Source organism: Helianthus annuus, chromosome 11 (assembly GCF_002127325.2).
Source record: "Helianthus annuus cultivar XRQ/B chromosome 11, HanXRQr2.0-SUNRISE, whole genome shotgun sequence".
NCBI lineage: Eukaryota > Viridiplantae > Streptophyta > Magnoliopsida > Asterales > Asteraceae > Helianthus > Helianthus annuus.
This window is the reverse complement of record NC_035443.2, coordinates 164,994,306-165,066,394: the sequence shown is the minus strand read 5'-3', so window position 1 is coordinate 165,066,394 and position 72,089 is coordinate 164,994,306. Positions and strand designations below refer to the sequence as shown.

Sequence of the window (72,089 nt, the reverse complement as noted above, 5' to 3'; positions counted from 1 at the left end):
TTCGTTCGGTTTGACAGTCCGTTCGGACAGCTTGTTCGGTCGGCCGGTAGGCTCGATCGGTTGGGCTGTTCGAGTGGATTGTTTCTTTCTTTGAGTAGGATGTGTTTGTGTATGATGGCTTGCCCTTTTGAAGTTTTCGTTGTAGTATTTGAGAACATTGAAGTGTCCTTATCTTTCAGGTCGATCGATCGAACGGGCCGAACGGGCCGTTCGATCGGCCGGCTTAACCGATCGGTTAGGAACCTCAGTAATAAGTCCTCAGCAGGAGGTCACCTGATCGGACGGCATGTTCGATCGGGTGGCACTCCAATACGTCGAACGAGTTGAAAATCGATTAAGTGTTGAAGCATAGTATCTCATGATCCGAAGAGTAATTCAAATCATACCGTAGTTCGATCGAACAACACTTCGTTCAACACTAGACTTCATGAAATTGTTAAAGTGTGGGTCCATGTGCTAGCCGATCGGCTGACCTGGTCGACGGTTGACATGCCCGATCGGTTGGGCTGTTCGTTCGAACAGCCTGTTCGATTGGTCAGCATCCTGACCTGGTCGACCTCTTCGTCTAACACTTGGCTGTGCGGATTGTTTGACGTTATATCGAGGTATTTCGACAACGAGCTGAACCATGGAACCTTCATTCTTACTTGTTTCCCCTGCTCGGACAGGAATCACCCAAGTCCAGCCGGTGAACTGTTCGGAACGGTAGTTTGACGTTTAACCCGAAATCGGTGAACCTCGTAGATAGAATCCCGAATCTCGAACCGCACAACTACTAGAGTGATTAGTGAGTGGGTTCAAGCTCCGTTTCTACCGGATTGAAGGCATTGAGTGTAAAAGAGTTGAAAGAAAGTTGGAAAATCCATCTTTTAATCTTTTCCACCGTGTAAATGTTTAAATCTAGGATAGATCTTTGTTTGTTTATGTGGAAATCTGCTGGATCCAAGAGATTCTTGGTGGAATGAGGCCAAAACATGAAGTTCTTCAAGAACACCATGATGACATCATCCTAGAACACTTAGATCTTGATGATTTCACGGTTAGAAATCAAGATTTGAAAGATAGAAAGGTGGAGCGTGCATTGATCAAGAAAGTACAAGATTTAGGATGAAATCTTACCGGGATTGAGAGAAATCTGAGAAATAGTGAAGAGCATGAGCTGGTCGGTCAGAGGGTTTCCAAAAGTGGAAAGAATAACAATGACAGGGCTATTTATAGGCCTCCCAAAGAGGAAAGGGCTGGCCGATCGGCCAGGCATCCCGATCGGACAGCCTGCTCGATCGGACATCCCGTCCGATCGGCTGGGCTGTTCGATCGGCTAGGAGCCTGATCGATCAACAGCCTGTTTTGAGCGTTCGGTGCGATGATTTCTGATGTTTTGATTTTGATTGAAGACGATACGGTTACGATAGAGTTTCCTATTCAAATTACTTTTAATCCCAACCACTATATCTACATACGAGTATTTATATGTCACACTATCTTTTCGCCACCATTTATCATAATTCGATTTCGATTGAGTTTCGAGTTTCGGTTTGATTGATCACCACACATAACATAAAGTAAACACGCACAAGTAACACATAAGGCACACACACACGTATAACAACACCAAAGTTTGCACAATTCGGGTTTCGAGTTCGAAGATGATTCGATTAGCTTGATTATTGATTGATTGACTTTATCGCATTGTTACTTCCTATAATTCACAGTCGCAAGTCGTTTCGCGTCGATAAACATTCGATTACTTTGATTAATAACACTTACTCCACATAATACATCTAACAGAAACACCAACATAGAATAGACTAACTATAGTCAAAGAATTCAATCTTGACTTTGACTTTGACTTTGACATTCGGTAACACGGTGTGTTACAGCCTCCCCTTGTTTAGGGAATTTCGTCCCGAAATTAGGCTGAAAGCTGCACAGCACCGTGGATCACCTTTTGCTACTTTCTCTCTCTAGGCTCTCACCTGAACAACTGCGGATACTTTGCCTTCATGTCGCTTTCGAGTTCCCAAGTGAACTTTCACGAGTCTGTAGGCGACTTTTCCGATCCTTTCCAGAATCTTAAAAGGTCCAACATACGAGGCGCTAGTTTCCCATTCTTGCCGAATCTGACTACACCCTTCCAAGGTGATACCTTTAGGAATACGTAGTCGCCAACGTCAAATTCAAGGGGCTTGCGTCTTCTATCGGTGTGACTTTTCTGCCTATCTCGAGCTTTCACCAAGTTGTCTCGAATCTGAAGGATTTTGTCAGTCGTTTCTTGTAAAAGCTCAGGACCGGTTAATTGCGAGTGACCGATCTCGTGCCATACAATAGGCGATCGACATCTTCTTCCACATAGGGCTTCGAATGGTGCCATTTGTATGCTGGCATGATAGCCTGTTGTACGAGAATTCGACTAATGATAGGTATTTGTTCCAACTACCACCGAAGTCTATGACACACACACGGAGCATGTCTTCAAGAGTACGGATTGTTCTTTCAGTCTGTCCGTCGGTTTGGGGATGGAATGCGGTACTTAGGTTAAGCGACGTACCGAGCGCTGCTTGAAACGTTTCCCACAATCGCGACGTAAACCGAGCATCACGGTCAGAGATGATGTCACGAGGCGTAGCATGATTACAAATGATCTCGTCGGTGTAGATTCGGGCTAATCGTTCTACCTTGTAGTCTTCCCGTATTGGGAAAAAGTGGGCTGATTTGGTCAAACGATCAACTTTAACCCAAATACTGTCGTGACCTGATGGCGTGGGCGGAAGTTTGGTTATGAAATCCATAGCTATACTCTCCCACTTCTATATCAGAATTGGCAGTTGTTTGAGTAAGCCAGAAGGTCGTTGATGTTCAGCTTTAACTCTCGCACAAGTCAGGCAACTTCCAACACAGAGAGCGATATCCCGTTTCATGCCCGGCCACCAGTACTTGTAGCGATGGTCCTGGTACATTTTATCGGCACCGGGATGAATAGAATATCGGGATTTGTGGGCTTCATCCATTAGAAGCTTTCGCAAATCGGTCCGCTTAGGGACGCAAATTCGATCTAGATAGTAGAAGATCCCATTTGATTTGCTTACAAGCTGAGCTCCATCGTGATAAATCCTCTCTTTCTTCAAGGTGCGTTCATTAAAGCAAGCATGTTGGGCTTCGCGGATGAGGGTTTCGAGGTCGTGTTGGGCTTGGGTATTACGAATGCTGAGCAAATAACTCCGTCTGCTGAGTGCGTCGGCAACGACATTTGCCTTGCCTGGGTGATAACGAATCTCGCAGTCGTAATCGTTGAGGAGTTCTACCCATCGTCGTTGACGCATATTAAGTTCCCTCTGATTAAAGATGTGTTGTAAACTCCTGTGATCGGTGAAGATCGTACACTTGGTATCATACAGGTAGTGTCACCAAATCTTCAATGCGAAAACAACTGCGCCTAGCTCGAGATCATGGGTTGTATAGTTCTTGTCGTGGATTTTGAGCTGATGAGATGCGTAAGCTATAACCTTGTCCCGCTGCATGAGAACGCAACCAAGACCAAGGTTGGAAGCATCACAGTAGACAATGAAATCGTCGTTCCCATCAGGCAATGAGAGAATAGGAGCATTGCAAAGCTTATGCTTGAGGGTTTGGAAAGCAGACTCTTGTTCAGTTCCCCAAACAAAAGACCTGTCTTTATGCGTAAGAACGGTAAGCGGCACAGCGATCTTAGAGAATCCTTCGATAAATCGTCGATAATAGCCCGCTAGTCCGAGAAAAGAACGGACTTCAGACAGGTTCTTAGGCGTAATCCAGCTCTTAACTGCTTCAATCTTCGCGGGATCGACATGAATACCTTGACTATTAACGATGTGACCCAGAAACTGAACCTCCTCCAGCCAGAATTCGCACTTGGAGAACTTGACATAGAGTTGATTCCCCTGGAGTAGCTCGAGAACCAAACATAGATGTTGCGCGTGTTCGGATTTCGACTTCGAATAAATCAAGACATCGTCGATGAACACGATGAAGAAACGGTCAAGATAAGGCTTACACACGCGATTCATCAGATCCATGAAAACCGCGGGTGCGTTGGTTAAACAAAAAGGCATAACAACGAACTCGTAGTGGCCGTATCGAGTGCGGAAGGCGGTTTGGTGATGTCTTCCTCTTGAATTCGCAATTGATGATAGCCTGAACGTAGATCGATCTTCGAGAAACACTTAGCACCTTGTAGCTGATCAAATAGGTCATCGATTCGAGGCAGAGGGTAACGGTTCTTGATGGTTAGCTTATTTAATTCCCGATAGTCGATGCACATCCTAAATGAACCATCCTTCTTTTTGATGAAGAGGACTGGCGCGCCCCATGGGGAGGTGCTCGGGCGAATAAAGCCTTTTTCAAGTAATTCCTGGAGTTTGTTCGAGAGTTCCCGCATTTCGGATGGAGCGAGTCGATAAGGAGCTTTGGCAATAGGGTTAGCTCCAGGAATGAGGTCGATGCGGAAGTCGATATCACGACTGGGCGGTAATCCGGGAAGATCATCAGGGAACACCTGAGGAAATTCACGGACCACTGGAACTTCTCTGATTTCTGTCTTCCTTTTCTCTTCCTTCTCCGCTACTACGATGTTAGCCAAGAAAGCTCTGTATTCCTTGCGGAGATACTTGCTAGCTTGGACACACGACATGAGCTTGAGACCTGTCGAAGCAGTTTCACCGTACACACATAATAAATCACCATTCGCAAGCGAGAATCGAATCATTTTATCGAAGCACACAACTTCAGCATGGTTTTCGCGAAGAAAGTCCATGCCTACTATGATGTCGAAGCTTCCGAGCTGCATCGGAATAAGGTCGATTGGGAAGATGTGATTGTTGAGCTCGAGAGTACAATCACGAAGAACAGAGTTAACAGCGACAGTTCTTCCAGTAGCGACTTCAACTTCGAATGACGAGGGGAGATAAGAACGCTTACGACTAAGGAGCTTCACGAATTCAAATAACACATAGCTGTTATCGGCTCCAGTATCAAACAAACATGATGCATATATACCATTCACAAGGAACGTACCATTAACCACGTTGTTGTCAGCCTAGGCTTGACGAGCATTGATGTTGAAGGTTCTGGCGTGTGCTGCTTGTTTTTGTTGCTGCTGGGGTTCTTGCTTCACAACCCTGTTCGGGCACATGTTTGCAAAATGGTTAGGGTCACCACATGCAAAGCAGACTCGAGCATTGACCGCAGGCGCTTGAGCTGCGTGTTGGCCTTGCGGGGCTGGGAGTAGAGCTTGATGAGCATGGCAGGAGCTGTGGTGTTTCGGGGACCATGGCGACAATTCGCAGTGAAATGACCGTAAAGGTTGCAATGAGCACAGAAACGATAGGCGAGTCCCACCGGATGATGATTTGAACATGTCGGGCAGAGCGGGTGGGGACCTATGTAAGCACGCTTTGCTGGCGGCGCTTGGGTAACTGGTGCTGGTCGATGGCGAGACTACTGCTGAGCCGGTACGGCTTGCAGAGGAGCAACAGTGGTAGTACAGCACAGTTCTTGCTGCTGGAGCTGCTGTTGTGCTTCTTCTTGCGGCATGATGACTTGGATGGTTGAGCAGAGGTGGTGTCGGTGGTTGGTGCAGTAGTAGCTTGATGCAAAGACTTGGAGGGCTTATCCCAGAAACCAGCTTTTACTCGCTTGTCATTGATCTCGGCGGCAAGCAAGTGAGTTTCCTCGATCGATGATGTCTTGGCGGCGTGAACGAAATCGGCAACACAATCAGGTAGAGCTCGAATGCACTTCTTGATGGCCATGTCTGACATCTTGACTTGATCGGGACAGATTATGCTAAGCTGCTTGAAACGAGCAGTCAAGGCAGCGTTGTCTCCGTCCTTCTGCTTGATGTTCCAAAACTCGTCCTCCAGCTTTTGGCGTTCATGGGGAGGGCAGAATTCGTCCATCATCATGGCTTTCAGCTCTTCCTAAGTCAGCTCATAAGCTGCATCATTCCCGCGTTTGTTTCGTTCGGCCGTCCACCAGTCTAGAGCTCGGGACTAGAAGACGTCGGTCACATTTAAGGTACGGAGATTTTCCGGACAGCCGCTTTGGCGCAGACTGACTTCGACCGAATCAAACCATTGGAACATAGCGGTAGGGCCATCTACCCCGGTGAATTCTTTTGGTCCGCATGCCTTGAACTGTTTGAAACTGAAAACGGTCTTATTAGCATCTTTAGGAGCTTCGGTTCTCGACTCCTCAGAAGATTTGCTGACGTTTTCATACACATCGCTCACAGCTTTTGCCACTTGCTTGGCGATGATAGCAGCAAGACGAGGTCTCTCTTTTCTTGGCGGGTAAGAGGGGTTCGGTGTCCAGATGACGACATGGTCTGCAACAGACATTGTCGTAGGTCTCAGACACAACAAATCGAATCTCACCTCACACGTCTACTACTTACTAAAACTCAGGAACACGATATAGCATGAATCACATGAACACATAAGCACCAAAATCACATAATCACAGAAGCACATAGGCACGTAGAGCACGAAGTCACAGAAGCACTTAGGCACATACACATTTAATCACAGAGGCAGATACTATCACGTAATCCTCCTATCAACACATAGAAGCACATACAATATCCTGACTGCCTCAAATTTTGCGAGTATTCGAATATAGCGATCACGTATAATACATCGAGTGGTATAGTATAGTATAAGCGTGTAGCATAATGTCGTCCAGATCGCAACAACTTGTTAGCGTATTGAGATAGAAGAGCAATGCGAGACGTGCGTGTTGATCGAAGTGAGAGCAAAAGACGAGTAAATATCAAAATTTAAACACACAAACGGGTCATCAGAGTCAGCAGTTGTGGACTTGGAATTGAAACACGTAAAAATCGAGAAATAGATTGTCTGCGGCTATTAGACGTTGACTACCCAAAGCGATTCGACAATTCACAATAGACTTGTCGTCACATTTCGACTTTCAGGATCGTGTCTCTGCCTCGTTTCTTGGGCATTCATTACGCATTCCCTAGGTCATACTCGTGAGTTCAGGTCGTTGGAGTCCGTCGAGGCTTTGGTGAGATAAAATAAAAATTCAGAGCAAGTTGTCAAGGTTAGGGTTTCACCCCTAGCTTAGCAACTTCTTCCTTGCTTTAGCAAAATTGAGGAGATTATTCATCAAAATATGGATTTCACTCCTGATTTGGTATAATTCTCCTCGTTCGTTATTGAAAACAATGAGGAAATCATTGATAAATTGATAAAATCGGCATTGACCAAGCAATTTAGTCGAGAGTTTGCGGTTTTCACACCTAATCCCGACTAAATCGCTTGACTCTATTTGAAAATTCGAGTGCAGTGATAGCGAGAAATAGCTGGGTATAGCACATAAGTTTGGTCTGTTGGTTCCTAACTATAGTCTAGGTCTCTAAGACAGCGACCCGGACTAGGTCGTGTCTAGCCTAATTCCCTATAGTTATGGCTCTGATACCAATCTGTCACACCCCAACCGATGGCGGAATCATCAGGGCATGACACTGAGCGAAACAGATTGTCCAGAAGTTTCCATAACAATTATTATCACTATTCAATTTATATAATAAGTCCCATACCGTACCTCAAATAGCAAACAAATTATTACAGATAACATCAAGTCAAATATTCTGTTCCGACAACTTAGATTTTAAATATAAAAATTGTTCAAATGCTTCTAGGGACTCGATCTGCAAGATCTACAGACAACTATGCTCTAGACGCTTATTCTAAGCTCGCCTTCCTAGCAGATAAGCATCCTAATTGCCTGTCACATACGTTAAAATAAAGTCAATACATAAAATGTAAAGGTGAGCATACAAGTTTGATAATAGCATATAGAGTTCGAAATAGTTTATGCATAACCAGCACGTACACAGAGGAAAACGAAGCATGTTAATTATCGACATGGACCTATCGATACCAATGACTGCGGGTTGACTGCCCGAGGCAGTTCGCAATACATGATTTCCACCGTAATCCATGCAAGTAATTGTCCTTAACAACCCCCGTGTGAACGGGTGCTGAGTCCAAACTATAGTGCTATCGTCGTTAAGGCAGGTAGACAGCATTCCACGTGTAAACATAACAACAAGCATTCATTTAGTCACGTAATACATGCAGAACGGTTAGCGTTTAAAGTAATTGAGTAGTGTGTTCGATTGTGATTTAGATAAGTAACGTATGTAACACCCAAAAGTGCTAAAGAAAAAAGGGTTCGAGTATACTCACAGTGATTGATGGATTGAAGGGAGCACTTGAGAGTAGGGTTAGCCTGAATAGTTTGATAGCATAATGATAAGCAACACGTAAAACGAATACGAGTGTTGATGGGTTGAACAGCCTGGTCGATCGGACGGTAGGTTCGATCGGACGGGTTGTTCGTTCGGTTTGACAGTCCGTTCGGACAGCCTGTTCGCTCGGCCGGTAGGCTCGATCGGTTGTGCTGTTCGAGTGGATTGTTTCTTCCTTTGAGTAGGATGTGTTTGTGTATGATGGCTTGTCCTTTTGAAGTTTTCGTTGTAGTATTTGAGAACATTGAAGTGTCCTTACCTTTCAGGTCGATCGATCGAACGGGTCGTTCGATCGACCGGCTTAACCGATCGGTTAACTACCTCAGTAATAAGTCCTCAGCAGGAGGTCACCTGATCGAACGACATGTTTGATCGGGTGGCACTCCAATACGTCGAACGAGTTGAAAATCGATTAAGTGTTGAAGCATAGTATCTCATGATCCGAAGAGTAATTCAAATCAAACCGTAGTTCGATCGAACAACACTTCGTTCAACACTAGACTTCATGAAATTGTTAAATTGTGGGGCCATGTGCTAGCCGATTGGCTGACCTGGTCGACCGGTTGACATGCCCGATCGGTTGGGCTGTTCGTTCGAACAGCCTGTTCGATCGGTCAGCATCCTGACCTGGTCGGCCTCTTCATCTAACACTTGGTTGTGCGGATTGTTTGACGTTATATCGAGGTATTTCGACAACGAGCTGAACTATGGAACCTTCATTCTTACTTGTTTCCCCTGCTCGGACAGGAATCACCCAAGTCCGGCCGGTGAACTGTTCGGAATGGTAGTTTGACGTTTAACCCGAAATCGGTGAACCTCGTGGATAGAATCCTGAATCTCGAACCGCACAACTACTAGAGTGATTAGTGAGTGGGTTCAAGCTCCGTTTCTACCGGATTGAAGGCATTGAGTGTAAAAGATTTGAAAGAAAGTTGGAAAATCCATCTTTCAATCTTTTCCACCGTGTAAATGTTTAGATCTAGGATAGATCTTTGTTTGTTTATGTGCAAATCGGCTAGATCCAAGAGATTGTTGGTGGATTGAGGCCAAAACATGAAATTCTTCAAGAACACCATGATGACATCATCCTAGAACACTTAGATCTTGATGATTTCACAGTTAGAAATCAAGATTTGAATGATAGAAAGGTGTAGGAGCGTGCATTGATCAAGAAAGTACAAGATTTAGGATAAAATCTTACCGGGATTGAGAGAAATCTGAGAAATAGTGAAGAGCACGAGCTGGTCGGTCAGAGGGTTTCCAAAAGTAGAAAGAATGACAATGACAGGGCTATTTATAGGCTTCCCAAAGAGGAAAAGGCTGGCCGATCGGCCAGGCATCCCGATCGGATAGCCTGCTCGATCGGACAGCCCGTCCGATCGGCTGGGCTGTTCGATCGGCTAGGAGCCTGATCGATCAACAGCCTGTTTTGAGCGTTCGGTGCGACGATTTCTGATATTTTGATTTTGATTGAAGACGATACGAATACGATAGAGTTTCCTATTCAAATATATCTACATACGAGTATCTATATGTCACACTATCTTTTCGCCACCATTTATCATAATTTGATTTCGATTGAGTTCGATTGAGTTTCGAGTTTCGGTTTGATTGATCACCACAAATAACATAAAGTAAGCACGCACAAGTAACACATAAGGCACACACACGTATAACAACACCAAAGTTTGCACAATTCGGGTTTCGAGTTCGAAGATGATTCGATTAGCTTGATTATTGATTGATTGACTTTATCGCATTGTTACTTCCTATAATTCACAGTCGCAAGTCGTTTCGCGTCGATAAACATTCGATTACTTTGATTAATAACACTTACTCCACATAATACATCTAACAGAAACACCAACATAGAATAGACTAACTATAGTCAAAGAAGTCAATCTTGACTTTGACTTTGACTTTCGGTAACACGGGGTGTTACAACCGGGAGTTGAACAAACTCACGGTGAAGAATCGATATCCGCTCCCAAGAATTGACGACCTATTTGACCAATTGCAAGGTGCAAGTTGGTTTTCCAAGATCGACCTTAGATCGGGATATCATCAATTGAAAGTCAAGGAGGAGGATATACCGAAGACGGCCTTTCGTACACGGTACATACACTACGAATTCCTCGTGATGTCCTTCGGATTAACTAATGCACCTGCGGCTTTCATGGACCTCATGAACCGGGGTTGCAAGCCGATGTTAGCCAAGTCCGTGATAGTATTCATCGACGACATTTTGATATATTCGAAGAATGAAGCAGAACACTGTTTATGTTCTTCATGTAGCATTCAGACTGAATGACTCTATGAAATTACGTTGATACTCCTGCAAAATTCTCGAAATGTGCCTTCTGGTTACGAGAGGTGCAGTTTCTTGGGCACATCATTAGTGCAAATGTGGTGTTAGTAGACCCGTCAAAAATAGAAGCAGTGGCAAGATGGAACCCACCGAAGAATCCTTCGGAAATCAGAAGCTTTTTGGGGCTGGCGGGGTATTATAGGAGATTCATACAAGACTTTTCCAAGATTGCTACACCGCTGACCAAACTAACCTGTAAGGACGAATAGTTTATTTGGGGCGAAGAACAAGAAAAAGCATTCCAAACGCTTAAAGAAAAATTGACCCATGCGCCGGTATCGACATTGCCGGATGGAATTGATGATATGGTGGTTTACTCAGATGCGTTGCATTCGGGCCTTGGGTGCGTTTTGATGCAACGGGGCAAGGTTATAGCCTATGCCTCAAGATAGCTAAAGACTCATGAAAAGAATTATCCCACACACGACCTCGACTTAGCAGCGGTGGTATTTGCCTTAAAGATATGGAGGCATTATTTGTATGGGGTAAAATGTACTATCTTTACCGACCATAAAAGTTTGAAATATTTCTTCGACCAGAAGGAATTAAACATGAGGCAAAGGCGATGGTTGGAAAGTGTCAAAGATTTCGATTGTGATATACATTACCACCCGGGGAAAGCCAATGTGGTGGCGGATGCGTTGAGCCGAAAGGTAGACTATACGCCCATTCGAGTGCGATCAATGCAACTGATTGTAACATCGGGTTTACTTGAACAAATTCGAAGATCTCAAATCGAAGCATTGAAGGAGGAAAATGTGAAGAAGGAAAGAATAGTTGGCCAATTGAAGGAATTAGCGGATGATAACCAAGGGTTAAAGACGCGTTTTGGGAGGATATGGGTTCCAAATTCGTGTGGAGTCAAGGCGCTCCTACTTGATGAAGCCCATAAATCCCGTTATTCAATCCATCCGGGGGTAACCAAGATGTATAACGATTTAAAGCAAAACTATTAGGGGCTCGGGATGAAAAGAGATGTTGTAAAATATGTGGAGAAATGCATGATGTGTTTGCAAGTCAAAGCAGAACACCAAAAGCCGTATGGTAAACTGCAACCATTGGATATTCCAGTCTGGAAATGGGAACAAATCACAATGGACTTGTTAACCAAACTGCCCAAAACCAACCGCGGTTTCGATGCTATATGGGTAGTTGTGAATAGGTTGATGAAAAGTGCTCACTTCATTCCGATTCGTGAGACTTATACATCCGAAAAGATGTCAGAAGTATATACCAATGAAATAGTGGCACGCCACGGGGTACCAATATCTATTGTGTTCGACAGAGATACCCGGTTTACTTCAAATTTTTGTTGCGAATTCCAAGAACAAATGGGAACTAAATTGTTCATTAGCACCGCGTACCTTCCACAAACGGATGGACAAAGTGAAAGAACAATTCAGACATTAGAGGATATGTTACAGGCATGCACTATCGACTTCGGGGGTAGTTGGGATGTCTATCTACCATTGGTCGAATTTTCATATAATAACAGCCACCATGCAAGCATCGGGATGGCTCCGTACGAGATGCTTTACGGTAGAAAATGCCGAACCCCGATGTGTTGGGGCGAGGTTGGTCCACGCGAGCTTGCACATAAGGATGTAGCCAGATCAAGAATGAAAAGAGTGATTTGGTCCGAGTCCATTTGAAAGCGGCTCAGGATCGAAAAAAACCATATGCAGACAAAAGAAGGAGACCAACTGAGTTTCAAGTCGGTGACAAAGTTATGTTAAAGGTTTCCCCGCGGAAGGGAATTATTCGATTAAGAAAAAGGGGAAAGTTAACCCCGAGATTTATTGGGCCATTCAAGATTATCGAACGGGTTGGTAAGGTAGCGTACCGTCTGGAATTGCCCGAGGAATTGAGTGGGATACATAGTACGTTCCAAGTATCACATCTCCGGAAATGTCTAGCCAACGAAACAGCTTACATTCACTATGATGACATTGAAGTGGATAATAGTCTTAACTACACGGTGAAGCCGATCGCCATTCTAGATCGTAAAGTGAAAAGCTTAAGGAACAAAGTGATAAATCAAGTAAAGGTTAAATGGAAACACAGAAAGGGGTTGGATACCACATGGGAGTCCGAGGAAGAGATGCAACGGCTCTACCCTACATTATTTGGTACGTACTATGGTTTCGGGGACGAAACCCTCTTTAAGGGGGGTGGACTTGTAACACCCCGAAAATATAAAACTATATATTGAAATTATGAAGCATTAAATAAATGAGAACAAACTAATTAGGATTAGATAACCCAATTAGATACGAGTCTTGTGATATCAAATAAATGGATGGAAATTCCTAGATTATAAATAAAACCATAATTGAGGGACCTAAGTTGTAAAGTGGGGAAACTTGAAAGATTAAAACAAAAATAAACTCCACCAAACACACACTTAGGTGTGTTTGGTCGATCAAAAACCCAGGGAGCGAACAGGAGCTCCTCACAAAACCCTAGCTCTCACTAAATTGATCAATTGTAGGCTCTAATCTGGTCTAAATCGATTTTCAAGCACAAATTAGTGATCACCTAGTTGAAGGGGTCATAAGGTATGCAAAATCTGGATGTTTTGATTCGTCTTAAATTATAGGTTAATTATGAAAATCGAAATTGAGCTTGATTATGTGTTGTATACATGAAATTGGAAGTGATATGATGTTTAGGGATAAACCCTAGATGATTTCTTGTCAAAATCTTGCATGATACTTGTAGGGTTCATAATCATCATTGTAGGTGATTAATGGGTTTTGTAGAAACTTGATAAACACTAGGATTATGATTCTTGTTCTAGTGTAATCTGAGTTTTATGAAGAAATTCCTGAAATGTTGATGTTCAAAAACATGTGTAAATTTGCCTAATTGAAGTTGATTAGATGAAAATAACAAGTCATGAACTTGGTTTTAACTATGTGAAAATTTGACCCGCTAGGTGTTTGTTAAAATGCCTAAGTGAGGATTTAGAATGTTAAAAAAATGGATGAAAACACAGATTTGATTATTATAGAGAATTATGCGTTAATGATTATGAAAACAGTTCTAAATTGATTGTGAATTGAACTCTTTAGGCAAAGAATCCGGATCGTCAAGCGGACAAGCCAGAGGGGATACACGTTTGAAGGGTGTGCTCTAAAGGTACGTGACTTTAGTCCTGTTACATTATGCATAAATGTTTGGTTCTAGTGTATAAATGGTGTCGTAGTGTAATATGCGCGTTTGGTGTGTCTTTGAAGTGGCGAAGCTCACTCGACAATCAAACGGGTCAAAATAATCGTTGGAAATGGTTTGGCTTGTCGTCAAAGTGATGGTTTTCACTCGACAACCGAACGGGTCAAAATGATGCTTTTGAAAGAATCATGTGTGTAGAGACTTGAAAGTCTCACATTGCGTTAAGTGTTGGATAGTACTACGCCAATGAATTGGTTATGCTAATTATAAGTGTCGCTTGAAACGGTATGCTTGAATTTTGAGAAACAAGCATTAAGTCCTAATGTGAGCGTAAAGCCATGGAATGGCACGGATACGCCAAGCTTTATAAGCCCGGGGATTTGGGTAATTATGTCCAAAAAGTCTTAGAACTGAAAAATGGTATTCTTCACTTATTGCTAATGGGTTGGATAATTGAAACAAGGAATTTGTGAATCAATCGTTTGTAAATCGGTTTTCGTTGTGTAAGATTTACATGGTTAGATCCGTAATTTTATTACGGACTCATAGGAAAAAGAATTGACTAAAACGGACAACCGAGTAAAAAGTTATGAAGGTTTAAAGTTAGATTTTTACAAAATTTCGGAGCTGGGCAAATATGCAGGTCTAGAAACTGGACCTGCTGGAAAACGTACTCCCCCGCGCCACGCGACGGGGGCATAAGAATCTGGCGCGACACGCGGGGCCGCCCGCGGCATGCAAAAGAGTTAACTGAGTCTGACGTGTGGCGCGACAGACCTAAATTCAGAATTTTATTGTTTTTGTCATGTATTTGTCATTAGGGCCTGTCTAGGCTCAGTTAATATTGTCAAAACTAATTATTTATGTGGTTTTGACCTCAGGTGATGCTCGTTTGTTTCGGATGCCGATCAAGCGTGAAATCAAGAACCGAACACTATTTTTGAAGCTTCCGCACTAATCTAAACATGTCTTGACAATGTTATTTTGTAAACACTAGTAGATGTGAATGTTTAAAACTAGATAGTTGGTTATGCTGATTCGCTAAAACAATGTACATCTTAACTTTCTAACTAAGTATTGCTAGTTATGCATTTTGTTTTTAAAAGGTGCACGTTTTTATAATAAAATAATAAGAATGTAAGACGAGTGTTACATATATATATATATATATATATATATATATATAGGGGACCGCTAAAATGAAAACCACCTCCAGTTGTAAGAATCATGAGAACTTTTTGATCCGCGGCGAGTTGGACCAAAATTTTTTTTCATAAACGTAGATGCGTGTATTATAAACACATTCGTAAAAAAATCCAAAAAAAAGTCGTGAGTGTAGTTTTGAGAACCACAAGTTTGTTTTACGGGTACCGTAAATGGTGCTCAAAATTACACACACGACATTTTTTTTTGATTTTTTTTTACAAATGTGTTTATAATGCACACATCTACGTTTATGAAAATTCTTTTTGGTCCAACTCGCCCCGTACGGTGTAGTTCTCATGGTTTTTACAACTGGAGGTGGTTTCATTTTAGCGGTGCCCTATATATATATATATATATATATAGGGCCGCTAGAATGAGAACCACCTCCAGTTGTAAGAACCGCGAGAAATACTTGATCCGGGGCGAGGTGGACCAATTTTTTTTTCAAAAACATAGATTCATGTATTATAAACACATTCGTAAAATAAAATTTAAAAAAAAATGCCGTGGGTGTAGTTTTTTACACCACAAACTTGTGGTGTAAAAAACTACACGCATGACATTTTTTAAAATTTTTTTTTACGAATGTGTTTATAATACATGCATCTACGTTTTTGAAAAAAAATTGGTCCACCTCGCCCCGTACGGTGTGGTTCTCGCGGTTCTTACAACTGGAGGTGGTTCTCATTCTAGCGGTCCCCTATATATATATATATATATATATATATATATATATATATATATATATATATATATATATATATATATATATATATATATATATATATAGGACAAAGATCCGTTAGGAACCACCCTTTATTGCGAGAACCGCGAGAACCAGTGTGAACACAAACAGTAATTCCTAAAAAAATCTAAAAAACACCCAAAAATTTTTTTTTTTTAATTTTTTACTATTTTTTTTGAAAAAATCGCTATATTTTGTTAATAAAAAAAATAAAAAAATTTTTTCAAAAAAAAAAAAAAAAAAAAATTTCGAGTACCAGTTATCCATGCACATGTGCATATGTGTCGTTTCTTTGTCAAATTCCGTAATTCATTACAAATAATAGTCAATTGCACTTTCATTTACACTACTACGTGTAATACACTATCTTTTACATTACCAATGTTAGAAATGCACATGTGCATCTATATGTATCAACAGGAAATAAGGTGTTTTGGTACACTACTTTCTCTTTCATCTATCATTCCATCCATAATACACAAGCATGCACATGTGCATTTCTGTCATTTCTTTGACAAATTCCGTAATTCATTACATATATTAGACAATTGCACTTTCATTTACACTACCATATGTAATACACTACTTTTTACATTACCAATATTAGAAATGCACATGTGCATTATATGTATGAACATGAAATAAGGTGTTTTGGTACACCACTTTGAATACACTTTCCCTTTCATCTATCATACCATCCATAATACACTACCATTACCTCATACCATCCATAATACAATACCATTACGTCCTACCATCCATAATACAATACCATTAACAATATTTTCACTTTATTACATGTATGTAAACACCATTTATACCATCCAATCAACATATTACATAAAAAATTGACAACTATAACCAAACCATCAACCACTAGATATAACTAACCAAAAAACATGTAGATGGGTCTACTTCTCCATTCAAAATCACAAACTTTTTGTACCAAAACACGTTATATCATGGTTATACCTAATTATGCACATGTGCATTTTGAATATTGGTAATGTAAAAGGTAGTGTATTACTAATGGTATTGTAAATTAAAGTGAAATTGTCTATTCCTGATAATGTATTACCGAATTTGTTGAAGTAATGATACATATGCACATGTGCATGGATAACTGTTACTCGAAAAAAAAAAGTTTTTTTTTTTTTTTTTTTTTTTTTTTTTTTATGGAACGAAATATAGCGATTTTTTGTTAAAAAATATTAAAAAAAATAAAAAAAAATTTTTGAGTGCTTTTTTGATTTTTTTTAGATTTTATTTTGTGTTCACATTGGTTCTCGCGGTTCTCGCAATAAGGGTGGTTCTCGCATGAACCTTACCCTATATATATATATATATATATATATTCATAAATCTATATCTAAGCTTGAACTCGAATACAATCCATGTATATATTTGTGTGTTAGGCTATAGGGTGCGGTCATGACCTTTATGACCACCGTGACCCTTCACGTCAGTGCCATGTCACTCAACTCTAATCCATTATCTAAAACCAATACCCTAAGGGTGTGGTCCTGACCCGGACTATTATCCCTTTATCTATTTTAATTTATCTTTGTCTAATGAAAAAGAAAATTATTTATTGAATAATTAAAAGATGGACATTGATTGCCATGGTTTAATTTAGTATAAGAGTGCTATTTTATCATGTATTAGTTTAGTATTCTCACTCTCTCTCTCTCTCTCTATATATATATATATATATATATATATATATATATATATATATATATATATATATATATATATATATATATACACGAAAATCAAAAGTAATCTAAGATATTATGAAACTCCTAAAGTCTCCAATGCCTAAACGTTAAACAGCAGTCTAAAGGATTTATCGTAGAAGTCGCTGTTGCATGAAGAAACGATCGCGCAAGAGGTTTTAGACAATTATCACGAATAAGTTTTAGGTTACATTCATCTCCTCTTGACTTCTGACTCACACCCACATGATGTTGCACGAATAAGTTTTAGGTTACATTATCAATTTTGTTTTTATGCAGGTTCATCTTAACAATGAGTTTTTTTTTAATGGGAGCATGGTTCATGTGATTTTATATTTTTATTTTTGAGTATCTGGGTTTTAATGATTTTAATCACTTGAGTCTAAAATCAAAAGGTTTAATGCTCTGAGTCCCTAACTGCTCATTTCATAATGTTTTGAGTCCATGTGTTTTACTGGTTTACCCACTTAAGTTCAAAATCAAAAGTACAAGTGTTAAAAATTGGACTCAAAACGTTATAAAATGAGCGGTTAAGAACTCAGGACATTAAAATTTCTGATTTTAGATCCAAGTTGTTATAACCACTAAAACGTCGCTTCATCGGATTCAAAAAGTAATTTACTCTTTTTATTTTTTGTATAATATTAAATGAATACATAGTTTGACCTATGCCCATGTGCATAGAGTAGGTATCGTGTTTTCTAAGTAAGAATATTATTTAGTTTCTTGATTATATACAAGATCGAATTAGTGTGGAATTAGTGTGTAGCTGTAGTCATTGTCGTGTCAAACACTTTTATATAAATAACATTATACGACATGTATACGCGGTGTAAAATTAAGATTTTGAGTTGCTCGTATATGTTTCTTACAACCAATGTTGAAGGGGTATGGTCCCAGATCTCGTATTAGCATGGCTGTAAGTGACCATTACCCTTATCAAAAAATCCACACCAAGCAAGAACTTATCTGTGTCCGTGCGGGCACGCACAGACACAACCTTCGAATCCAATCGGTCGAGGGATAAGAAGAAGACTTACCTTTTGTATGAAAACGGGTGTACATAGCGATGCGGTTGGCACCGCATCCTATGAACATTTTCGTCACGACAAGGGATCTGGGCAACAACAACAGTCACCACAGGTAGCGATGCGGCACGACACCGCATCCCGCATATGTGTTGGTCAGAACGGGAACGCGGGAACGCGGGAACATCAACAGTTACCGCAGACAGTGATGCGGCCCGGCACCGCATCCTGTCCATAAGGCAAGTGGGACTGACACCACAGAGCAAGTGGCACCAATGACAGTCGCCTGTCAGTCCATACGTAAGCAACAGACTGACATTGCAGTAGGACGTGGCTTCACCTCCACAACCGACAAACCTGACACACCTGCATAAGGGCGGCACGTCGTCAGTCTGTCCCCTCCTTCACTCCTCGGCTATAAATACCCATCCCAAACTAGGTTTGAGGTATCTTTTCACAACTCTCTTACTACTTCTACTATCACACTTTGCTTCACAAGGAAATTACTGATTCTCACGCCGGAGAGTGGTAACAAGGAGCACCCCCCACCCCATCCTCCTTGTTACGAGTCACGGCTTGTTTCCTTGTGCAGGAGATCAACCAGCGGACGGTCCAGCCAGCGATCCTCGGAAAGAAGGGATTAACCCTACTTGACGAGACCAGTGAGTTAACCACCTTGGTTAACCATTGTTTCATCATTGGCGCCCACCGCTACTCTTAGCACTTTTTTCCGCATCCCTTTTTCTTTCCCGAGATCATGTCTGATCGTCTAAACAACACTACCGGGGATAACCTTTACCCCGCACACCTAGGGCCTGCGGGGACCACCCCTCCAGCCCCAAATACTGGCCACATCGGCATATCTACACAAGGGGGCGCACCCCCCACATTCGCACCAGATTTTTCATAGTATGCTTCTGTGATACCTCCAGGCATGGACCTCCATGCCTGGTATGACCAACAACAAGCTATGATAGCCGCAACATACAACAGAGCTTGCGCAGAAGCGCAAATACCTGTCGGGCCTTCCCAGGCACCATATACACCTGCAGGTCGTATCTTGCAATACGACAGCAGGCCCCCACGCATCCAGCCGCCCGAAGTAGGCGTGAAGACCGCGGTTCCGCTTACTGTGAGGTCCGCACAATCGATGAGTACGATTCCTCATACGGGTCCCGCCGTAGGGGCCCAATACATAACCGCCTAGGCCCTCATTGCAAAAACAGGCAGCAATCCATAGCCCGCCGCGGATCCGGCATCTATAGCCGGCTGGGACCACAATCCCACAATGAAGGGTATGGCCGTACCGACCCGGACGACTATACATACTGCGGGGAGTCCCACACAACCAACAGCAGACCGGGAGGGCACAATTATGTTCCTCCCACTGAACCCTGTACTACATACCTCCACGTTGCAAAGCGCAACCAGAGCCAGCCTTACAGACCAAAATCCGCGGCCGAAAATTCTAAATTCGTCCCATAGATTGCCCACGCCGATGTCACCACGACTAAATTTCCACTAACAATCGGGAAATACAGTGGCTCGTCCGACCCGGGCGACCACATGAACATTTTTACCGGCGCCGACTGCAATGGCAAGTGGGAGGAGGCCACTTGGTGTCATTTTTTCCTCCCAGACCCTTACTGGTCTGGCGATGGCTTGGTTCGATTCTTTGCTAGTTGGTCACTGGCTTCATTCGAGGACCTACAAGCAAGGTTCCTCGCACATTTCAGCCAGCAGCGACGACACAAACGTGATTCTATGGACGTCATGAACATCTGGGGCGGGGACAACGAAACTTTGGAGTTGTTTGTTGCCCGCTAAAATAAAGTGTGCCTTGAGATAGGCGGTGTTGAAGACCAAATGGCGCGAAACCATTTCATTCGGCCGTCAAGGACGAGGAAATGGTTATGACTATCTCAGGCAAGGAGGGCTTGCCAAAGAAATGGGACGACGTCATGGCTGCGGTCAAGACGTACGCCCAAACTCAGCGGTCTCTTAAACCGCACATTACAAAGGCACAACCCAAGCGGAAGGCCAGTCTTCCCACTAAGACCCCAAGCGCAACAACAAGCGCAATCGGGACACGTGGAATCACGGCAGCGATTTCAAACCATACGTCCTGCGTAGTCACCAGCCCGACGCAAGGGCAACAGTCAATGCCCAGCGCGACAACCGGGCATCAAAGAAGGAATCTCGGGACCGTAACTGGACCGAGATTAACCCGTCTCCAAGCGACGTCCTCCTCACGGACGCGCAATTCATGCGACCGGCCCAACCGATGAAGTCCAAAAAGAACCAGGATCTCATGCTTTACTGTGAGTATCACAAAGACTCGGGTCACACAACAAACAACTGCATCAGTCTCCAACTGGAGATTGAGCGAGCCCTGAAGGAGGGGAAGCTGCAGCAGTTACTGTCAGCCGCCCAAAAGCAAACCAAGCGCATCACCCCCCACAACGAGGGCACCTCCACGGGTAAGAGGACCATGTATGTGGCCTAAACCCACATGATCAATGGAGGACGAGGAAAGCTGCGCAAGGTGGCAAGAAGGCTGGACAATGACTGGAAAGACGAACAAGTCGTCTTTCCAAAAGTCCGAGGCGGACCGCGCGACAGGCGCGACGTCGTTATCACAGGCTACCTGGCTCATTACTACACAGAGCGATTATTCATCGACCCGGGCAGTACATCTGACATCATATATGAGCAGTGCTTCAACCAGTTCGATCAGGAAGACAAATATCGGTTGCAGCCAGTAGATTACCCCTTGGCCGGGTTCGCGGGGGAACCGTATTCCCCCTAGGCCAAATCACTTTTCCCGTGCGCCTCACCAACGGAAGGCAAACGCGAACGAAGGAGGTAAACTTCATGGCTTTACCCCACACCTCCAAATACGACGTACTTCTTGAACGAGAGTCTCAAGGCGATTTCAACATGATTACGTCCGTCCCCCACTCTACTATCGGTTTCCCAACCGAGACAGGGGTCGCGATAATCTGTGCCCGCAGAGAAGTTATGTACACGGACGAGCTGCGTCCAACCAAGATGGCGAGGCCCACCCCCAACACCCAACCAGAAAAATGGGTTCTTAACGCAAGATACCCTGAACAAACGGTCACGTTGGGCCACGCCTTGTCTAACAACATCAGAGCGCGCCTGAAGCAGCTCCTCTTCAGGAACCAAGATATTTTCGCATGAACACCCGCAGACACGACATGGGTGCCACGCGAAGTTGCCCAATATATCTTAAATACCTTGCCAGGTATCAAGCCGGTGATCCAAGGCCAACGCCACCATGGATCCGCAAAAAACGAGGCGATGTACGAGTAGGTTAAAGAACTGCTCTCCACAGGCATCCTGCGGGAAGTCAAGTACCATAATTGGTTATCCAACCTAGTCATGGTAGAAAAACCCACCGGGGGCTGGCGCATGTGTGTCGATTATAAAGATCTCAACAAAGCCTGCCCCAAGGATTGTTATGCGCTTCAAGAGATGGACAAGAAAGTCGATAACCTCGCCCCGTTCCGATGGAAGTGCTTCCTCGATTGTTACAAAGGCTATCACCAAGTACAGATGGCAATCGAAGACGAAGATAAAACGACATTTCGCACACCTACCGGGTATTACTGTTATACAAAAATGCCGTTCGGGTTGCGCAACGCGGGCGCAACCTATCAAAATTGATGAACGACACTTTTGGTGATCAAATCAGCAAAAGCGTCGAGATCTAAATGGACGACCTAGTCGTCATGAGCATGGAGGAGGATACCATGCTCAACGATATCGAAAGAAAATTCCATACTCTGCGAAGCGTCAATATGAAGCTCAATCCAGGGAAATGCTCGTTTGGAATGGAAGAAGGCAAGTTCCTTGGATTCATCGTCACCAAAGATGGATTCAAGGTAAACCCGGAAAAAGTTCAGGTGATCGAGCGCATGCTATCACCTTCCACGATGAAAGAAATGCAACGACTAGCTGGCAGATTAGCCGCACTGAACAGATTCTTAGCCAATCATGCAGCTAAATCTTATCCTTTCATCAAGACTCTGCGGAACTGCTTAAAAAAGGAACAATTCCAGTGGACCGCAGAGGCTGAAAACGCTTTTCGGGAGATGAAAGAACGTTTGATCCAACTCCCGACCCTAACCGCACCACGCAAGAAAGAACCACTTATCTTGTACCTATCTGCCGTAGACAACGCGGTCGGCGCGGTACTCATAGTGGAGCGAGAGGGAGTTCAAACACCCATCTACTATATCAGCAAAATGCTCAATAACCCAGAGACAAGATACTCCATCATGGAGAAGTTGGTACTCGCACTGGTGCACGCATCTAGACGGTTACGACGTTACTTTACAAACCACGTCATCACTGTGTTAACCAACTACAGGATCGGGCCGATCCTATCAAACCCGACATCTCTGGAAGATTAGCGAAATGGGCCATTGAACTGGGCACACACACACTGATCTATAAGCCGCGCCCCGCAATTAAAGGCCAGGTTCTAGCTGATTTCATTGCCGAAGTACCCGCGAACCGCATCCATAAATGCGAAGAAGAACAAAACCCTAAACCACCACCATCCTCCTCAGATACCTGGGCACTATATATTGATGGTGCATCCAACGAGGATGGTGCAGGTGCGGGTCTGCGACTTGTCAGCCCCGATGGCCAAGAGCTCACCTATACAATTCGCCTCGATTTCAAAAGCACAAATAACGAGACAGAGTATGAGGCTCTACTGGCAGGGCTGCGTTTAGCAGTCAAACTGGGCGTCCAACATTTGGAGGCACACGTCGACTCACTATTAGTTGCAGGGCAAGTACGCGGGGACTATGCCGCAAAAGGGGATATCATGATCCTCTACCTCGAGCAAGCCCAGCAATTGAAATCAAAGTTCAATTCGTTCAATATTCGCCATATCAATAGAAGTGAATACAAACTCACGGATGCACTTTCAAAACTCGCATCCACTAGCTTCCAACATCTGCACTTTCAAAACTCGCATCCACTAGCTTCCAAGTCAACGTCATCCAGTACGGTACAACATCCTGGATGACACCAATCATTGCATACTTGCAATCAGGTGTTACTCCCGAAAGAAAAGCAGAGGTACGCAAATTACAATATAAAGCGTGCCATTATCAGATGGGAGACGGTATTTTATACCACAAATACCTGGGGCTACTCCTACGATGCGTCGACCCCCAAGATGCCACGTACCTTATCAGAGAGATACACGAGGGAATATGTGGTATACACACAGGCCAACGCATGGTGGTGGCCAAAATCATGAATGCTGGGTACTACTGGCCCGGCATGCACCTGGACGACGCCAAAGTCTTGCGCAAGTGTTTCAATTGTCAGCGACATGCTCCCAAAACCTTGCGCCCCAAGAACAACCTGATCCCCGTCACTACCGCATGGCCATTTCAAAAATGGGCAATCGATGTGGTGGGACCATTTCCAGACGCACCAGGTGCGGTGAAGTTTATCATAGTGGCTGTCGACTATTTCACGAAATGGGTAGAGGCAAAACCGCTCGCCTCCACTACCGCTATGATAACAAGGAAATTCGTTTGGGAACATATCATCTGCATTTCAGTTTACCAATGTGCATTGTTACCGACAACGACACCAACTTCGCTGCCGAAGACTTTCAAAAATGGTTAAAGTAACTAAACATTGAACACATATTCTCTTCAGTGGCGTATCCGCAAGGGAATGGCCAAGTCGAGAGTATCAATAAAAGTTTAGTCGAAGGGATAAAGACACGGTTGGGAACAGCCAGACGTGGCTGGGTCGATGAACTCCCTAGTATCTTATGGGCTCACAGGACTAGCCCAAAGACAAGTCACGGTGAGACACCCTTCAGCCTGGTCTATGGCTCTGAGGCGGTGATCCCTGCTGAAATAGGTCTCCCTTCACCTTGAATGTTGGCTGTCAACAAAATTGACAACAATGACGAACGCAAGCTTGACTTGGACCTCCTAAAGGAAAGACGTGAAAACGCAGCAATCAACGAGGCCAAGTACAAAACCAAAGTTGAAAAGTACTACAATGCACACATCCGCATTTGTACCTTCAACCCGAGAGACTATGTCCTTCATGACAATGAAGCATCTAATGCAGAATGCTCAGGAAAACTTGCCCCCAAATGGGAAGGACCCTGCCTCATCCAAGAGGTACTGGGCAAAGGTGCATATAAACTACAAACACTAGAAGGCGAACCTATCGCACGCACATGGAATGCACAACAGCTTCGACGCTGTTACATGTAAGCCATGTTTTACATTTTCCATGTAATCTATCGGGCTGCAGGCCATTTGCAAATAAATAAATGAACGATTCAATGCAATATTGTTTGTTTACTTCTATTATAAATGTATGTTCCACTTTGCGGTATCTGCAAAAACAGATTGGCAAAATCTTCATTCGCGATACCCACACAAAGTGGTGACCACACGCAAACATTGTAATAGGCCAGCAAAGGCAAAACATCAATATCTATCCGGCTGGATACGCACATACGGGTGTTACAAAACCTTTACAATTCCTACACCCTAACGGGATCCTAATGGAAATTGACTAACACTCAACCGCGCTTTATAGCCAACAGAGTCATTTATATACTTGCATGTCACCTAGATATGTAAATGACAAATTCAGAGATAATGTTACGTAAGGCCTTAAACATTGGTTTTCCCTACCATTAACTCACCTATGTTCAAACACAAGAAATAAAACACTAGTGTAAATTGAATAAAAAGAGTAACCGTGTATTCCAAAAAAATTCTACACCTACGCGGTGTACAAGAAATTTACATAAGTTGTTCTACCATTTACATCAAAGAGGAAATAAAAAAGAAGGGCACGCAGGCCAACCTAATCTCCCTTTGAGCCGCTGGTACCCGCATCACCCTTGCCACTTCCAGCGATCTCTTCCTCCTTTTCCTCTTCCGGATCACCGTACAACAACCGCAATTGGTCCATATAATCTTCCGCCTCCAAGCATTTATCAATGTCATCAATAGCCGAAATGGACAGGTTGTTGTACGCCTCAACAGCTGCAGCAAGCCGCGCTTCAGTATCTACGCCATGGAACCCAAACCGTTCATCAGTAAATTTGCTTTGGTACAAGGGGTTCATATGACTAATGCATCGAGCGTAACCAGCCTTGAAACCCGCCTCCCACGCGCGATCCCTAAGCTAATTTACAGCAGCTGTATTCTCGGGCGTGTCAAGAATGGTTCCAACAATCTGCAAACACAAAAAATAACAAAGGTAACCAAAAGCAAAACCTAAAGGCAACAAAAGCACCGGCTGCATACAAGCCCGATACCATGATCACGGATCCAGTCACGGTCTACCTTAGGCTGATCCAAAGAAGAGATCAGGCTATCCCTAGCCTCAGCAGCCTCCCTTGCCAGCGCTTCAGCCTCAGCCGCGCGGACAGTGACCTCCTCAATAATGGTCACCCGGTTCTGCACTTCAACCTATCAACAACAAAGATAATCAATCATACTTGTGAAACAAAGACACAAATTCAAGTGCAAATGCAACCCATACCTGGAGATCCTCAACAACCTAATTTAAATGGGTGCGGTCGGTATTCGCCTCTTCAATGCCTTGTCAGCACGAACCTCCTCCTCCTTGGCCTCTTTGGCAACCGCCTCAGCTGCGGCCTTCTCCTTCATCAAATCAGCATTCGCTGCTTTGAGATTAGTGACCTCCTGGCAAACACGGTAAATTTTTTTATTTTCTCGAGCACAAGCTTCCCTCCAACCTTTGCGCTCATCAGAAAGCAACATAGCAAGAGTATGAACCTGTTTAAGGCCAACGGTTGCGACCCAAGCCTCAGTCTGCTTGTACTGCTCAAAAGCAGCTTTTTATCTTTCAAGCTGCTCCGCACCATCCCGAGCAGCCTTAGCCATCGCCTCGGCCTCAGCCTGCAGGCGAGCAGTCTCCTCCTCCTTGCGTCCCAGAACCTTGTAGTCCTCCATAATGGCATTCGCCATTATGGAACTCTCAACAAGCATGGAGGAGAGTTGGTTCATCCGATTCTCACGAGACAAACCACGAGCCCGAAGAACCTCGAACGGAGTGGCCAAACCACTTAAGATATCCCTACAAGCGGAGGGATCATTCGATATGTCATCCCCTTGCATAACGCTCCAAGGAGGACGATGGTAGTTCACACCCCGGTCTTCCGTATAAGTATGCTAATAGAACTCCAACTCAGACTCACCAGGCTGAATGGATGGTTCTTCAAAGCCCGTACCCCCAGAGGCAGAACCAGAAGCCTTTTCAGCAACAGGGGGTTTTTACTTTCCAGCATCAGCAAACTTCAGGTTCTCAATATCCCGCGGGGGGATCAAATTATCAGAAGAATCCACCGTATCAAAGATTTGATCCGGGGTCTTCTTCCCAGTATCCTCTGCTTGCACATAGGGCTCAGTAACCACTTCGATAGAAGGGCTTCTTGTAAACTCCTTATTGACGTCCGCAGCCGCGTCACGCGCGGGGGAAAGAGGAGCGTCAACAAGGAAAAAATTCCCTCTTGTTGTTCTATAAACAAGCAAAAAACAACTATAAGTTACAAGCTCAGAATGACAAACACTTGTAAATTTATGGTCTACTTACCAGTCACAACCGCAGGCTTCGGCTGCGTAACAACAGCTATCCGAGTCGTTCTCAACCTCGGATGTTTCCGCTCACCAGCACCAGCGACCTTTTCCTCTACCTTCCGCTTCTTCTCATCAACAGGTTTGGAACCCATGGCGGATCCACCTGCAGCCGCACCACCACCTGGAACACCCAAACCCTCAAGGGTGTCAGACACTACCACGTAATCGGTGTATCTGCGGAAACGAGTACGAGAGATACCTGCCACCTGCGGCACCAACGGAAGAACAACAGCAGGCTCATGCTTTTTCTTTTGGCGAAACCGCACGCCTTTCTCCACCTGCTTTTTGGGAACACCCTTCGCTTCAGTGTCTCCCAGAGCCCCAAGATCACCTGCGTTTAAATCATCAAACAAGCAAATCAGCAGGGCCATCTTCTTTACAAAACAAGTAAAGGGAAAATATTCATTATACCTTTGCCTTGCCGCAACTCAACCGCCAGTGCGGCCTCCGCAGGCTCCCGGAAGTTGTTGCGAATGGTGAAGTTAAAACCTTCTTCACCCTCCGCACACGCAAGCACCTCAACCTTGCCCTTGAAATCCGAAGCAAATATTTTCCAAAGGGCAGAATCCTCTGATAGTACACTTACAAATCATAACACAGATAAGGCAGAAAAAAAAACCGCACAAGAAGAAAAGTACTTACCATCACTTTTCTCCCGCACAACGGGCCTTGCCTTCCTATTCATCCTGGTCAGCATCATCCGCAGCACCCACAACTGCGAGTTGTTCAGCTTCTTAAACTCAATGGTCCGCAACCTTGGGAACCAGTCCATCGTATCAGCCATGGGGACAGCAATGGTCTCCGCTATGATAGTCTCGGTCACGTTCCGAAAGGTCATCCTGGCAGCAACCGCGGCAGCCTTGACATAGAAGAATTTTGTCTTCCACTTTGTAATACCCTTGGGAGGGACCATCAGCTTTGGGCTGCCATGTCATTGACCAAAAGAGAAGAAACCAATGTGTACTGTCAACTGGTAAAACCGCCGGAAATCTCCAACGGTAGGTTCCAAACCAAGAGCACGGAAAGTGTACTCAAAATTTCGAACTCGAATCATCCCGAAAGGGCTTAGTTGAAAAATGTGGATCTTGTACCACTCCAAAATCTCAATGACGAAGACCGTCAACGGCAGTCGGAGATTACCATCGCTGAAAAAATCTGCCCACATAGTAATATATCCCGCCGGAGCGTCGGCACCGGTGTCACCCTGTTGTGGATAAACAAAACCATAATCTTGAGGCATCTGAACGTCGGTCATCAGATGATCGAACTGAGCCTTCGTCCACTTCAGCACTGGTAAGCCCCCTCCGGGGGCTCCACCACCTTCCTCCTCCTCAGCCACCGCCGGCGACTGAGGGTCAGGGTTTTCACCCTCAGCAGTATGGGGATTAAACAAAACCATAATGTAGAAGACGAGAACGGAAGATGGGTCCAAGAACTTTGGAAAAACCTCACAGAAAAAGCAAAGGATTGATCGGAGAAGATGAAGGTTTTTTAACTTCTCTCACCGGAAAATTTTTTGAAATTTCGAAACAAGTGAGGGGAAACCCCAAATGGTTTCCCCTTTTATACTCATCGCAATAAATGCGGAATAGTAACCGAAATATCGTGGGTAAAAAGAACGAACCATGCGACGACACGTGTACAGCGACGGTTCTGCTGACAGTTACCACGCGCCTGACAAAAGAGACTTTTACACTCCTGCTACAGTGCAGTTATTACCTCGGGCAGTGCAAACATCCTTTCGTCTTAGCACATGTCAGGCAAATCCCACCAACTTCCACCAACTCACACGTGCATTCCGCCACGTATGCAACAAAAAAGCGACAACAGTATCAAAAATGAAGTGGCATGCGTTTTCTCTGGCATACCGCACCATAACCCATACCGCATGCAGAGATGGCACACACGAGCCCGCACAGGTATGTCAGATACTTAGAACCAGCATTGTTCTTTGGACTGCGAAAACCGCTTCTCAGGATGAGGCCAACCGTAGTACATTCAAGCTTCTTCAAGCTTCAAATCCCTCGTGTCCGGTTCACAACCACAGAGGGGATGCAAACAACTTCTCGTTAGGAAAAAGGATAAGTATGATGAGCGACCGCACATCAGCAACCCTGACTCCTGATCCTTCAAGAGCCGCATCCAAGCATAAAACTCTTTTAAAGCGAGTCTTCTGTTACACGCCGCAGACACTCATGAGTCACTGCGGTTACACATTAAGCTCTGCGATCGGTAGCTACGGAAGAACCACGACTAAGTCATCACGCAGATGAACGAGGCTACTTCAAGGAAAACTGATTCCCATTGAATCGTGAAGGAAAGTGGCTCCAGAACGAGTGCGAACGAGTTTCACCCAGATTCCCAATCATCTCAGGTGATCTCCTTGAGCAACAAGCCAAGGAACAGTGGTAACAAGTCTGCTTATGACTTTGTTTGCCCACCTTTGAGCCGCATAGAATAAACAATGGTGGGCGCAACCCTGCCTATCCATGTTTATTATCCCATAGTACAGATTCACATTGTTCGACCAAACACGGCCAACAATGACGCAAGTACCCTACGTTGTTCGACCAAACATGGTCAACAATGTCATGGAACGAGGTAACCGCAAAGGACATGTGGTTACTTGAGAGCTAAACTAGAGAACACGAACACCCCACAAAATAGAGATCCATGTTTCATGTCCAGTTGATAAACATAAAGCGAGAGCAAGGCACTTACAGCATCGCATCAGCTACCGCAGAGGTTACAACTAGAGTTACGGACACGGACATCTTCCGTCACCGTCTCAAAGGTTGGTTCGAACCCAGCTGACATCTTCAGTCACGATCTCAGAGGTTGGTTCGACACACCAACAGGTGGCATCTAACCCTGATGACATCAGAAAAAGGTAGACCACACTACCGGATCAAAATCCTCGGCTGAGAATTTCGCATCAGACGGAACTTGTTCACCGGTACGGAAGAGACGTCACACGACTCTACCAGATCCCCAGCTTGATTTACGTGAAGCAGGAGCCATCTACATGGCCAAGAATCTTCTCCAGACTCCAGACTACCTTCGAGACACCATAGTCCAGTATTCCTCCCACACGCAACTTGCATGAGGAACCAACACTAGATTGGGGGTACTTGAAGGGGTATGGTCCTAGATCTCGCACCAGCATGGCTGCGAGTGACCATTACCCTTATCAAAAGACCCCCACCAAGCAAGAACTAATCTGTGTCCGTGCGAGCACGCACAGACACAACCTTCGAATCCAATCGGTCAAGGGATAAGAAGAGGACTTACCTTGTGTATGAAAACGGGTGTACATAGCGATGCGGTTGGCACCGCATCCTATGAACATTTTCGTCACGACAAGGGATCTGGGCAACAGTAACAGTCACCACAGGTGGCGATGCGGCATGACACCGCATCTCGCATATGTCTTGGTCAGAACGGGAACGCGGGAACATCAACAGTTACCGCAGACAGTGATGCGGCCCGGCACCGCATCCTGTCCATAAGGCAAGTGGGACTGACACCACAGAGCAAGTGGCACCAATGACAGTTGCCTGTCAGTCCATACGTAAGCAACAGACTGACACTGCAGTAGGACGTGGCTTCACCTCCACAACCGACAAGCCTGACACACCTGCATAAGGGCGGCACGTCGTCAGTCTGTCCCCTCCTTCACTCCTCGGCTATAAATACCCATCCCAAACCAGGTTTGAAGTATCTCTTCACAACTCTCTCACTACTACTACTATCACACTTTGCTTCACAAGCAAATTACTGATTCTCATGCCGGAGAGTGGTAACAAGGAGCACCCCCCACCCCATCCTCGTTGTTACGAGTCATGGCTTGTTTACTTGTGCAGGAGATCAACCAGCGGACGATCCAGCCAACAATCCTCGGAAAGAAGGGATTAACCCTACTTGACGAGACCAGTGAGTTAACCACCTTGGTTAACCATTGTTTCGTCAAATGTATACGGCTCGTATGATATTAAACAGGTCGTATACAATGGCGAAATTCTTTTATTTGTTGATTCGACGTAATATTCCTCTATACGCATGCGACTCGACATAAGATTCCTTGAATTGACGTAAGATTCCACGATTCGCATGCGAGTTATGTTAGCCTATGGATGGACAATGCCTAAATAAAAATAAACATATAACTAGAAGGGCCAAACATGGACAATGATAAAGTAAGAATATTAAAACAAACTTAACACAAAAACACACACATCTGTGTGTGTCTAGAATCGACCAAGGCAGGAGAAAAGGGGGAAACCCCTTTGCAATTGAAATCAATAAATTGGAAGGGAAATACAAGGCCAAACTAGTGCATGAATCCTAATTGTTGATCATCTAAGCTTCCTTAACAAGTGGTAAGTCGAATTTTATGATTTGATGATTGTGTAGAAAGTGGGTTTCAACCAATCTTGGACTTCATATGAAAATTAGTATAATTGTAAGTTAGAATCACATTATAGAACACAATAAATATGCTTGAAATTGCTCATGTTGATGATTAATAATGAAAACCCACTTGTATTGATAGTATAAAGAAGTATGATGATTATGTATGCAACAATTGGTGTAATGTTGAAATACGAACTTGTATGAAATATTGTTTTACTAGATAAATTGTTGTAGGATGAGAATTATGTGAATTAGATTGATTATGATGATCTATGATATGAACTAGTAGGAATATGCTTTGAATACTTGTACATAATGCTTTGTTAGTGGTACACACACCAAGTGTTTGATGAAATGCCTCAACTACAAATTCTGCAATTTGTCTTCGGACCATATATGATGATCACGATTTGGGTATGTATACGACACTTGTGTTAAGTTTTATGATGCCTTATCCAAGAATACATATGTGAAGTAAGCATGGGGCATGAAATCTAAATGTGAATGTTTGTGTATAGGGATAAAGGAAGAAGGTTCAAGTCACACAAAGCAACAAGGAAGTCAAGACCGAGGTATATTACTTGCTCATTCTAAACCTTGTTAGTAGAATTGCTTATATACTAGTTGTAGAAAGATTATGTCATTTATTCGATGCGAACGAGTAAAATGATTAGAATGTCAAGTTAGAAAGAAATTATGTTATCGATTCGATGTGAACGGCTCAAACAATTAGAATGCCATACTAGAGAAAGGTTATGTAGTTGACTCGTTGTAAACGGGGTCAAACAACTAGAATGTCAACGTTTAGAATGGATACGCGATTGGCCGTTACGAACAGGTCAAACAATTAGTATGTTAAGAAATAAGGAATGGTCATGCAAGTAACCTGTTGTGAACGGATTAAACAAAGTTGAATGTTATATTAAAGAATGGTCATGTGAATTACCCGTTATAAATGAGTCAAGCGCGAAAGAATGTTATATCCGGAATGGTTATATAAATGGAATTGGCAAATAATAATAAAGAAAGACTGGCGAAAGAACAGATATGCAAATATGTTAATTAAATGATCATTATGCTTGTTGGAAGTTAGTCGGTTATGTTTAATTGTAGTGGTATTGATTCTTGTTGATATGTTCGTAGGTAAGGCTCAACTTTAGATGGTTGCGAAGCTCAGAACGAACACACTAGCACTTCTCGCCCGCGACGCACTTCCGATCTTCATGTAGTAAACGGGTCAATTTTTGTGGTTATAAACCTTTAAGTATGTTTGTTGAAACTATTAGCTAACGACTTATGTTTGTACATCTTTTGTAAAATTTGGATTTTGTATAATTAACTTAAAATGGTTAACTCTTTATGTTGACCAATGTTTTTTCATAAGAATTTGTAAAGTTCAAATTTTGGTCATAGCTTTGCATCTTCTTGAATTTTGTTTTGACCGTTTTAAATATTTGTGCGTTAAACCACCTCGTCCATTTCATTTTAATCCACCCAACATGTCGACCTTCCTCAAAAACATTTCTGATGGATTTTACCGAGATGCCAACACCACTCGGGCCCTCCTAAACCCACGTATCCTTTGTACTACTAAACGTGACGCCCAATAGAGTTACGTTGCACTCCTGCAGATCTAATAGCTCTTGAGACTATTCAGGAGGCTTCCTCCTGTTCCACCGAAGATGCAGCCTGCCTTCCACTGTATCCACTTTATCAACAACATAACTAGACTTATCTTTGTCAAGAATGAAAATACTAGGCCATCTGTACCGGAGTGGAGAGTTACCAAACCAAATATCATACCAAAACCTCACACTTCTACCATTACCCAACTTAGATTTAATAAGATTAGTTAAATACCTCCCATCTTCCGGCTTTGAGTCACATTGTTTCATGATATTTGCCCAACAACTCGTCAAATAACGATTACAAGGGAGAGAAGACCAGCAAGTTCACGTGTAGTGAACACCATCTATCACTTTCCTCCACAGGCTCTCTTCATGATACCTGTATCGCCACGCCCATTTAAAAAGAAGGGCGTTATTCTTATCGACAAGCCTAGTGATCCCCAAAACCACCTGAATGAATTGGTAAAGTGACCCGTTCCCAAGCAACCCAATGGATTTTATTTGCCTCACTAGTACCCGACCATAAAAATCTTCTCATAATCTTTTCGATCTTGTCTATCACACATTTATGAGCTTTATAAATAGAAAAGAAGTATAATGGTAAGCTTTCCAACACCGTCTTAATAAGGGTCACCCTATCCCCCAATTGAAAGGGTATTGGCTTTCCAACGACTAAGATGACTTCCCACCATATCTATAACCTGGTGCCAATGTTGTTCCCTATTCATATTAGTGCCTACAAGAATACCCAAATAATAGAAAGGAAACATCCTGCTTTTGCATCCCAAAATCTCCGCTAATTCCTCCACTTCCTTACCACTAACCCCAACCCCAAAAAAGTTGGATTTGTGAATATTTATTTTAAGGCCCGAGCAACGATAAAAACACCTTAAAACCCGAGTCATACTCTCCAGATTGTTTTTATTCCACTCCCCCGTGATCTATCACAACCCAACCGATGGCGGAAACATCGGTGCGGGACGAGGACGAGATTGCTCGAGACTTCATAACGCTAATTGCGACAATATTTAATCAAAATCGATTTCATTTCATTGATAATAATTGTCAAGTACAATATTCGGAAACAAAGTACAACATTAAAATTTGAAAATACAACATGTTCGAGAAGCAAATACAACAAAATACAACAACTAATACAAAAACATAATCTAATATTCGAAGTGTGTTTCTAGGCATCCCTACTAGATTCCATGATGATCAATGTCATCAACCTGCAACATGTTTAAAGTACAGTTCAATACAAAAAAGTATTGGCGAGCATACAAGTTTAATAAATAGCATAAGTATAAAAATGATTTAAACGAATCCACATGGCATAACTTGTTATCTAGATTAACGTAAAAACTAGCATGCGATTAAAGTCTCAACCCAAAGATTACCGCTAGCGTAATCCTATTGTTGCAACGATAGGACCATTCTGTTTTAACTTAATATGACCACAAGACTACCAGCGGTGCGTTACTCCTATAGCGCTATACATGTTAAGGGGAGGCTCGTACAAAGTTAATGACAAGTTTATCACATAAGAATGTTCCAGTAACACGAATAAAGTATAACGTATTAAGCATGCATGATTGGATTGTTTGTTTGTTTGTTTGTGATTGCATAAAGTATGTGTGATTGTGTAAGTTGATTAAGTAAACATGTTGCACCCAAAAGTGTAAAACGTAAAAAGGGTGTTCGAGTACACTCACCGTTTTGTAGATCTCCGTTTGTTAATCCGCGAGTTATTGAGTAGAAGTTGGAACACCGAGATTACCCTACAAGGGGTAAACGAAGGTGTGAGTCGTTGGAGTTTGAACGGAGGATTCAGATTTTGGAACTTAAAGTATATAAGTATAAAAGTGCAAAAGTATGATTAAACAGAAAATATATTTCGTCTAGGGACTCATTACGACACTAAGTTACAGGGATTTCATGGGTCCTGATTTGCCCATTAGAATTAGTAACGAGGAACGTAGAACTGAAATAAACGGAAAACCGAAACATCACCACTCTGTTCGTGCGAATAGAAGGTTCCTTCGCAAGAGTGGGAGCATTCCCTTCGCACGAGTGGGACTTGTTCGTACAATAAGAATTTGGTTTTGAACATTTTAACCATTAACCGGTCACGTTTATATTATATAGTATAATAATAGTCAAGTAAGTCATGGAATTCACATAAATCATGCATGGAGGCATAACACCTCGTTATAAGTTTCACCAAAGCACAAGTTCATTAAGATCATTAACGAACCGGTTGGTCATGAATACCAGAAAAAGTAAATACTAAACAACCGAACAAGGATAACCCAGGAATGTCATTCCCAACATGGCAAGTGATGGAGGCGAGGCAGGGTTAATTCATTCTAGGTCTAGAAGACTGTTTGGGTGTTCGTTTGCAGGTCCAAGTGAGGCGGTGGAACTAGATTGAAAACCAAGGTTTTCACAGTTCACACTTCTGTAAATCACAGATTCACCCATATTGAAGACGGGGATCCGAGATAACCATTCAACACTTAGGAAAATGCCAGATGGGAGTAAACAGAACCCTTCGTGCGAATGGACTGGTCCAATCGTGTGAATGGGATGTCCATTCGTGCGAGTGGGCTTGGTCCCTTCGTGCGAGTGGCTTCGGTTTGGAACGATTCGGTTCGGTTTTGATTGAACAGACTCGTTTTCTTGGCTGGAATCAACCTCAACACTAACCCACATCTATAGACTTAGGTTGTGAGCTTGGTGGGTTCTTGATTCTGCCAAGTTCAGTATATCAGAAAGTTATTTATAAAAGTTTTGAGAAGTATAAAACTTAAATCCTTAAACTTGAACCTCAAAGTGGTAAGATTCAATATCAGATTGCCAAGGTAAGTCTGTGAATCACCCAAGAGTGAAATCAAGCTATGAAGGATTGAAGATAAGTAGAAAAGTAGAAGAAAATTTGGATAAATGATAGTGTTAGAGAGCTTAGAACTCACTTTGCAGCTGCTGAAATGTTATCTTCGAAGTATGCAAATGCAGAGAATTTTGAGAGAGAGTGTGTTAGTGCATTACGTCTATTGACAGTCTGTTAGTGCATTACGTTTATTGACTTCGTCTTGTATCATGTAACAGGATAGAATAGGATTTCCAGTGCACGAGGTTCGAGAATCAAAGTTTAGTGTTTAAGATGTTGATTCCGCTCAAAAGTGTAAAAGGGTCATTTCGAGCGAAATCAGAAACATCTGATTCCGCCCGAAAGTGCTCCTTTCCATTTGGAGCGGAATCACACTAGTATAAATAGTGCACTTGTTATTTCATTTGGCACACGGCTTGTGGATTTGTAACGAAGTGCTGCCAAAATCTGTTCAGGTTGTAATTGATGTTATAATCAATATAAGTGACAGATATTATAGTATCAAGCTGTTCCACGTCCGTTTCACTGATTCCGCCTTTGAACCGGATATAAAGCTCTTCTCATCGACTCAGTCAGGTCAAGCAACGATCCTACAAGTGGTATCAGAGCTCAGGAAGAAGAGTTTAGCTTGATATCATCTTTATTCTGACTTCTACACCTTCTTTTTCAAACTGGACAAAAATTTCATGGTCAAAATGGAATGAAAATTTCATCGAACGTGCATAACAGTATAATAACAAAGCCTTGAAAGTTTGAGACCAAAATTCGGACTAAAAATGACAAAAATTGGACAAAAACTTGATTCCGCTCGAACGAACACTTTTAATTCCGCCTGAAATTAGCACTAGATTCCGCTCGAAACAGCTATTCCGCTCGAAATTTGGGTCTAATTCCGCTCGAAAACAAATTTCTGATTCCGCTCCAAAGTGCAAATTTCTGATTCCACTCCAAAGTGCAAATTTGTGATTCCGCTCCAAAAGTGATTTCGCTTGAAATCACTATTTCGCTCGAAATTGGATATTTTGTGTTGAGAACATTTCACGTCAACCGAGTACCAGTTTATTTTCAGATTATTTGATATTAGTGTACTGATTGTTTGTTTGATTCTGTTCAGGTTATTCAAAGATCAAATCATGGCTGAAATGTCACACCAAAGACCATCACGAAAGCGATCAATGAGAACATCAAGCATGACAATTTCTGTAACGCTCCGTAACTTTTCATGTTTATGAAATTATTTATTTAATTAAATACATTATTTATTAACTATTTATTCTTTTATTTAAATCATTTATTCATTTATTAAAGAAATAATTATCAATACTGTTATTTATTTTTTTTATTTAACTAATTAAATTAACATTTATAGTTTAAATCTAATATTAAAACTAACAAGGTTAATAAAATGGAGTTAAGTATATTAACTAAGTTAGTAGTTGCTGTTAGTTATCTAAGAAACCACAGGGACCAAACTGTAACTTGTAACAAAACAAATAACAAAAAGGGGGTCTCCTGGGTGAGAACCGGCCCTTGTGCGGTTCGAACCCGGGTCACTCGCTTCACTCACACGCATACTAACCAGATGTGCTACCATCATCGCTGCTGATAATCTCAAACATTCAAATCAAATACGCAACTTCAAGTTTCCTTTTTGAAACCTTTTGCCGCCCAATCTCTAACGCGTAACAGCTTGGTTTCCATTTCTTGTCTCGCAAATTTCTCGGTGATTGATTCTAATTACACGGTTTCCTTTTTTTACCAATCAAGAACTTAATCCACAACAATGGCCTCATACATCCACATACTCATCTATAAATACCTTCACACCCTTCTCGACACCCTCCCATTCGACATCCTCTTCGCTGTTCGAAACTCGTAGCCGGAGATACCGAGACTTCGCCGGGAAAGACGACAGTCGCCGGAGAAGACGATCTCACCTTTGCCGGAACAGCCGTACCTCGCCGGAGATCGGAGAAGACGACCGGAAAAACCTGCGACTTTTCTTTTACGTTCGGTATATTTTCGTCACCTCTTTATTCCGTTAACATGAGTAACTCTTGATTTTACCTCATACATGTCAACCTTGATGATCATTCATTTTAATCAGTTGCTTCTGTTCCCGTTCGTATGGTTTTTCTTTTTAAAGAAGATCACGTCGGAACACCGGAGGCGTCGCCGGAACTCGAATTCTCGCCGAAGTCGTTACGTCGGAACTCACGGCATCCTTTTGTTCGGTATACATTTCTTTTATCATTTGTTCCTCATTAATTTCATTATGAAATATTAAAAATCATCTATGCACAAATAAATCAATTGAAACTTTGAGTTCTTGAACTGTACGTATGGTAGAAGATGATGACATATTTGCATTCCAGTAAAACAAAAACACGAACCCGGCTCACCGTAATCACTGCATCCTTTCTTTTTACAAAAACTAATATATGAAACCATTGACAATTTTTCTTAGGTAAACTTTTTTATAATTTAATAATATTAAAATCTAGGTTACATTGAAAGATAACAGTTTCTCTTATCTGATTATAATTTTTTTTATTTATTTAATCAGAACCATAAACTTAAATCTAAAAAGTTAACAAATTATTAATTTGTAACCAAAATACTAAACTTTAACCTATAAATTAACGAGTTCGTTATGTGCCACGTATTTCATATCTAGGATAACCTCTCTTGTTCGATCACTTGGATTATTCTCCATCTTTACTCGTGCGTTAATACAAGAAGCGTAACGCAACCAATGTGAGTATACTTGATCCCATTTTTATTTTATCACTTTTGGGTGCAACATGTATTCTATCTAAAAACACACAACCTTGAAACTTGTTATATGCACACTCTATCCATTTTTAAACATGAAACAATTTTGATGCTTGTTAATCTCGTATGCCATGTAAACTTTTCGTGTCTATATGCTCATTAACCTTGTGAAACTTATTAAACTTCTGAGACTACTGAGACTACTGAGACTTATTAAACTTCTGAGACTTATTAAATCTCCTATACTATAGGAGTACGCACCGCCCTTGAGTGAGTCTTGGGGTGTTTGCGTTGGAAACTTCTGATAAACTTCTGAGACTTATTAAATCTCCTATGTTATAGGAGTACGCACCGCCCTTGAGTGAGTCTTGGGGCGTGTGCGTTGGAAACTTGGGTTTGACATATAGTGACACTGTTTCAGCATATTAGTAACTTGTATTATGTTGTTCATGTTGGATATGAGTATTTAAACTTTTTATTCTACTTTATGCTATGTATCAAACCTGTATACTCGCCAACTTTTTGTTGATGTTATTTTAATACATGTTGCAGGTTGATTAGTACAAGACTCGAGAAACAAGCTAGGATGGCTTTAGATACCCATTTTAGCAATTAGACAATGTTTGAATCTATGTTTACTATTTGAAACAGTGTATTATTCTTTAGTTTTAATAAAATGATTTAATTCATATTGTCACATTTAGTGTTATGTTGTTTTGAGCAATTTGTTCATCTCATCCCGATGTTTCCGCCATCGGTTGGGGTGTGACAGATTAGTATCAGAGCCATAACTATAGGGAATTAGGTAGGATTGCCTTACTTTTGCCTAGTCTATAGTAGGAGTACTCTAATACCAGATTGGTATCAGAGCCATAACTATAGGGAATTAGGAATGTCTTGCCTAGTCTATAGTTTAAGAGCTTATTCACTATGTGTTGCTTAAAACAACTTCCTTTCTATCTTCTTTGCTTCCCTCTACTTTCTTGGACTCTTAATATACATGCCTTTCCTAAGGCTAACACAATACACACTTGGAGGCTTTGAAGACACTCTTATAACACAATCGAAATGACTCACCAAAATAGGGGTGATTCCCACATTTGGTGATGACTTTCACTCAGCTATACTTTGAATTTTGCACGAAATCTACCCTCAAGTTAGGAGTGATATCCAAATCTTGAAGGGGATTTCCATTTCATACTCTAGTGGACCTTATCTTTTGATAAGTACCAACCACGTTAGGGTACGATGTTATCAAGTTAGAGGTGAAACTCGCATCTTGTTTAACTAGTCCCACTCCTCGATTTTCGCTCTCACCAAAGTTTCGATTTCCCAATCGATTAAGGACGTGTAGTAACTGGAAGGACAAATATCGTTAGTCGCTCCTCGATGAGAGTATTTGTCTATTAGGCCAAAACACGTTTCCTTAATTCGAAAAGGACTTCGATTTACTTTGGAATAGTCTTATGTTACGTTCCGTGACAATCCAATTTTTATGTTAAATCTTTTTATGCTATCTCAAATTTTTATGTGTTTTACATTTGTACGATACATCATTTCAATTTAATACATGCATACTAAAATGTTATACTGGATTCGTGATTACTGGGTTATTCTTATGTGATAAACTTGTCTTTTAACCCACACCTTAACATGTATAGCACTATGCGTAGTGCTATAGGAGTAGCGCCCGCCCGTATTCTAGTGGTCATGTTAAATTAACAACATTACACCCTCTTCGTTGCGACGATGTTGGGTAGTCAACTTTGTGGTACACGATGGGTTGGCCTGTTTATTCACATGCCAGTGATACGTTAATCTTGTTAACTAAGTATGTAATGTGAATTGTTCTAAATTTTATGCTAATACTCATATTTCCAAAAATGGAAGCTTATCGTGAAGATAGGAGTGATTTCTTTACCTTGACGATTAGCTCCCCTTACTTTTCAACTTCACCAATGAGCTAGGGGTGATTTCCTTACCTCAGAGGCAGTTACTAACTCTTTTTTCGTTATCAATGAAACTTATATTTGAACGTCACTTTCATTTCAAGCTTGGAGACACGTATCACGCTATCTTCACAATCTAAAGAAATAATAACCTCTCGTGAACGAACTAAATTTACGATGCTTTCATTATCCATGTTACACTATGTGAAAACTCATGTAATGCTATGTGGAATTATTTGCAAACTATATGCTATGTGAAACTATATGCTACGTGACACATTCATGAAAAACAAATTTCCTTACGATCAAGTCTCATCTATTCTCTCTTTTGAATCTTTAGATGTCATCTTTTCAAAAGTCTTACCCTTAGATTTCAAGGACGAAATCTCCTAAAGTAGGGGAGAATGTAACGATCCGTAATTTTTCATGTTTATCAAATTATTTATTTAATTAAATAGATTATTTATTAACTATTTATTCTTTTATTTAAATCATTTATTCATTTATTAAAGAAATAATTATCAATACTGTTATTTATTTTTTTTATTTAACTAATTAAATTAACATTTATAGTTTAAATCTAATATTAAAACTAACAAGGTTAATAAAATGGAGTTAAGTATATTAACTAAGTTAGTAGTTGCTGTTAGTTATCTAAGAAACCACAGGGACCAAACTGTAACTTGTAACAAAACAAATAACAAAAAGGGGGTCTCCTGGGTGAGAACCGGCCCTTGTGCGGTTCGAACCCGGGTCACTCGCTTCACTCACACGCATACTAACCAGATGGGCTACCATCATCGCTGCTGATAATCTCAAACATTCAAATCAAATACGCAACTTCGAGTTTCCTTTTTGAACCTTTTGCCGCCCAATCTCTAACGCGTAACAGCTTGGTTTCCATTTCTTGTCTCGCAAACTTCTCGGTGATTGATTCTAATTACACGGTTTCCTTTTTTTACTAATCAAGAACTTAATCCACAACAATGGCCTCATACATCCACATACTCATCTATAAATACCTTCACACCCTTCTCGACACCCTCCCATTCGACATCCTCTTCGCTGTTCGAAACTCGTAGCCGGAGATACCGAGACTTCGCCGGGAAAGACGACAGTCGCCGGAGAAGACGATCTCACCATTGCCGGAACAGTCGTACCTCGCCGGAGATCGGAGAAGACGACCGGAAAAACCCGCGACTTTTCTTTTACGTTCGGTATATTTTCGTCACCTCTTTATTCCGTTAACATGAGTAACTCTTGATTTTACCTCATACATGTCAACCTTGATGATCATTCATTTTAATCAGTTGCTTCTGTTCCCGTTCGTATGGTTTTTCTTTTTAAAGAAGATCACGTCGGAACATGTACGTATGGAAGAAGATGATGACATATTTGCATTCCAGTAAAACAAAAACTTTGAGTTCTTGAACTGTACGTATGGAAGAAGATGATGACATATTTGCATTCCAGTAAAACAAAAACACGAACCCGGCTCACCGTAATCACTGCATCCTTTCTTTTTACATAAACTAATATATGAAACCATTGACAATTTTTCTTAGGTAAACTTTTTTATAATTTAATAATATTAAAATCTAGGTTACATTGAAAGATAACAGTTTCTCTTATCTGATTATAATTTTTTTTATTTATTTAATTAGAACCATAAACTTAAATCTAAAAAGTTAACAAATTATTAATTTGTAACCAAAATACTAAACTTTAACCTATAAATTAACGAGTTCGTTATGTGCCACGTATTTCACATCTAGGATAACCTCTCTTGTTCGATCACTTGGATTATTCTCCATCTTTACTCGTGCGTTAATACAAGAAGCGCAACGCAACCAATGTGAGTATACTTGATCCCATTTTTATTTTATCACTTTTGGGTGCAACATGTATTCTATCTAAAAACACGCAACGCTTGAAACTTGTTATATGCACACTCTATCCATTTTTAAACATGAAACAATTTTGATGTTTGTTAATCTCGTATGCCATGTAAACTTTTCGTGTCTATATGCTCATTAACCTTGTGAAACTTATTAAACTTCTGAGACTACTGAGACTACTGAGACTTATTAAACTTCTGAGACTTATTAAATCTCCTATGCTATAGGAGTACGCACCGCCCTTGAGTGAGTCTTGGGGTGTTTGCGTTGGAAACTTCTGATAAACTTTTGAGACTTATTAAATCTCCTATGTTATAGGAGTACGCACCGCCCTTGAGTGAGTCTTGGGGCGTGTGCGTTGGAAACTTGGGTTTGACATATAGTGACACTGTTTCAGCATATTAGTAACTTGTATTATGTTGTTCATGTTGGATATGAGTATTTAAACTTTTTATTCTACTTTATGCTATGTATCAAACCTGTATACTCGCCAACTTTTTGTTGATGTTATTTTAATACATGTTGTAGGTTGATTAGTACAAGACTCAAGAAACAAGCTAGGATGGCTTTAGATACCCATTTTAGCAATTAGACAATGTTTGAATCTATGTTTACTATTTGAAACAGTGTATTATTCTTTAGTTTTAATAAAATGATTTAATTCATATTGTCACATTTAGTGTTATGTTGTTTTGAGCAATTTGTTCGTCTCATCCCGATGTTTCCGCCATCGGTTGGGGTGTGACAATTTCTACGGAACACACTCAAAGCCACCAACTCTGGAAAGCATTGAGGATTATACAAGGTGGAAAGAACGGTTTCTTAACAGGGCGAAAGCGTATGCTCATGAAAGCTGGTTCTGTTTAGAGTTTGGATACGAAAGACCGAAGGATGATAAAGGCAAATTAATTGCATTCAAGAAATTACCTAGAGAGGACAAAGCAGATTATGCAGCTGAACAGAGAATGATCGCTTTAATCCAGACGGCAATTAGAAATGATATTTTTGCATTGCTTAGTCATGACGGGTCGTCAAAATCTGTTTGGGAAGCTTTACGTGTTAAAGCTGAGGGGGGTAAACAGATTAGAAACAACAAAATTGCATTGCTTAAGAAAGAATTCGATTTATTTGACAGTTTAAAAGGAGAGTCGGTGAGGCAAATGATAGAGAGATTCTGTCACCTCAAAATTGAACTTGAACGTTTTAAAATTGAGAAAACAAGAGAGGAAATTATTGATAAAGTCATTGAAGCGTTACCACGAGCTGATCAGTGGCAAACGTTTGTTTTTATTTTGAAAAATGGTGCTTTATATGACACAATTTCTCTTGATGCTTTGTTAGAAAAGATAGAGAGTCATGATCTGGAGCTACAAAAGCAAAGCAAGATGACTGGTTCTTTACATCAACAGAATGTTGGCTTGTACTACAAAGGCAGTGTACCTTCGGAGAAAAGTGTTGGTCCACCAAAGACAGCATTCGGTGGTGAAAAGATGAAAGAACCTCAAACAACTTCATCAAGTTATCATTCTGGGTATCATTCATCTTCAAAATCAAGTTGTGATGAAACTGAGGAAATTCTGTGCAATATTGCTCTTAAACTGAAGAATTCTCCGTCGATGAGTATCAATGCAGCTAAGCAGCAAATGAGTTTCCTTGCATCTGTTCTGGAGTCATATGAAGGTCTTGTAGCTAGCAAGATTGGAAACTCCGAATTGACCAAAGAAGACTACGACCAGATTGATCCGGAGGAAATGGAGCTCATTGACATTCGTTGGTGTTTAGCTAGTTGCATCCGCAGAGCTCAGAGGTATATGGAGATTACTGGGAAACAATCTCTTGGAGGTGCATCAACAAAGCTTGGATTTGACAAATCCAAAGTGACCTGCTTCAATAAGCAGAAAGGTCATTTCAAGAGAGAATGCACTAATTCTGCAGTTGGTGGAAATGAACATCCATTCAATGATGATTATTACCGAAAGGCAATCTATCACCGAAGCAGAGAAGAGCCAAAGATGATTGAAGATAAACCAAGAGAGAAATCAAGAGCTTGTTTTGTAATTCAAGATGATGAAGGTTTTGATTGGTCCGAAATTTGTCCAGAAGAAGATCGCTTGGAGAATGTTCGAAAAATAGCTCATGGTAGAGCTATGACAGAGGAAAGAGAGTTTGTTTTTGTTGCAGAAATCCATGAAGAAAACAATGAAGAAAAAGATAAAGTTGAGATGAAGGAGAAAACTCGAGAAGAGATTTTGAGTGAGAAAACTTATCGAGAAAGAAATGTTGTTTACAACAGAATGGATGACATGCAGGAAGAGTATGAGAGTGCTGTCAGCAACAGAAGATGGGATAAGAAGAGAGAGTGTTACTACAACAGAGAAGGAGAACCAGTTGTTCCAAAGAAAGATATAATCTTTGATGACGTTCTTCTCATAATTCCCTTGAGAGCTGAATACTATAGAAATGTGATGAACGATGACACGTATGCAAAAAGGCATGAAAAGGAGATCAGACATGCCATGTTATCGTGTCTGAGAAAAAGGGATGAAGAGAGAATGAAGAAGAGTGTTGAAGAAATGGTGAACAATCTGAAGAAAGTTGCTGAAGAAGTTAACACAGAAGCTGTTGAAGTTGAGGTTGTGAACGAAATCAAAAGTGAAGAGGTTGTTGAAAATGAAAAGGTTGAGAAAACTGTTACTGAAGAACAGCAGATTGGAGAAGATGAGAAGAAAATTGGAGGTTTGATAGAAGAAAAGAGTGAGATTTTGAAAGCTGGTGATGCTGGTGATGAAGTCAGTATTGAAGAAAAGCAGAATGTTGCTGATCAAAAGCAGACAGAGGCAACAAACACCAAAGTGCCAATCACTGAGGTAAATTCTGATTCTAACATCTTGACTGAAACTGTTGAACAGTGCAAGAAATGCATGGAACCGTGCAGAGCTTGTACTGAAAAAGATGAGCAATTCAGTACGAGAGATCTTGAATTCACAAAGATTGAAAAAAATTTCAAAGAAAAATGCAAAGAAATGATAGAAAAAGAAAAAGTTTTTAAAGAAAATGATGAAAAACTTTCAGAAAAATGTAACAAATTAGAAAAAGAAAATGAAGTTTTGAAAGAAAATGTTTTGAAAATGACAAATGAATGTGAACAAAAAGAAAATGTGGTTCAAGAAATGAAGAAAGAATATGACTCTATGAAATTAGCATATCATATTACAAAAGAGTCATATGAGAAAGTGAAAGACGAAATGAAATATGCTCAATCAAGAATGAATTATCTTTCTGAAACAACTAAAGAGCTTAAACGAATGTATTCTATAAAACAAGATGTTTTTAATTCCTATATTGAGGATGTTGCTAAGCTAAAGCGACAGATTGCTGATTTAGAACAGGACAATAACAAGTTAAAAAGTTATCATGTGTCGTCATATGTGCTTGAACGAATTTTCAATATAAAACCGGGAGATGGTGAATCTGAGCAAAACAAGAAAGGCATTGGCTTAGAGTTTCATCAAGTTCCACCACCGGAAAAGTTCGCATTTTATGATGAGGAAAAGGTCGAAAAAGCTTTCAACATGGTAGACCAATTGCCAGACAACATTGACATAACCTATTCCAAATCTGATGATTCTCATGATTCAGAGGTGGTAGGTAAAGTCGTTGAAAGTGGGTTGAAAGAAGAGTCGGTTGATACAGGTAAATCTGAATCACAGGATGAAGATGAAGGAAATCTTCATGATGGATATCTGAAGAACACAAAATCCGAGAAAAATTTGAATGATGATTCAAAAGGATTGGTGTATACCATGATTGGATCGGACAAATTGTTCTTAGATGTTGTATTCCCGATTCAAAATGTGATTTCAGAAAAGGTTGACAAAGTTTTTAAAATGGTTGAGATTGAGAAGTCTGAAATTTCAAATTTTGTTGGTAAGAGTCGTAAAGGTTCGTATAACAAGCCTGGTTTCAAGAAGAAAAACATGAAGGCTGGGTTGGGTTATAGGAAGAAACAGAATCGAAACAAAAATGAAACGCCAAATTATCAGGCAAAAATGAGTTTTGTTCAAGGAGACAGTTTAGCAAAAGAGAAAGAACTTAAAATTGGACGACAGTCTAATGAAGAGTTTGAGGCACAAAAGAAAAAGCTACAACCACAGGTCAAAGATGTGTCCATGAGAACATGTTTCAAATGTGATCAAAAAGGACATCTTGCACGAAAGTGTCCAAATCTAAAACCTGTGGATGTTGACAAAAAGAAGATTGATGCTGAGAAACAAAAATCTGAGAATGTGAGACAAAGGTCAACCAAATTTGATTCAAAACAAACTTTGAGGTACAACACAAACAAGTTTGTTTCGAATCAAAATTGGAAATCAAACCAGAACAGGTTCGATTCAAGACAGACCTGGAATTCTCATACACCCAGATTTAGAACAACATAAAGCTGGAAAACATCTGTTGATATGACAAAACCCCAAGAGTTTTGGAAATCAAAAGTTGTTGTTTAAAATCAAAGTGATCAAAAAGAGAAACATTTTTACAAAAGGGGTACTCCAAAAGGTCAGACATGGAGTGTTAAAAAACAAGTGACTTCGGTAAAAGATGAGAAAGTTGAAGTCAAAGTTGAAAAAGTCATTATGAATGATGATAAAGAATTTCCAGCATTGAATGCATATTGTGTTGAAATGCCTAAGGTTCAACAGACCTGGGCAAAATTGTTCAAGTAGTTGAATTAGTTGAATGTGCAGGTGCTCAACAAAAACAAAGATTGTGAGATTGGAGGTTGGAGCAGCCTGGCACAACAAGAGGAGGAGGTTGCTGCTAGACCCTGGTTTAGTTGAACAGGGAGTTTATTTGTTTTTCTGTACATAAATAAACATCATTTTAAAACCCTAAAAATTTGAAAAATTAAAAGCCAAAAATATGTTTTTAGTTTGTTAAAAATTTGAAAAACCAAAAATATGTTTGTTTTTAATTTTTGTCAAAAATAGAAAATTTCAAAAATATGTGTTGATTGAATATGCCGAAACCCTCACGGCGGAACAAACATGATTACTTTCACAAGATTGAAAAACGGTTTTCAAACTGTAAAAGATCAATGTGTTGTAAATCATGGGGGTACTTTATGCTCGTTTTTCTGCTAACTGTGCTAAATAGTAGTGTTATTTTTTTTTTAATTCGGTTCACAAGATGCAGAAACTGGATGGCGGGACAAAGCTATCAGTATTGGTTGTCAAGTTTTCTTTAAATGATTTTGCATTTTAGGGGGAGAAAAATTGTCAGAAAATCCAAAAACATTAGAAAAATTGAAAAAGCCAAAAACATGATAAAATTTGAAAATTGAGTTTTTGTGTAAAAAGAGGAAATGATAGTACATCAGTAGACAGTTACAGTATGCTAAAGAAATGTAATGATTATATAGCGTTAAACAGTCTCACTGATGATATGTCGATAGGTTTTTATACATCTAGTAAACTTTTTCGGGATATAAACCTAAATTCAAATTTGCTTATTTCGTGGGGAACACTACTTGGATATATAGGTAACCCCTGAAATCTCGTTTGAAAGGTCCCTCTTTCTGAGATACTAGGTCTTTATACTCAGTGATATCTGGGGTATTATTCCGGGACTTCTGCTGAATGGAAGTTCTGACCTAGTCCTCGAATAATACTTTTCGCATTGCTTGAAACATAGCGCAACCCTCAGTAAAAATGATGAAACAATAAAATTGATAATCATTGTTGTTGAAGAAAAGATCCTCTAAAGGGGACTCACCTAAAGTCGAACCGTCATCTCTCTGCTGAACGGAAGTTCTGACCTGAGCTCTCACGGTTTCGCACCTAACCCCTTACAGATATCATCTAGGTATATTCACCTGTAAGACTGAATATTGGGATGTGGATACGGGAGTATATTCAAGAGGTGGGACGCATGAATGAGTTTAAGTTCTTAAAACACCTAATTCGTATCCTGAATCAGTTGAAATTTGTGTGAAAATTTAAGTGGATCAGTATATCGACAATCTAAGTGAATTGTTTAATTCTTAATGTGTAACTAAGCTCAACGGTACTTGTGACTTGTCAAAAACTAATATGATCCTCTGACGCATACTCAAACAAAAATATTGTCTGTAAATATGTTTGTACATATTTCTTTACTACTTTAAATTTTCAGAAAAATTCAAAAAGATTTTTGATTCTGCTTTATTTTCGACAACTGATGTCTGAAATGCTGAGTTTCAAAATCTAAGTAAACTGATTGTGTTTCTGAAAATAAAACAAGTTCATTAATTTGATACTTGAATTAAATTCAAAAATCAAAAAACAGTTTGTGATATCTCCAAGTTCATTAATTTAGACTTGGATGATTAACTGTGAGAGAGTTAGATTCTTTAATGCTGCTAAATCATTTAGTTTATTGATAGGGGGAGTAGTTAAAGAGTTTTAAAAGAGCCAATTTACGATTTCTGGGTAGTTAGATTTGAAAAACATTGTATTTATGAATGTTTGAGTAATTGCAGATAGTCCAGACTACGATCCCGAGAGCAGAGTCTAAGGGGGAGTCTGAAGACAAGCTTGAAGCAAGGGGGAGCTTGTAGATAGAAAGCTAGGTGTCGATCCCAAAGCACGGAAGCTTGACGAAAGGGGGAGCCTGAAGCTGATGGAAGAAGAGAAAGATTAATGGATACTTACAATGTTACAACTTGAATAAGAAGGCAGGCAGAATGATCAAGACTGAAGATGTGTCATGTTGAAGATTAGACACTGAAGACTTCGTCAATATATGAGGGGGATTCTGTTAGTGCATTACGTCTATTGACTTCGTCTTGTATCATGTAATAGGATAGAATAGGATTTCCAGTGCACGAGGTTCGAGAATCAAAGTTTAGTGTTTAAGATGTTGATTCCGCTCAAAAGTGTAAAAGGGTCATTTCGAGCGAAATCAGAAACATTTGATTCCGCCCGAAAGTGCTCCTTGCCATTTGGAGCGGAATCACACTAGTATAAATAATGCACTTGTTATTTCATTTGGCACACGGCTTCTGGATTTGTAACGAAGTGCTGCCAAAATCTGTTCAGGTTGTAATTGATGTTATATTCAATATAAGTGACAGATATTATAGTATCAAGCTGTTTCCACGTCCGTTTCACTGATTCCGCCTTTGAACCGGATATAAAGCTCTTCTGATCGACTCAGTCGGGTCAAACAACGATCCTACAGAGTGAGAGTGAGTGGAAGGTGTGAAGTGAGGGTGAAGGGTTGAATTTATAGGCTGAAAGGAGTGTTCGAGCGAATGGGCTTTGGGCGAATGGGCCTTTCATGCGACTGGGCCTTGAGACGAGTGGGCTCTTCTTGCGAGTGGGGATGGTCCCTTCGCACGAAGAGGGTAGTCCAGTTGCACGAAGATTCAAGTTTGCCATTTTTCACGTCTTTTAGCCGGTTTTAAGTGTTTTAAGCATACAAGTGCAATGTATAAGTATAATGTATAAATAAATGCTTGTATAAACTGATTTTGCATGTATAACAAGTATGAGTTTTCGTATAAGAGTTTGCATGTATGACGAGTATGTAACGAATGTATAACAAGTATGCATGAAAAATGTATAAAATGATCGAGTTTTATTGTGATTCAAGTATCGGATTACAATACATGGAAAGGAAAAACGAATACAAGAGAATTACAAGTTTCCATAAATAGAAATCAAACAAATTTTATAAATAAGGAAAGTTCCAAAATGCGAAGCGTTACATGAACAATGCGTCATCAACGTAGAAAAGATGAGATAAACCCACGTTACCATTCCTAATCTTGATCCCGTGTAATTCTCTAGTTTTTCAAAAGTACACAAATGGTTCCTATGGTTTGCACTTTATAACGTATTTAGTCCTCAACTTTTCCAAAAGTACACAGATAGTCCATGTTGTTTGCACTTTGTAACGCGGTTAGTCCCCAATGTTTAGTGACTAAATACATTACAAAGTGCATACCACAGGGACCATCTATGTATTTTTGGCAAAAATTAGGGACTAAATGCGTCACAAAGTGTAAACCGCACGGACCATCTCTGTACTTTAAGAAAGTTAGGGAATAAATTCAGAATTTTAAATAACCACAAAACCCATTACATGTAGTAATTGGTTATATGTTTCAATCTACGATAATTACTATGGTGATGTGAACTGAAATAAGTCATTTTATCTAGAGTAAACTGCCATTTTGGTCCCTATGGTTTGGGCACTTTTGCCATTTTAGTCCAAATCTCAAACTTTTTAAATATGAGTCTCTGTGGTTTCACTTTTATTGCCATTTTAGTCCAAAAGTGAAATTTGACCAGAATCCCCAAATTAAACACCCTGTTTTGTCCTTTTGCTCAGGGGTATTTTTGTCATTTTCAGCATTAATATATATATATATATATATATATATATATATATATATATATATATATATATAAAATCCTCAAAACTCAATTTGATTATATATAGTCATCATCATCACCATCCCAACATCTGCATCTGTTTCTTCTTTCTTTCTCACCCCAGCAACACCACCCCTCTTCTTCTTCTTTCTTTCTCACCCCAGACATCACCACATGCCACCACAACCACCACTTTTTTTCTCTTTTTCTAACCAGTTCAGATTAAGAGCCAAAAACCAAAAGCCACGAGTTTCAGATCCATCTCTATTCAAATCCATCTCTTTGACCGGAATCCTAGCCGCAAGTTTCAGATCCACCGCTAAATCTAACACTTGTCACTCCCGATCTGGACAAAAGAAGAACAATCAACTTGAAACGCCTTACCAAAATCTGACCGGAACCCTAGCCACTGTCGTCGGAGGCGCTGACTAGGTCTCCGAAACACCATTGCTGTTTTCTTCATGGCCCGAACAACCTTCATCCCCGTCCTTTCGTCTCTAGGTCGTTATCACGAAACCCTAGACTCGGTGGTGGTGGTGGCGGCGAGGGCTGGTGGGTAGGGATGATAATTGTGGTGGTGGCGAGTGTTGGTAGGTAGGGGTGTTGTCTGATTGTGGTGGTGAAGCTGGTGGCGGTGTCTGGTCGTGGAGAGGTCTGGTGGTGGAGGGGTCTGATGGTGGTGGGCAAAAGGTAGAGAGAGGGAGTGAGGGAGATGATGGTGGCTAGTGTTGGTGGTTGAGTTGTGGTGGTTGGTGGTGATGGCGGCTGGATAGTGATGTAGAAGACTGTATTTTTTATGTGTGATGGAGAAGATGATGTAAATGGGGATATGAATATTAATAAGGGTATTTAAATGAATTAATAATTTATTTACTTTAGTTTTTTAATTAAGAAAATGTTAAATTTAAAGCAGTTGGACAAAAATACCCAGCACAAAAGACAAAATAGGCAGGTGGTAACAGTAAAAAATGAGAGTTTTTGAATTTTGGACTAAAATGCCAATAAAAGTGAAACCACAGGGACTTAGATTTAAAAAGTTTGAGATTTGGACTAAAATGGCAAAACTGCCCAAATCACAGGGACCAAAATGGCAGTTTACTTACTTTTTTTTGGAAGGCAAATTTCATTCAAAACAAACACCATAACAATATATGTTCTATCAGTACTGGAAACACACAAACGTACATCACCAAAACTGTCAAATCCAGCTAATTATTAAAAGTTCCATTTTAAAAATTAAAAGTGCACCATTGTTCCCATTCCATTTCAAGTTCTTCGCTCGATGTTTTATCCACAAGTAAGCCATGGATTTAATCTCACCCAACAGCCGATCTGGTTACTTAATAATTAATTAAAGGTGTCTAGGGGTGTAAGAGGTTAAGTTGCCCTAGACACCGGAAATAAGTTCGCTAAAAAGGTAAAATTCAGCAGAGCTTAATGGCACTCGAACCAATAAATAAGCTCGCTTAATAAAAAAAATCTGAGCTTTATAGCAAACTCAAGTAGACCCTTGAACATAGATGTGCATATTATTTAGAGTTAATTGCTCGGATGGTCCCTGTGGTTTCACGTTTAGTCCCCACCTTTTGAAACTAGCATGTATGCTCCCTATGGTTTGTCATTTTGTTACTCGGATAGTCCCCCAACATTTACTCTGGGGACTATCCGAGTAACAAAATGACAAACCATAGGGAGCATACCTGCTATTTTCAAACTAACTGACATCTACTCAGGGACTATCCGAGTAACAAAATGACAAAACATAAGGAGCATACCTACTATTTTCAAAAGGTGGGGACTAAACGTGAAAAAACTTAAAACCACAAGGACCATCCGAGCAATTAACTCTATTATTTACTCCCTCCGTCCCATTAAAAGTGTCATATTTTGAATTTTCAAAGTCTTTATTTATAAACTTTGACTTTAATTATATGTTTTTTGTGTTATATAAAACTTAATAAAAATTAACCCGATAAAAACACTTGTAAAACACACTCAAATCATATAACTTTCATCAAGTATTATCTAACACAAACAAAATTATTTAAGGTCAAAGTTTATAAATAAAGACTTTGAAAATTCAAAATAGGACATTTTTAGCAGGACGGAGGTAGTATATATTTACGAATTTTGTATTTAATATGAATAGATTTTACATAATAAAAATAACTATGATACACACATATAATTAGAAGTATATAAAGAATAACTATAAGTAAAGTAATACTTAACTTTTAGTTAATGAACGAGCGAGCTTGAGTATGAAAGTGTTCTCACAACCTGAGCTTAATCTATGTATTTACAGCTCGAAACGAGCCAAGTTTTAGCTCAAACTCTAATAATTTATGTTCCAATTATTAGGGGGCGTTTGATGGATTCCTTTGAAATCCATAGATGTGTTTGGTTGATAAATGTATTAATGGAATTATAATTTAAAAATACCGAAAAAGACAAAATTACCCCTAGTTATAAACAATTGGCAAAAGTTTTAAAAACAACTATCTTAGATAAATATTCTAAAAAATCCAAAAAATTATAAAAAACTATAAAAATTCAAAAAAAATTCTAAAAATCATAAAAAATCATAAAAATTATAAAAATTCAAAACAATTCGAAAAAATTCAAAAGTATCAAAAAAATTAAAAAATAATAAAAAGTTCAAAAAATTCTATAAAATCAAAAAAATTTCTAAAAAATCAAAAAATCTATGTAAAATAATAAAAAATTCAAAAAAACCTAAAAATTCAAAAAAAATCTAAAAATTAATAAAAAATCCAAAAAATTCTAAAAAATAAAAAAAATAAAAAATCTAAAAAATAATAAAAAATCTAAAAAAAATTCTAAAAAATCAAAAAAATTCTAAAAAATAATAAAAAAAAATCCAAAAAATTATAAAAATATAAAAAATTCAAAAAACTATTTTTTTGAATTTTTTTATTTTTTAGAATTTTTTGGATTTTTTATTATTTTTTGGATTTTTTTATTTTTAAATTTGTTTTTGTTTTTTAGAATTTTTGGGGCTTTTTTTAGATTTTTATTATTTTTTTGATTTTTTAGAATTTTTTGGATATTTTTTATTTTTTGGAATTTTTCTGTTTTTTTTAGAATTTTTTAGATTTTTTATTATTTTTTGAGTTAATTGCCCGGATGGTCCCTGTGGTTTCACATTTTTTCATGTTTAGTCCCCACATTTCGGAAATAGCAGGTATGCTCCCTATGGTTTGTCATTTTGTTACTCGGATAGTTCCCTGACATTTACTCAGTGGACTATCCGAGTAACAAAATGCAAACCATAGGGAGCATACCTGTTATTTCCAAACTAACTGACATCTACTCAGGGGACTATCCGAGTAACAAAATAACAAACCATAGGGAGCATACCTGCTATTTTCAAAAGGTGGGGACTAAATGTGAAAAAACGTAAAACCCAAGGACCATCCGGGCAATTAACTCTTATTTTTTTGATTTTTTAGAATTTTTTGTATTTTTTTTATTATTTTTTTGATTTTTTTAGAATTTTTTTGATTTTTTTGATTTTTGATTTTTTAGATTTTTTTTTGATTTTTTATTATATTTTTTTTATTTTTAGAATTTTTTGATTTTTCAGAATATTTTGGATTATTTAGATTTTTTTAGATTTTTTATTGTTTTTTTATTTTTTAAAGTTTTTTTGATTTTTTAGATTTTTTTAGATTTTTTATTATTTTTTTGATTTTTTAGATTTTTTTATTTTTTAGAATTTTTTGGATTTCTTATTATTTTATTATTTTTATTATTTTTATTATTTTTTAGAATATTTTGGATTTTTTATTATTTTTTTGATTTTTTAGAATTTTTTGATTTTTTAGAATTATTTATTATTTTTTTGGATTTTTTAGAATTTTTTTGATTTTTTTATTATTTTTTGGTTTTTAGACAAAAATGAAAGAGGCAAAGGGTTATTTCTGTAACTTTGGAAACATTCCCGTGATTTTTTAAACTTTCCTTTGAAATTTAGAAGGAATTTGAATTCCATTAAATTAGGGATTTTGTTGGAATTGAAATCCAATTCACTTCAACTAATTTGTCCAACCAAACACACAAAGGAATGAAATTCAAATTCCAATTCCCTTGAAATCCTATGGATTCCTGTCAACCTAACATGCCCTTAGAGATTGACAACAATATATTACCAATAGTATATACATCATTCTCTACGTGTTCAAATTATACTCTTATACAATTAGCAACTTGAGTTGTGACCCCTTTGTTTAAAAGTCACACGCTTTAGTTCATTTTACTCACACCCTTTCATTATTCATTTTACCTACAATTTTTTTTCATTATATTACTATTAAACAACGTGTCCTTGATAATTTGATTTGGTATGGTGGTGTTAGTAAACAACGTGTCTCTTCATTCATAATTTGATTTGGTATGGCGTCTGCTTTTCATCAACCAGCGCGTGTTCATACAAAAAGCCATACAAACCATCAACAATGCCACATCCCAAATGACTTAACACATCCCGCTTCACATTTTAACCCAACGTACGAAAAGGTTATTCCACCGGTCGGATAATTAAAGGTTGGAAAAATCCTCCGGTTCGACGTATTCTCTCGGTTCGTGTGACAATTCACAAAAGCTATTCATCGTATTAAAAGGTTATTACACCGGTTGGATGATTAAAAGGTTGAAGATTCCCCGGTTTCATGTATCGGAAAATCCCGCCATATCTGTTACCTAAATCACACCGCCCATGTGTTGTATAATTATTTTGTTGTGTGGTTTAAGATTGTTGGAAATAAATTTGGCATTATAATAATTATTTTGTACTTAGCCTAAGACCACCCGTAGTGGTGAACAAAAATAATGCCTTCACCATGGGGCATTATCCGACACGTGGCATCCTAGTCAGCGTTGAACATTATAGCAAAAGTGGCGTAGTGGGGCATTATTCCAATAACGCCCCTTCCAATTATTAAAAAAAAAGGAAACAAATGGTGATTGGCTGGTCAAACACATGGTCACATGCAAAAGTGGCTGGTCAAACACAAATGAGCGTTTAAAAAAAAACGCCAACAACAAATTTGAACAAAAAAAACACCCGAAAACGCCGGGTGTAATGGGGTCCGGGGTGTTTTTCGGCGTTTTTTTTGAATTTAAAAAAAAACGTCCCACTACGGGTGGCCTAAGTATAATTATCGTATAACTATTTGTTAATCTAAGTTTGTTAGTTATAGGCGGTTAACCCCCAAACGACATAACTGTTCGGTGGGTATAAATGCCCCCACTGATCATCATTTGTAAATAATAGTATATTTGTAATGCTATTTGTAAATATAGTATATTTGTAATTGTAATGCTAACTATGTGTTTAGTTTGTATAAGTTTGTGTTGAAAAAACATCAAGATTCAGTGATTGAATCTTATATGAAGAGTGGTTCTTGATTCATCCTTTTTCTATCATAGCGGTACGCTCATCTGGGACATGTGGGAAAGACGAAGTCGGTGATCGACGAGGAGAAAGTGACTTTGGGAATAGATATGTGAAGAAGAGGAATATTGGAGTGGGTCCGTTTTAAAAGAAAAGACGGAGCGAGTCTATCATGATTCGTGAAGAACCATGGATAAATCGAGTAAGTGTATTGTGGTAAGAAATTGTCATAAACGATCCCGTTGAAGAATCATCACAAAGAACGAAAACATCAATAAAAACATTTGATAAGAAATAATTTATTCGAAGAAATATTCATACTTTGTTTTCACCCAAAAGGAATTTGATTGAAATCAAATCAACAATCAAGGAGCGAAAATTTATTGTGTTAGATTAAGAATGACATCAAGTTTGATCAGAATCAACCAAAATTGATAAAGTCGTTCATTGTATACCATCCAACAGAAGTGTTTGTTTCATGGGTTACGAATTGTGATTATTACTCTTTTTGAAAGAAATGTAATGTATATATTTTAGGTTGTTTAGTGTATTGGTGATTCTATACTTGGAAGATTAATCATAGGTGTTTTGAATAGCATGCTAAAATAGGTACATTTAAACTAATATTCTTTTCTTTTGTGAGATTTACGATCTATAGGTACATTTAAACTAATATTCTTTTCTTTTGTAAGATTTATGATCTTAAAAATAAGGGTTTGTTATTAAAATGTTGTTCGTCAATGATATACATATGTTATTTGTATTATTTGAATTAAGAATACTAAATAAAGCCCATATAGATTCTTTTAAATGACTATAAATGAAATTAAATTTATTTATAATCTAATAGGTTATTAATTGAACCTAAAAAACACTAATATATATAAGTGTTTTTTGGATAAATTGTACGTTACACAAACCATATAATATATAAAACCTATTTTATTTTAGCCTTTTCAACATCCGCCGCAACGCGCGGGTAGCGTCAACTCGTTATACACACTTATCAATATTACATGTGTTAAACAACATATAATAATGTCACCTAACGCTTATTTATCTGTGAATTGTGGTCACGGGTGACAAGGAAGACGGGGTCATGGTGGAAAACGCTAAGGAGACATTATGGCTTAGTTATGAATAATAAATAGGTGGGAATGCAATAAAAGGTAACGTACTTTAGACAAATGTCTATTTAGGGAAATATATTTATGCTAAAAAGGTGACCGACTTCTAAATACTGTCAAAATAATGATAAAAGTAACCGGTCACCATCATTTGAAATTGTTATTCATTGTTGAGTTGGTATCCCAAATATAGGGTGGTTTCATTAGTTTTTTTAACAGTAAATTTCATGAACCACCAAAAACAAAACACACAGCAAAAGCCTAAACAAGACGTCAAAACCAACAGAACCTACATCAGCTCAAATGAGCACCAATCCTTTTCATAGAATTGAACCATGTTTCTACCTATGTTTAAACCAAAGAAAAAACAAAAGATCTAATATTAACAATTATATCTTCAATCTCCACATCCTTTTGCCTAAACTTCCATTCGTGTCTCGCCTTCCATAAACACCAGCAAGCCACAACGATAATCCCTTGAAACGCCATCTTCTTTGTCAGGCATAGACCCACATGAAGATAAAACTCCATCGGATCTCGAAACAAAAAGAGAAAAATGGGAGGCACTTTGCACCGGTTAACAATAAAGTTCCACACCACCGTTGCTAATCCGCACCCAATAAATAAATGATCCACTGTTTCGTCCTCCTCTCCAAAAAAAGTGCATATTGTAGAATCAATTTGAATATTTCTTCATTTTAGCGCATCTAACGTCGGTAACCGATTTATCTCCGCCCTCCACATGAAAATGTTGCATTTGCTCGGAACCCACTTCGACCATCTCATCACATAGTTATTACCCAATTCCATAACTTCATGCATAAGAGCTTTAACAAACACAACGAAGAAAACACCCGATTTGTCGCCTAACCACTTCCAAGAATCCGATTTCTCAATGCGTCTCGCACTATTGAGCATATTAAACAAGCTTTCCCATTCCTTCGCATCTAACGATCGCGATTCCCTAGACCAATCCCAAGCCCATTCAAACCTATACTCTCCCCACAGCACCCGATCTACAATCCGACAAGTCTTGTTTTTTCCAGCCGAAATAGACTAGGAAAAGTATCTTTTAGATGCCCATTTCCATTCCAAAAATCTATCCAGAATCTAATGTCCTCGCTTGTGCCATCAATCCCTTTAAACATCTTACTAAAATCAGCCCCCACAATTTTTAGTTTGGACATCAAGGACACCCTATATTTTTCCAAACCCCATGCTATATTTGATGCACGGAGCAAGCTCCCATCCCGAGTTTTAAAAATGGAAAGCATCGAGGACTCTCCTCCATAAACTATATTTCTACAATTTGTGAGTGTATATGTCTATCGCTTCCGTCAATCACATATCGTAGCTAAACGAATAATCAAGACAAGGTGCTAACATGTTGAACATAATGTTCATGTGTGTTGATGTTGATTTGCACAGATCAACATATATGGATCCACACAGATCAACATATATGGATCCGCACGAATCAAGGGCGCACAATTAGGGTTTTATACAAAAGCTGATCTGTGTGCATGTAGTCATGTCCATCCGCGCCAATGCAGGTCCGCACCAAATGGCCGATCCATAAACATGTCAATCTGTGCGCAGCTTCATGCGATCAAGGTCCACTATAAATACTAGTGTTAGGTCTTGTTCATTTGTACCTTTGGATGTTAGAGTAACGAAACTCTGTCAAACTGTTTTTGTGGTTGTATACTTTCATATCATCAATAGAAAACAGATTATAATTAGCTTGTTATTGTTTGATCCACTCTCGTACTTGGATTCCGCACAAGATACGAGATTTATGCAATCAACCGTGTATCAGAATCGATCCTAACACGAACTCTTAAATGGTATCAGAGCGGGAGATTGATTGCAAGGACTGAAGATACAAGAATTCAAGCAAATCAGAGCCAGTTTCACCATTTCTTCTTCTACTCATATTCTACACTTCATTTTCAAGTTTAAAACGCAGATTCATGTCAAATCCACGGTTATAAATGGCTAATTTTTGAACATGTTGTGCGAAAACACTTTTTAAACAATCCTTCAAAGTTTCAGATCAAAATTCAAACAAAATCTTTGAAAAATAGTTGAAAAACTATGAAAAACAATGGATGCGTGCGCGCAGATTGATAGTCACATATCTAGGTTATAGATCTGCACGGTCCTAGGGTTGTTTAAAGCATACATAAGTCCACACGGATCTAGAGTTGTTGATCCGCCCAGATCAAGTATCTCTTCATTTGCACGGATCAACGCGCACTGATCTAGGGTTTTGTAGAAGTCCATTCGTGCGAACAAAGGGTGTCCGCCCGCACGATTCAAGAGTATATTGTTTGTTTGGATTTCAAAAGTGTTTAAGTGTTTGATTTTTTTTTCAGATAATTCTCATCTCAACATCATCTACAATGAATTTTACAACACATTCACATCTGAAACAACACCCACATCAAAGAACATTTCGAATGCAATTTCTAAAAGGTTGAAATATGATAATGTATACAAAAATGATCAAAAACCACCTAAACTAATGAATATTGAAGATTATAACTGGTGGAAAGATAGGTTTGAGATTTGGGTGAAAGCATATGCTTATGATTGTTGGTCTATGTTACACTTTGGATATGTTAAACCAACTAATGAGAAAAATGAAATAATTCCACTAAAAGAGTATAAAGATCCTTTTGGTTGAACAATATAAGTTGAATCTAATTAATTTATTACATCTTTTCAAGTGTGTTTTAACTGTGTAAAACACTTGCAAAACTAGTTCATGCAAATAATTACATAATGAGTCAAAATGAGTTGCTAGTAGATAATCGATTGATTTCGAACTAGTTGTTGAACCGGTTACATGTATGGTATGACATCACATGAATCTTAATGGTTGCATTGATTGAATTCCACATTATGTATTCTGACCATCAAATGTTGACTTGAACATAACCAAGGTATACGAGCTTAAAAGCCAACGTGTCATGAGGACAACAAGATAGTCAAGATCCTAAAAGCAAAAGTAAGTTAGTTTGTATCTTTGGTTGTTATGTCTTTAAAGAAAGTAAGAACGGGTCATTTCGACCCAGTACAAGTGTAAGCAAAATTTACTATGTATTAGTAAGTGATTTCCGAACTCACTTCTTATTAGTTAAATGAAGATATGTATGTTTGAAAAATTGTAATCAAGTAGGAACGTGCAAATAATTGGAATTGCTAAGGTAAGAATTTTTGTAATGATTGGTACAATGTCAAAACCGGAAAAACCTCAATATAAGGGTGAACGGGTCATAACCTTCTAGTAAAACGATATTAGACGAAGAATATGGGAATTGGGTATGGAAAATGTATAGAATAAATTGGGAGTTGGATAGTGCCAATTCTGCGTCTCGGAACTCCCATGACACGCGTCTAGCGAAAAGAAAGAAACAAAACAAAGATTCAGCGTCTGCGTTGCAGAAGCCGCATCGCCGACGGGGCACCTCTGCGGCGTCGACGCGATGCCCTGTCCCGACTCTTAACACGCTGCCGATGGCCTTTTGCCCCGACGTGGAAACCCAGACTATGTCGCCCACGTGGGTTTAGCCCGTCGGCGATGCGATGTCTGACGCGAGCTTCCAGTTTCTTCGTTTCGCATATCCGGTTGATCCCAATTTCGACCTGATGATCCATAAGGTTCCCGAGAAGCTTCTTAAGCTTCGTTAGACATGTGAAACATCGGTTTTCAATCACGCATCGAGATGCGAGTAAGGATACAACTAGTATGCGAGAACAAATAGGAATATGGTCTTATATGGTATGTTGATAGATAGGAACTATAGAAGGGCATGATTAGGAAATGATGACGAGTGTACGTTTGTATGTGCATGGTTTGTAAATAAGTAAGCAAGTTAGGGGTAGGATTAGTAAGTCCGAATGTAATAGAATTTCAAGGTATATGTAAGGTTTGGATAAAAGATATGTAAGCACACATTTTAGATTTAGTATGTACTAATGAATATATTTTGTACATTCAGAGGCATGGGTTTCATGCCTACAAATATAAATGGTACTAATTAAGTTGCTATAGAGAATGAAATGAAGTGCAGGTACATCATTGTTGGATCATTAAAAGATTAACACGGAAATGTAAACTTGGAAGTCAGGGAGTTATCCGGATGAAATGCATTTAAGAATGGAACGTGATATGGGTGTTTAATTACATATTTTTAGATTACGCTTAATATCACCAATTACTAATAATGTGAATGTATGTAGTGACCACATGTTACACGGATCATTACTATTAATCACAAGGGGCAAGCGGGTGGAGATCGAGTTAGAGAACGTGGACTGTACGGAAGGGTGGTTACTTGGTTGTAGTCACATGTTAGATTTGAAATATATAAATTAAAAGATGAATGATGAAATTATTTTAAATGAGTTGTCCTTAAATGGTTATTAAGTATGTTAGGATATGTATAAAGAAAGAACTTTTAAGGTTCGTATTTTCTGATGGGTCTTTTCAGTTAAATCATGTTAGGGTCTTACAAAATTTAACTCATTTGTCAATAAGAGAATAGGACCATGATCTGAGTAAAGAATAAATAAGGCTCTAAATTTCGCATTCGGCCACTTGGAAACGAAATCCTGACAACAAAGAAGTATATCGGTGTTACTCAGTTTCAAACAAGGTTTGCCACTGAAATAAAATCGTTAAAAGCTTCAGCCCCCTGACATTGAATCTCGAATTACACCTCTCTTCAGGCTGAGGCTGATTTCAAGTTTGCAATTTTATCCCACGATGCTATCTTCTCAACAATCTTCCAAGGCACATATACATTAAGAATATTGAAACAAATATCAAAACCTTTAACTATACCTCGAGTTAGTAAGAACTTTCTATGTTCTTGATGGAATCCAAACTATGGAAAAGGTTCAAATCCCATATGTTAAGAAGCCCCCCTGATCTCCCTATCGATCCCACATAATCCATACTAAAGGCTACCCAATATTTTGAGGCATCAATTTCGCCCAAATCTGAGAACTTAGTCTCTTGAAACGCAATAAAATAAATCTCTTCTTCGCTTTTCACTTTCCTAATCCACTCTTCTTTGTTGTCTGCCCCAATACCTCGGGTGTGACATTCATGGACTATCCATATCTTGTATCCCGGTCCGTTTTCGTATCTGAAGTAATCCATCTATTCCCTTTGCAATACTACTTTGGGAATTCTATTTATTCTAGTTGTTTTTAGACACATTCTAATTCATAGTCTATACATGCTATATACGTGTTATTATACTAAATACATTCGTTAAAATAGGCTAAACATATCATTTTGATAATCAAACAAGTCTAGGAGCTGAAAGTGTAAAGTAAACAAACTTAATGGATACTTTGTTCACCCGCACCACACGGGATAATCACACACACACCCACGCGACACATGGGGCAACCCTGTGTTGACCCGGTCAAGGGTGGTCGCCGTGCCATGCGTAGAAACAATCCCTCCCCCTCGCGTCACACGAGGAGGTCTCTGCGAGAATTCCCTGGCCAGTGACTAGCTAGCTACCCGCACTACCATTATTTCTCCATTAAACTTGATTTTAACCTCCAAATCAATTACATAAACAATCAGAATGTATCTAGACTCAATCTCAGTCATATTCCTAAGTAATTTTGAAACTCCAAATTCAAAACCCATTCAAAGAACCATTAACTCTTATTATGAAGTTAACCAATTGAGGTCTTTAACACAAAATTGAGTTATAATCCTCAATCTCATACCATTTTCGAAATCACCTAACCACAAACACACTTCCAATTTCACAAATCTTTCTACAAATTCAAGAATAAAAAAACTAGGACACAATTTCAAGCTCAATTCCTGTCCAATTCATATGATTCTAAGGCCTAAATTTATTATTTCAGTTATCTACAATAGCCCTATATCAATTTTAGTAAACAAAGGGTAATTGATTTACAAATTGAGGATCACATTCTAGTTCACATTTATATTGGGGACATTTTATAATTTGTATTTTAGTCTAATTAACCTATCTTATGTTATACTAATACATGTTAAATGATGTTTTCACACTTTTTGTGATGTTAGTCATCATTGTATTAATTTCCACATTATAAATTTTCAACATGTTAATGCATAAAGTAGTTGTAATAGAGGCTTAGGGGAGTTTTCAAAATAATTTTGATTTATACTAATATATTGTTATGCATAAAGGAGTTGTAATAGAGGCTTAGAGGAGTTTTATATATTGTTATGTATAAATGAGTTGTACAAGAGGCATAGGGGAGTTTTCAAAATAAATTTGTTATTATACTTTTAACTAAAAAGTATTTGGTTTTTTTTATTTACTTCTAATCCAACAATGTTCATCTTTTGCAAATTTAAACTCACAACTTTTTTATTTTTAACTTTGGTCTTCTACTTCTCATGTTTTGCAAATTTTTTGTTTATGTTTCTCTCGAAATTTTGCCAGTTCACACGGCGCAACGTGCGTATATAGTTCAACGTTTTAACGTTTTCTTCTAAATTTTGCGACTTAACACGACGCAACGTGCGTGTGTGGTTCAACATTTTTACGTCGGCTATTATTTCCTGTTTGACAAGTTCGTCGCAATGTGCGGATTCTAAGTTGACTTAGTTATTACTTTCCATATTTTACGTTTCGGTCTAATTTCTTCACATTAACACGCCGTAACGTTAGTGTTGGTGGTCGTTGTCCGTGATGTGGCATTTGTGCTATTTCTCCTGGTTTTACACCCCCACCGCAACGCGGGAGGCTTCACACTAGTTTCTAGGATTTTATTCATTGTATTCTCTAGTTAATCATTAATCATTATATATTATTAATTAAATTAATATATCCATACGATCATAATCATCTTAAACATGTTATGCTACATGAATTATTGTTAATTTTGAGAAACAAAATTGGAAATCATAAAAAGATAAGTTACCAATTTGGTCATATAAATTTTTTTCATGTTAAATATATAAAACTCTAGTTTCGTATCAATATAATTTTTCTTTAGACTCTGGACAATTTAGACTCATTATATATATTCCTAGGCCTATTAATTTGTATTTGTTATTAAAATTTATTTTATAATTTAAAAGACTTATTCATGTAAATAAATATATTCATGGACAAATTGGAAATACTATATACTTATGTTTTGATGATTATAGGCTGATAGACATTCATTTTAATACAAAAACCATTATATACTTTTTACACACATCCTAATAATCATTTTTGGTCTTATTCATTATTTACACTATTTAAAAATATTTATTATAAAAATATGGATTTCGTCACAATATATGATTCATAATATTTAGTTACTAACTATGAATAACTTGGTATACTTATACTAATTGTAGTATCATACATTTAAGCCATTTTCACATGCATACAAATACATATCTTATGTCATATTTTAATATATATATTCTACCACGATACTAGTAGACAATTCGTTTTGGTTAAGCTAATAAATAAACGTTTACATGTAATTTTATTCAAACTATAAGACATAATATATATTTATTTATGATAATTATATTATATTTTACTTAGTCGAAATCACACAAGCTGTATTTATTTCACTATTTCATCTAAATACGAATTATTTGACATTTTCACCATCTTAAACTAAAAATCCCGTAAACTCATATGAACCTAGAAGTCCCTAAGACCATGTGTAGTCATAAAGCCCTCAAAGGGGCGTTATGCGCCATGTGGCATGCCACGTCAGCAAAGGGGCTTTATGGGGCTTTATGCAATTTGGGGCCGTAGTCATAAAGCCCCTGTGTAATCATTACTCTTTTTTCATTTTTAATTTTTTAATTTATTTTGTAAGTTTTTTAAAAATAAAATTCATTTCATTAAATAAAAAAAAGTACAATAAAATAAAAAAAAAACATGAAACTAGAAAAAAAACATTAAACTAGCATAAAAAAAAAATTACACAATCAAAGATTATATTTTTTTTCAATCCGCTCCTTTTGAGCCAACGCCATTTTCAAAGCTTTTCCCGTTAAGTGGTCATGCGGTTTGGAGTAGAAGTCAAAGTCGTTAGCCCATTGTCGATCCCGCATAATCTCCGTAACTTTTTCGTTCTCCTCCAAACGTTTGTTACCGAGTTCGTGTATGTCTTGAAGCCGCTTGTTTATCTCCGAAAATGCGTGACTCATATCCGTTCCCATAGACATCGACGAGGACTCGGGTTTTTTCGGCCGGCTTTTTCTTCCGGGCGGTCTTGGTAGCTCCTCCACCGGCTCGTCATCCGGAATATCCTCGTCCAAGCCGATGTTTCGAGCGTCGGAGGTTGGCGTTTCGGGTTCACCGGACTCGTTTGTTTTGGACCTCTTTGATGGCCGTGTATTTCCCGAACGACCACTAGGAGTAGTTACGACGGCCCATTTGGGGCTATGGCGAAGGATTTGCCAACACTTCATGTACGGGAAATGGCCATTAGCCTCCGTATACTCGACCAATGCCTCTTGCGTAATGTCTTCATCGCTACTTCCACTTTTCCATCCGGAATACAAGCGTTGGTACACGGTTTGAAAGTTTGTGCACCTCTTGTTTATATCGGTCCACTTCCCCGATATAGAGTCCGGTAGGCGGTATTCTCCCCTACCCATGAGCTCGAAAAAGATTTCTCGTACTCGGTTCCAAAATACGGTTTTACTTTGATTGTTTGCTACACACAAAACAATATTAAATGTTAGCTCAAAATATAAAAAATAAAATCTGGAAATAATAAAAAACAGAAAAAAAAAATAAAAAACAGAAAGTAAATAAAAACAGAAAATAAAACTGGAAATAATAAAAAACAGAAAAAAAAACATAAAATAATAAACATAAAATAATAAAACAGAAAATAAAAAAAACTGAAAATAAAAAAAACAGAAAAAAAATTTAAAAACAGAAAATAAATAACCGAAAATAAAAAAAACAGAAAAAAAAATATAAAAACAGAAAAAAAAATATAAAAACAGAAAAAAAAATAAACATACCTATGACCGGGTCCTCCGAAACATCGATGAAAGCGCGGGTTAACGCATACTCCTCTTCGGGCTCCCACGTTTGCACATTTTTTTTCGTTCGGGTGTTGGTTTCAACTTTCTTTTTATGTGCCCGTTTTGCTTTTCCTTTTCCTTTTTGCGTCTCCGGTTGCGTATCCGGTACCTCGGGTTGCGTCTCCGGAACAACATCGGGTTCGCGTAGTGGGGAGCCGAACGCTTGAGCCGACCCAAACGCTTGAGACGACCCCATCCCATCCATGTTTTGACTTGGGTTCCACCCGTAGAGATTAGGGTCCCATGATAGCGGTTGGTTCAAAAGATTCATGAACCCGGGACTTTGTTGATTGTAGTCGAGAAAACCGGAGCCGAAAGGATTGGGTCTAGTGGGAACCGGTGCCACGGGACGAGTAGGATTGCCACTAGATCGCGGAGGAATGAAGCCCCGGTTGAATGGATTCATTGTACAAAATAAACAAGAGTTGTAAAAAATTTTGGGAGTATTAAGAAGGTTTGAATGGGTATGGTAAAAAAATAAAGAGATGGAGAGGATTTTAAAAGGAATGTTGAAAAATAAATTAATTTTTTTTTTTTTTATGAATTTGACCGTTTGTAACGGTCACATTTTTGAAGTTTCCATTTCTTCACGCCGCTATGACCTTCGCGCCGTTCAAAAATTTGCACACATAGCGCCGCCGGGGGCGGTGTGCATGGCGCCATGAAGGCGCTATGATGATGGAACGCGCCCCAGTACATATGCCCTAATTCATTGGAGTTCGTTTTATTTTTTTATTCATACGTGTATATCATACATATTTTAGGATAATATTTGGGAATTATCTAAACCACTACAAATTGTGCTAAGTTGTATTTGATAATCTTTGCAACCAATATGTATTCATAATCCTTTTTTTTATTATTATGCTTTGGGATGTATCATGTATGCTTATTCAAACTCTAAGTCTTTTATACAAACTCTGTGATTCATTTCATGTTTACGTGTTTTATTCTATGCATTATGTTAAACTTTGAGGTGGTATTCATTCATACATACATTCTATATTCTAGCATTTGATCATTAACAAACTAACCCTATGGTAACCATAATAGCCCGCCCAAATTGTTTGGGTATCGAAACCAAAAATTAAACTAAGGTTTGCGAGTTAAGTGTCAACAAAGGTTTGATTATTGCATTCATTTATCCATACTTTCTTAGATGTTACCATTTACACGTGATTCACAAGTTATTCTATTATATGTATATATGTTTACTCATCAACTTGTTAGTTGACTCATTGTTTATACATGATACATGAAATGCGGTTTGAGATCTCTCACGTGGATGCTACGCACATAGGATGTTATGGACCTAGAATAAAGATATCAAACTTTATTTGATGATTACGCTTAATTTGAAACTATTTGAATTCGACATTTGAATTTGGTATGTTTAATTATTTCAACTTTTAGTGTCATGAGTTAGGAGTTATGAATAATCATCATGCCTCAACGTATGTCGTCGTCGTCGTCGGTTGGGGCGTGACATTGGATGTTTATCAACATATAATTTCATTGATGGCACCTGCCAATTCCATGATCCAAAATAATTTCACATACCTGGTCGTTAAAATTTTCCATAGCCAAACCAACTGAAATACCCAGATTAATGGTAGTCGTTGCTTCTTTGTCGACATTGATATCACTTCTCCTTCGTTCTTTCTTGTTGAAATTATCGTCACCTATTAAATGTAGTCCACAATCCATGAAATACCATATTACCATGTAATATAAAGGTTTATAAAGAGCCCTTATGACTAAGTTTCTTAGTCCCCTCCCCTTTAAAAAAATCATTTTAGCATATCTTGTTTCATGAAAACACTAATCAGTTTGGCACTAGACACCCAATGCACCGTAACCGCCTCCAACCATCACAAATCCCATACGCTTCCGCCTTCTTGTACCACCTAAATAGGCATGAAAGCCAGTTCCAATATTACTTTGAATTTTTTGACTTTGAAATATGAAACTTTAAAAATTGAAACTCTATCCATCATTTCTAGTGTGATAATCGGGCTTGTATATAGACCATACAAACTCGGAATGCATGAGAAGACTACATAGGGTGAACAGAGTGGCGGAGCTAGCCCACTAATTTAGGGGTATCCTGAATTTTTTTTTACCATGCAATCATATAATAAAAACTCATGTTAATTAAGACTAAGCACTCATATTCAATTAAGAATAATCATGGCTAAAAATTCAAATGTATAAACACACTATTTAAACGAAATTTTAAATACTATAAATTAACACCAAGGTTCATATATATCGGTGATAGAATGGACTAGAAGGACACGAGAGTCGTCCCTTGGATAGAATAGTTGAGTGGAATTTGAGGGATGATTAAAGTGTGGTGGGGGAGCTTCTATTTATAATGTTGATTCTAGGTAGCGCACGACCGTGCATATTGACAGTCATGTCTGTGCCACGACCTGCTCCACCAGTGCGAACAATACGATGAAATGTCAGTTTCGTCATGCACGACTGTGCATGTGCAATGGCAAACTGTTCCACTAGTCCCGAAGGTATATATGGTCAAATTTTGTTACACACGGGTGCACATAATTTTGCACAGCCTTGCTTGCTTCCTTCAGCCTAACCATATTTGCTTCAGCACGTCCAAGCCCACCATGCCTGCTTCTACACACCCATGCATACTTTAGCACACCCATGTTTCTTCTTTAGCTTCTAGGGCTTCTTTGGAGGATAACAAGCATGCATGACCATGTTTGACTTTGCTTGGTGATGTTCTTCATTTTTCTTTAGAGTTCAATCTATACTGTCACCATAAGGCCAAATGCCACCACAATTCCACAAATTAAGCTATGAAGTATCAAGTCGTGTGAAAGTGCATTTACAAATATGGGGTGAGTATGTAGTAAAACATGCATAAAATGATGGCACACCAACTTTCTACTGAATCTAATTGCATATGATGTTTCTATTATATTCATTAAAAGGAAAGTTCACATTAGATTGTTATTTGGATTCTTTGTAGGTTGTCTATTGCCATGAATATGTGATTTATATGTTAGCTCCTTTGGAATATGGGTGCTATGATGTCACTATAGCTAGTGCTTGGTGTTGTTGGAAAGGTATGTTTAGAACTAAATGAAATCCATTTTGTCAAATTATAGTTTATGTGCTTTAATAAGCGGAAATATTTATCGATCAGTATGGGTGATTCCACCGCCATCGCTGGGTGGTGTTAATTATTCATTTGAGATAAATGATTGTAACACCCCAAAAACGGGTCTGGTAATCAAACCGTGTTAAAAGTAATGACGGGCAAAATACCGTTAGTGGTAAAAATTAACCCGGTAAATATCAGGAATTTAAATAAATAAACTTAATATTATTTGGAAAGAGGATAAATACTTTGAGAAAACAAAGTATATAAAAATGCCCGAGTTAACGGGACTTACAGCAAACCTAGTCATAAACTTTCCCGAACCCACTAAGATAACTAGGAATGCCAGACCTAGTTAATAAGTGGAAATATGGTTAGAAGGAATTAGGGTGTGGCTAACTTAATAACTAGCCAAAACATGAGGGACTAAAGTTGGATAACTTGAAATGGATTATTAAAATAAAACATAACACAACACACACACACCCACACTCTGAGTGTGTGTGCGTGCGTGGAGATCGACCAGAAGGCTCCCATGGAGCCAAGAACCCTAGTTCAGCTATTCCTTCAAATTGAAAGGCTAATTGAAGCCCGAATTCAGATCTGAACACATAATAACGATCACCTAATCACGTGAATCAAGAGGTATGTCGAAATTTATATTTTTATGATACTTGTGAAATTTGATAATCATGCATGAATGAAATTCTTGTATGAAATATGAATGTTATAGTGAAATTGTGATGTCTAGGAGTCTAGGAACGAACCCTAGATGTGAATTTAGTAAAATAGTGCCATAAAACTAGAGATTTAACTAATGACCTTGTAGGTGGTAAGTGGGTTTTATGGTACTATGATGAACACTTGAAAAGTGATGATAAATAAGTGAAAATTTGTTACTGTGATATAAGTCTAGGTGTTGTTATGCATGCTAGACATAGAGACTTGTGAATGATGTTGAAACTTGGCAAATAACTAGTTGAGAAACTTGATTTATGAAAGTATGAAAATCATGCCCACAAGGTGTTTGTTAAAATGTCTAAACGAACACTAATATGTTGAAATTTTGAAAGAAACGTGTAATTGAATAATGTGACAATTGTGCGAAGTATGAATCGATAAGGGTTCAAAGCATAAAGTTAATCTAGACTTAATTGTGTAAATCATGTGATCAAAAGTAGTTAACTTTTGATAAGTTGAATTAATAAATAATAAGGTCGAACAGTAGTTTCGACATAGAAAATACGTAAGGTGGAAAAGTCATGATTATCAATGACTAATCTAACCACCTTTGAATGATGACGATAGTTTGACACTTAACGAGCAAGGTGGAGGCTTGGGAAGAAACGGGTCAAACGAATCAAGAAGGAAAAGAAAAGCGTAGCTCGGATACGAGGTAAGTTAAGCTTACGCCTTTTTATTCTTACTACCAATTACTTATAATGCATGTCGGAATAAGTGGGAATGTCAAGAAACCATATGTTATGGTAAAAAGGGCAAAAACGATAGAATGGTAATCCGGACATGAGTTAACGAATAAATAAAAAGGAATTGAAAGGACATCATTTGACATAAGTCAAAATGGGTCAAACAAAGCAAGAAACGACTTTTAAGCAAGATGAATTCAAAGAGTAAATCGGAATAGGTTAAAGGGATGAAATGGTAATTAAATACCATCTCATAATATAATTAGTCACTTCGACTAAATGGGTCAAATGGTGTTGTTAACACCATTTATCAATAATATTTGATGATCGCTTGTTGAGTTTGTGATCACAGGAATTAACACATGGTTCGCATGGCTATTAACTAGAAATTAATAGCGAAAGGTATTCAAACGGGTCAATCTTATGACTCGAGCCAGGTACGCATGTTTAGAATTATAGCTAAAAGCGACATTTTGGTCAAACAATAGTAGAAGTCCTTCGTCGCATAAATGAATGGCTAAAATTGACCAAAAAGCCCTTGAGGGGTAAATAGGGCAAACAACTTTTAAAAAATGTGTTTTGAAATAAGCGTCTTGTTTAAATTGAGTCTTTGGAATTTGTATAAAAAAATGGGGATAGGATGTAACCCAATAGAAGCATGATTTAA

At 39.0% G+C, this 72,089-nt stretch overlaps 1 protein-coding gene and 1 long non-coding RNA gene across 2 annotated transcripts; one reads left to right on the top strand and one right to left on the bottom strand.

The window, feature by feature from the left end:
• Positions 1-37,965: 37,965 nt before the first annotated feature.
• Positions 37,966-38,954, top strand: LOC110881515. Its single transcript, XR_002559773.2, has 3 exons — positions 37,966-38,209; positions 38,303-38,429; positions 38,873-38,954. It is a non-coding gene; the product is annotated as an uncharacterized LOC110881515 (long non-coding RNA).
• Positions 38,955-65,749: 26,795 nt separating this feature from the next.
• Positions 65,750-67,287, bottom strand: LOC110884788 (glutathione S-transferase T3-like). The gene is made up of 2 exons (XM_022132505.2): positions 66,800-67,287; positions 65,750-66,483 (listed from the first exon to the last, which is right to left on the bottom strand). Exons 1-2 carry the CDS (start codon positions 67,266-67,268, stop codon positions 65,750-65,752), a joined length of 1,203 nt encoding a protein of 400 aa, XP_021988197.1. The 5' UTR covers positions 67,269-67,287.
• Between the last annotated feature and the right edge of the window lie 4,802 nt (positions 67,288-72,089).

Bases quoted from the DNA above. Each gene is read 5' to 3' on its own strand.
- LOC110884788 (XM_022132505.2), bottom strand. From the start codon at position 67,268: ATGAATCCATTCAACCGGGGCTTCATTCCTCCGCGATCTAGTGGCAAT. The intron at 66,484-66,799 runs GTATGTTTATTT...TTTTGTGTGTAG, and splicing joins TTCGGAGGACCCGGTCATAG to CAAACAATCAAAGTAAAACC.